Source organism: Leptosomus discolor, chromosome 12 (assembly GCF_034619465.1).
Source record: "Leptosomus discolor isolate bLepDis1 chromosome 12, bLepDis1.hap2, whole genome shotgun sequence".
NCBI lineage: Eukaryota > Metazoa > Chordata > Aves > Leptosomiformes > Leptosomidae > Leptosomus > Leptosomus discolor.
Window position 1 is genome coordinate 296,221 of NC_141402.1, and position 66,864 is coordinate 363,084.

At 57.8% G+C, this 66,864-nt stretch overlaps 4 protein-coding genes across 4 annotated transcripts; 2 read left to right on the top strand and 2 right to left on the bottom strand.

The window, feature by feature from the left end:
- Nucleotides 1-279: 279 nt before the first annotated feature.
- On the top strand, nt 280-8,267 carry NLRP6 (NLR family pyrin domain containing 6). The gene is made up of 10 exons (XM_086472358.1): nt 280-598; nt 825-863; nt 953-2,675; nt 3,134-3,223; nt 3,550-3,723; nt 4,864-5,034; nt 5,223-5,393; nt 6,287-6,499; nt 7,190-7,360; nt 8,177-8,267. The coding sequence occupies exons 1-10, from the start codon at nt 280-282 to the stop codon at nt 8,265-8,267; spliced, it is 3,162 nt and encodes a 1,053-aa protein (XP_086328484.1).
- A 3,503-nt stretch (nt 8,268-11,770) lies between these two features.
- Nucleotides 11,771-30,267, bottom strand: LOC147414559 (inner centromere protein-like). Its single transcript, XM_086472359.1, has 19 exons — nt 30,131-30,267; nt 29,690-29,803; nt 25,789-26,393; nt 23,961-24,012; nt 23,251-23,284; nt 22,030-22,129; nt 21,242-21,332; nt 20,067-20,202; nt 19,859-19,993; nt 19,307-19,318; nt 18,594-18,703; nt 18,123-18,234; nt 16,802-16,909; nt 16,329-16,459; nt 16,029-16,114; nt 15,002-15,099; nt 14,664-14,774; nt 12,521-12,695; nt 11,771-11,976 (listed from the first exon to the last, which is right to left on the bottom strand). The coding sequence occupies exons 1-19, from the start codon at nt 30,265-30,267 to the stop codon at nt 11,771-11,773; spliced, it is 2,553 nt and encodes an 850-aa protein (XP_086328485.1).
- A 656-nt stretch (nt 30,268-30,923) lies between these two features.
- On the top strand, nt 30,924-46,811 carry INCENP (inner centromere protein). The gene is made up of 17 exons (XM_086472266.1): nt 30,924-31,078; nt 31,163-31,273; nt 31,750-32,531; nt 34,435-34,486; nt 34,648-34,681; nt 36,886-36,967; nt 37,505-37,556; nt 37,869-37,986; nt 38,074-38,208; nt 40,447-40,556; nt 40,915-41,035; nt 41,793-41,915; nt 42,461-42,633; nt 42,923-43,010; nt 44,531-44,644; nt 45,764-45,923; nt 46,597-46,811. Exons 1-17 carry the CDS (start codon nt 30,939-30,941, stop codon nt 46,809-46,811), a joined length of 2,610 nt encoding a protein of 869 aa, XP_086328392.1. The 5' UTR covers nt 30,924-30,938.
- Nucleotides 46,812-58,696: 11,885 nt separating this feature from the next.
- On the bottom strand, nt 58,697-65,811 carry VPS51 (VPS51 subunit of GARP complex). The gene is made up of 10 exons (XM_086472190.1): nt 65,614-65,811; nt 64,850-64,979; nt 64,606-64,752; nt 63,937-64,159; nt 62,475-63,216; nt 61,943-62,161; nt 60,982-61,203; nt 60,562-60,683; nt 59,998-60,085; nt 58,697-59,419 (listed from the first exon to the last, which is right to left on the bottom strand). The coding sequence occupies exons 1-10, from the start codon at nt 65,809-65,811 to the stop codon at nt 59,159-59,161; spliced, it is 2,352 nt and encodes a 783-aa protein (XP_086328316.1). The 3' UTR covers nt 58,697-59,158.
- Between the last annotated feature and the right edge of the window lie 1,053 nt (nt 65,812-66,864).

Consider the following 66,864-nt stretch of genomic DNA (forward strand, 5'->3'; position numbering starts at 1 on the left):
GGGTGGTTTGGGCTGGGGGAGCAGGCAGGGGTGCAGCAGGCAGGACCATGGTGCCTGGTTGGGGGCAGCCAGCCCCATGGCCCCAGCACCCAGGGAGCAGGGTAGGGAGGATGAGGCTGCGGGTAGCGGGGGGCACAGCTCCCCAGGGGCAGAAACAGCGCGACCGGGATGGGGCTGGGCTGCGGGGCCGGCGAGGCTCCTTACGGGATGTTTTCCCCAAACTCATCCCCCCATCACAGGCACGGGGCCGTGCGTTAGCTGGGTGTTGGGGCTCTCCCCATGGCGACAAGCAGCAGCAGGAACTGCGCCCTGAGCAGGGACAGCCCTCAGGGCACTGTGGGGAACCTGCTGATCCAGGCCCTGGAAAACCTCTCCGAGCTGGATTTTAAGAAATTTCGGGATGCACTGGCTCACGGAGACCTGCGGGGCAGGAGCTGCGTTCCCTGGGGGCGGCTGGAGAAGGCTGACTGTGTGAATACAAAGAACCTCATGTTGGATTTCTACGGCGGGGAGGCTGCCCTGGATGTGGCAATAGTCGTCTTTGAGAGCATCCAGCTCCGCAACGCCGCCGCCCTGCTCCAGGAAAGCAGAGAGAAAGGTGGGAAGGCTGAGCAGCTCCCTGGCGAGGGCAGCATCGCGTGTCCTGGGGGTCATGTCCGTGAGAGCCTGTGTTTGGGGCCAGGAGGATGCTACTGAAAGGGTGGTGGGTTGGGGGTCCCTGCAGCAGGGTGTGTGGGGCTCCTCCAGGGAGGAGGAGATGGCAGAGGATTTGGGGGTGTCTGGGGCTTAGTGATGCTTCCCACTAACACCCCTTTCTCTTCCAGCCCTGGGGCCCGCTCGTCTGCCGGGTTCATCGTCACCAGGTAGGCAATGGCGGGGAGAAGCGTGGGGGGCTCGGCCGCTGCTCGCCCCGTGGCCCGCAGACGCGTGAGGTGACCTCCCACCCTTCCAGATTACCAGCGGAATTACAAAAAGGCCATACGCCAGGCGTACAGCCGCATGAAGGACCAAAACGCCCGGGTGGGCGATAGCGTGAGCCTGAACGCCAGGTACTCGAAGCTGGTGATTGTCAACAAGCACCTTGACAAAGAGCAGCGGGAGCATGAGATCATGGCCACGGGACGGAGGCACGCGGAGATCATGAAGGAGCAAGCCAGCTCCTCCATCGCTGTCAGTGACCTCTTCAAGCCTGAACCTGACGGCTGGGTCCCCAAGGTGGTCGTGCTCCTGGGAGCCGCAGGCGTGGGCAAGACGATGACGGCCAGGAAGATCATGCTGGACTGGGCGTCTGACAAGGTGTTTGCGGAGTTCGACTACGTCTTCTACATCCACTGTCGGCAGGGCAACCTCCTCACCCGCAAGGCCAGCATGGCCGACCTCATCACCCAGTGCTGTCCTGGCAGCCCTCTGCCACTTGACGAGACGCTGTGGCAGTCGGAGGGGCTCCTGTTCATGATTGACGGCTTCGACGAGCTCCGCTTTTCCTTTGACCGGCCCGAGTCTGAGCTGTGCTCCGAGCCCTTGGAGCAGAGGCCGGTGGAAATCACCCTGAGCAGCCTTTTCTGCAGGAAGCTCCTGCCCAAGAGCTCCCTGCTTGTCACCACGAGGCCGGCTGCCCTGCAGAAACTGGGCAAGTACATGGAGGGCGAGCGCTATGCTGAAATCCTGGGGTTTTCGGAGGCGGAGAGGAAGGAGTACTTCCACAGGTTTTTCGAAAATGAGGAGAAGGCGGCTGCTGCCTTCCAGTTCGTCAGAGGGAACGAGACGCTCTTCACCATGTGCCTGGTGCCCATCGTGTGCTGGATTGTCTGCACCGTCATGAGGCAGCAGCTCAACCACGCCGGGGGTCTCACCCAAAGCCCGAAGACGACGACGGCGATCTACATCCTCTACCTTTCCGCCCTGCTCCGGTCTCTGAGCGGCCATCAGAAGGGAGGCATGCCCGGGGTGCTCAGGCGGCTGTGCTGCCTGGCAGCCGACGGCATCTGGAAGCAGAAGGTCCTCTTCGAGGAGAAGGAGGTGCAGGGGTATGCGCTGGACCAGCAAGAAGCCCTCCCGCTCCTCCTCAACGAGTACCTCTTCCAGAAGGACATCTCCTGTGTCAGCACCTACAGCTTCATCCACCTCAGCTTCCAGGAGTTTTTCGCGGCGCTCTTCTACCTGCTGGAAGATGAAGGGGAGGTGTGGGAACCCCTCAAAGGTCCCACCAGGGATGTGAAGGAGCTGTTGGAGAGCTACGGCAACTCCAGGAACTACTTCATGCTCACTGTGAGGTTCCTCTTTGGGCTCTTAAACAAGGAACGCAGGAGGGAGCTGGAGGAGGAGATGGGGTGTCAAATCACACCCAGGGTTACGCAGGAATTACTGGTATGGCTCCAAACCAGCCAGAAGACGGCCTTAGCTCTTCTGACACAGGAGACGGCGATGATCCGCGAGCTGGAGGTCTGCAACTGTCTGTATGAGCTCCAGGACGAGTGTTTTGTGGCGACCGCCTTGGATCCTTTCACAGGGGTTTACCTGCGGGGGCTCAACCTTAACCGCTTCGACCAGATGGTCCTCTCCTTCAGCGTGAAGAACTTCCCCAAGCTGGAGTCGCTTGACCTGGGGCACTGCTCCTTTCTGTGGGACGAGCTCGAGGACCGTGCGGGCCCGCAGCCGGCCAAGCAGGCGTGTCGGTGCGTAAGGTCCCCGGCCACAAAGCGGCGGATCCCTGAGAGCCCAAAGAGCTGGGATGACCCTGCGGAGGGAACCGCAGCAAGGCTGGTCCTCCTGCCGCACTGGGCACGTGGCAAGGGGGTGCAGGTGTGACCCGGCGACACGGCCCATGGGCAAGGAGCTGCGTGGGGATGGGGACAGAAACAGGAACAGATTAGGGATAGGGATAGGGATAGGGATAGGGATAGGGATAGGGATGGGATGGGATAGGGATAGGGATAGGGATAGGGATAGGGATAGGGATAGGGATAGGGATAGGGATAGGGTTAGGGATAGCAATAGGAATGGAATGGAATGGAATGGAATGGAATGGAATGGAATGGAATGGAATAGATTAGAATAGAATAGAATAGAATAGGAATAGGAATAGGAATAGGAATAGGAATAGGAATAGGATGCATCTCTTCTTTGTTTTCAGGGAAAAGCATCAAGAGGAGGGGAAGCAGTCACCCATCCACCTGCTTTGTCAAGCCTTGGAAAAATCAGGCTGTAAATTAAAGACGTTAAGGTATTTCGCCCTTCTCTGCCGGGTGAAACAGGAAAACAAGCAAACCCCAGCTTTTCCACGGCTGGGGACGAGAGTCACCCCTGCACAGGGGCATTGAGGGCCTGCAGCTGTCGGGGACCGCAGGCGCTGGTGGGTCTCCTCGCTGCACGGGGAGGGTGGCCACATGCCGCCACGGCTCGTTGCACGGTGGGACTGGCGCTGCTGCTCCATCCGTGAAGACCCGCCTGGTCTATGGACACCCGCGGTGGCGAGGGGCTGGCTGGTGTGTCCGAGCGGCGGGGCAGCTGTGCCGAGCCCCGTGGCTCCTCTCCGTGTCCCTCTTGCAGGTTCGATCAGTGTCAGCTCACAGGCGCCTGCTGCGGGGATCTGGCCTCTGTTCTCAGCGTAAACCCCACCCTGACGGAGCTGGACCTGGCCGGGAACGAGGACCTGAGGGACGGCGGCGTGAAGCTGCTGTGCGAGGGGCTGAGACGCGGCGCCTGCCAGCTGCAGACACTGCGGTGAGGGACGTCGCCAGCCCTGGGAGGCTGCAGGAGCATTTGTCTCTTCTCCCTGGGAGCCTGGAAAGGGAGGAAAAAACAAAAAGCAAAGAGAAAGGCCCGTTTACCAATGCTGCTGTAGCTGAAGCTGGCTTGAGGCACCAGAGACCTACATGTCTCAGGAGCCTGATCCTTATTATTGCCTTTTCCATCAACATAATTTGGTTCCACATCTTTAAATGAATGAGTCTCTGCTAGGATGCTGTAGGAAAGTAAGAGAGAGAACTCATTTCCAGTGCTGAGGCCAGATGGAGAAGTTAGAGGAGCGGTTTGTGCTACTGTCCCCGCTGTTTGCTTGTCTGTGGGTGTCTCTCTGCACCCCAGGCACCTTCTCCCAGGGCTGTTGCCCTGCAGCTGCGGGTGGTTTTGGGTCCCTGGGTGCCCGGGCAGGGCTGGCCTCATGCTGTACAGAAACACGTAACTGCAGAAGCAGATTCACCCCACGGACCACTTCTGGGAAGGGGGTGAACCATCTCTTAGTGGTGTCTGCATTTTCCCCTCCATTTTTTTGGGTATTTCCGTTTCCCCCTGGCGTTGATTCAGGCTGGACAATGAGATTTGAAAGAGGCAATCTCTCTGAAACATCAGAAATGGGGCAGATTAATCTCACCCGTTTGAGCAGTGTCGTTTGCCCCCCCCGGACCTTTGCTCCCTGGTCAGGCGGACGCTGTCCGGTGGCCTGACTTCCCCATTCCCACGCCACGGCACAGCGGGATTGATGCCGGGTACCGGCTCAGGGCTGCCGTTTGGCATCTTGTCCCTTAGAGTCTGAGGGTTTGGGTTGTGGTTTGCGCTCTGGAGCGCGTTCGAGCTGCTCTCAGCATCGCTGTGCCTGGGCGTGCTGAGCGGGGGGAACTCGGCAGCCAACGCCGGTGAGCACCAGACACGGGGGTGCCAGCTCTGGGAAAGGGGCGGCGAGGGGGCAGTGGGCTGCTCCCCTCTCTTTTCCAAGAGTGTCCCCAGAGCCGCTGCAGGAGCCACCCCCATGGCCGGGCCCAGGCAGGGGGCACCGGCCGGGTCTCTCGGAGCGAGGGCGGTGAAAGGAGGGCCGAGCGCCGTTGGGCAGCCTCCAACAGCCTCACGGCAGTTTCTCTCCCGCAGGTTGGGCTGCTGCAACCTCACGGCCGCCGGCTGCAGGGACCTCACCGCCGCGCTGAGCACCATGCCCAGCCTGGCGCAGCTGGACCTGAGCGACAACCCGCTGGGGGACGGCGGCGTGCGGGAGCTGTGCGGGGCCCTGGCGGGGCCCGGCTGCAGCGTGCGAAAGCTCTGGTACGGGGCGAGGGCTGGTGGCTCCCGCTTCGCGCTGGTAGACGCCTTTCGGGTGCGACGGTGGCCGAGCCTGAGCTGCGAGCTGCGAGCCTGACCGTGTCCCCGGGGTCGAAGCAAAAAGGATTTTTGGGGAGAAGTGGCTGGCAGGAGGTCAAGCCTGGCTTAGCCACGGCCCTGTCCCCGCGCAGGCTGTGGCGGTGCCGGCTGACGGAGGCGAGCGGCGGGGCTCTCGCCGCGGTGCTCCCTGCCAGCCCCAGCCTGACGGAGCTGCACCTGGGGGACAACGAGCTGGGGGACGGAGGCGTGCGGCGGCTGAGCGAGGGCCTGCGGGATCCTGCCTGCCGGCTGCGGGTGCTGAGGTGAGGGGCTGCCGGGGGCATCGCCGGGTGGGCACCGAGGGCCTCTGTGAGCGGGACGTCTGCGGGTCGGGAGCAGAGAGCGATAACTGCCTGGCTCGTGGAGGACGTAACATGCTCCTGGGCCGTGCAGCACCGCGCTGGCTGCCCTCCTGAGACCTGCCGGGCAAAGGCGCGGTGCCACCTTTCACCAGGGCCACCACCACTGTGACAGCTCTGGTTTTCCCATCTGCTTTTGAACTTGTGCTTTTTGCCCATTATTTCCTCCGGCGCTATGAATGAGCCCCATCCTGGCCATCCTACCAACGCAGGTAGCAGACAGCCGGGCAGGAGAACAGCCTGCATGTCACCAGAGGTAGAATCGGAGCCAGTGGCGCTTCCCAGGGCTGGGGCGACATCCCGTCCTGCTGGACCAGCGGGGAAAAGGGCGCTGGGCTGGGCTGGCAGAGGCGCCAAGGGCAGGGTAGCTTGCTGGGGGTGGGGAGCAGCTTCGAACCGTGTTGGAGCCAGAGAGGAGGGAGTTGGGTGACGCAGCCCTTCACGCTGGCGGCGGTTTTCAGCTCCTGAGCTCCAGCAGAGATGCTGAGCCCAGGGGAGGGGGCTGCAGGGCCCCTGGGTGGGAGACGTGCCTCTGCTGGGGCACATCCTTCTACATCCTGAAGGACCTGAGGAATCCCTTGCCCCTAGCCAGTGCCTTCAGGGGGCTGTGGGTGCTGCCCACGCCTGTGAGCAGAGGAGTCAGAGGAAAAACCCACACGGTCTGGGAGGAAATACAAAAATCGAGGCACCGTGAGAGCCGGGGCAGCTTCTCTCTGTTGGGGTGTTCTGGTCCCCACTGGCCCCGGGGCAAAGGTGCTGTCAGCATGAATGGGGGCCATGGTCAGGGGCTGCCGGAGCAGCCGTGACGATGCCCCCCTCCCCTGCCCGTCCCCGCGCAGGCTGTGGCGGTGCCGGCTGACGGAGGCGAGTGGCGGGGCTCTCGCCGCGGTGCTCCCCGCCAGCCCCAGCCTGACGGAGCTGCACCTGGGGGACAACGAGCTGGGGGACGGAGGCGTGCGGCGGCTGAGCGAGGGCCTGCGGGATCCTGCCTGCCGGCTGCAGGTGCTGAGGTGAGGGGCTGCCGGGGGCTCCCAGGGTGGGGGGTGCTCTGTAGGGACTACCTGTGCTCCCCTCAGGAGTGTCCCTGTGGCCAGTCACTGTCCTCCCTCTGGGGTAGCTTGAACAGCTTCAGGTGGGTGCCAGGAGCTTCCACAGGCAGGGTGTTAACAGCTTAAAAATACATATTTTTCTATTTATTAGCTGGATGAGATTATTCATTATCACTCAGATGAGATAAGTGGGGTTTAAAGCTCCCCCAGACGAAGCAGCGGTACGCTCGCTGCCCCAGCTGCAGTTGCTTCATCCACCAGCACCTTTCAGCTGCACGTGCAGCAATGTTTGCTCCTTGATTGGACTTAGAGATCTCAGAGATCTTTTCCAACCCAACGATTCTATGATTAAAGACCACCCCAACTGTATTTTGTGGTTGTGAGAAGTAATCAGGGGGTACCCAGTCAAGAAGAAGCCCTGTCCATGCCCATCTGAAGGGATGTTCCCCACCCTGGGGCGATTGTTCCAGTGCCAGAGACCTCACAAGAAGCCTGGAGCAAGGCTTTGGAGCGAGTCCTCCCCGGACCCTATTTCCAGGTGTCCAGAGGACATGGGGCGGGTGCGTAGGGAGCACAGGGAAGGTTTCTGGCTGTGGAGGACTGTGCAGGAAATGTCTGAACGTCTCCTTTCCCCAAACACCTCCCCGGCAGCCTGTGGCAGTGCCGACTCACCGGTGCCTGCTGTGAGGACCTCTGCGCCGTGCTCCGCGCCAGCCGGAGCCTGGAGCATCTGGACCTGAGCGAGAACGACCTGGGAGACGGCAGTGTGCGGCTGCTCTGTGAGGCGCTCCGGCATCCCACCGGCTTCTTGCAGAGGCTGTGGTAAGGGACTCTCGGCTCCCCCAGGCACTGCCCCGGCTGCAGCGCTCCTCAGCCAGGGGCTGGGACAGACCAAGCGTGACGGGACCCTCCGCATGCCGTGGCTCCCAGCCTGCCCTACGGGGTGGGAGAGTGTTTTCCGTGAAGGCACGGCTGCTCCAGGAGCCCTTCTCCGAAGGGGATGGCGAGGTGCTGGGCAGTTCGATCTGGAGAGCGCGGCACGTCGGCCGGAGCTGGCTCTGCCTCCTGCCAGCCAGCCGGCAGCCACCCTGCCGCCCCCCGCAGCTCTGCCAGCTGCTCGCTTCTGGAATCAGCGCGATCGGAGCCGCTGCCTTCCTCGGGCGGTCGGTAATGTCTCGGGACACACTGCTAATGCACAAGACCGGGGGGGGACGTGTTTGATCAGCCCCAAAGCAGGCAGCAGAGGTGGCTGCTCTGTGTGACGGCACCTTTCTCGCCCCGAGGCCGGCCCTGCCGACGCCAGCTCCTTGCCTGGTGTGGTCAAGGGGTTGCCTTGACCTGGCCACATGAACCCTGGGACCAATGGTGGCTGCCAGGGCAGGACCCCACCGGGTGCCCAGTGCCTTGGTGGAGCTGTGGTTCCCCAGCCGAGAGGGCGCCGTGGACCAGCCCAGGCCTCAGTCTCCCCCATGCTCTCTGCTTGCTGAAGCAAAAAAAGCCGTTTAGGACAGGGGCCAGACAGCACCAGAAAAAAACCCCATGCTGGCTGCTTTTGTCCTTTTTATTTGGCTGTGCAATGTTATGGCCAACAGTCAAGAGCTTGGGTGGATTTGACCTCTTTCCTTCTCCTCTCCAAAGGCTGAAGAAATCTGGCTTAAATGAGGAGACGTTACAGAAGCTGGCTGCTCTCAAAGAAGTAAACCCCAACCTGAATATAGGATACATTTGACAAGCAGGACTTGCTTCAGCGAAGGGCTCTGGCTGGCAGCTCACTGACGGAGCTGGCACATGTGTTAAAAGGAGATGAGGGCTCTGGGGGATGTTTCCTCTCTTTGTGAGTGCTGAAAGCACCTTCCAACAGGCATGGCCAGGCTCTGGCTGATCCTCCTGAGAAGCGTAGGAATTACGTGTACGTACGTTACAGGTCCAGAGAGAACCTCCTGCAAGGTCCTGGGTGGGTTGGAAGGACCAGAGCCGAAGCTGTAGGAAACCAGGATGAGGCAATGGATGAATACGAAACTTCAGCGTTTGGTCCCCGGCGCTGGGAGTGCCCAAAACGCTCCTTGGCTGCAGAGATGTTCATTCACTACCCATGGTTCGTTCCCTGTGATTTGTATACTGATGGGGGGTTCTGTACTTCTGTCTGATCCCGTAGGTTCCAAGAAGGTCTTCTCCCCTTCCTTTTTGGCTATGTATTTATTGTGAGGAAGGCTTGTGTTGTACCCATGTTAAATAAAGATCCTTTCACAGAAATCTCTTCCCCCCGTGATATTTCCATGTGCTCCCGTGTCAGCAGCAATGCCCCGGGACCCTCCCAGGGCCCAGGCAGCCCCCGGGGATGTGTCCAGGCCCTTGGTCTGGTTTCTCTCCCGTTAGGGGAGCACCGCTCTGCAGCCGAGCAGAGTTAGATTAACGAAGCACAAATCTGTTTAAACTCCCCGCTTGCTCTGGGGCCCAGCCCAGCTCTCACCATGGGTAAGAACGAAGCGTCTTTTCCATCCCCATGAGCCAGTTCTGGCTCCCAGCCCCATTCCTGAGCTCCAGATCCCCACGTCTGCTGGGCTGACGCCTGGGACCACGCTCTGTCCCTGTTGCCCAGGGCCACAGAGGGGACCAGACCTCCCAGGTCCCTTCGTGCCCGGCGGGACTCAACCCACCCCTCAGGCCAGCCAGTTTCGCCTGCTCCAAAATTGCTTCACAGCTTTTGCCGGCCACCAGCCCTGGGCTGGAAGCGCCCTGACAGCAGCTGCCGTTTGGGCAGGGCCCTCCTGGGAGCTGCCCCCTCACCGCCCAACACTCAGCCCCTGCTTGGGCAGGTGCCGCTTGCACCAGTGTGGGGCCGAAACAAAACCTGCTCGTCCCCAAGCAGGACCCTGAGCGACGGCCCCGCTCCCTCCTGCCAGGAACCTCCACCCTCCTGGGGCCAGGCACCCCCCTCCAGCCCCAGATGATAGCCTGACCTCCAGCTCCCGTCCGCTGCCAGCGCCCGGGAATCGTTGCCTCCCTGCGATGTCTGACAGGGGAACGTGAGGAGGGACAGGAGCCTGTGCTCAGGGGAGCCTGAAAGAGCCCAAGAGAGCCTGGGCAGACGGGCAACATCAGAGCAGCCCAGGCAGTCAGCAGACATTAAGAAAGCTCAGAGGTGCCGTGGCCACCCTGAAAGCACCTGAGAAAGCCACTAGTGAGAGGTCAAGAGAGTCCCAGAAAGCTCAGAGAAACTGGGGAAAAAAAAACTCCAAGGAGATCCCAAGAGAGCTCAAGCAATGCTAAGAGAGCCCAGGAAAGCCCAGGTGAACCCAAGAGAGCCGAACCAAGGGAGCCCAGAGCACCCAGGAAAGCACAGAGGAATCCAAAGGGGCTGGAGGCAAAAAAAAACCCACAGCAAATCTGAGAAAGACAAAGTGAGGGTGTTGCCCCAGAGGCTGAAGTCATCTCTGCAGCATCTTGTGTGGGGTGCAGCTGGGCTGGACACGGCAGGGAGCAGGAGTGAGGTGGGAATGCCCCGAGGGGACCCCCAGAGCCATGGGGCCAGCTGGACCCTTTGACTGCTGCTGCCCTGGGGAGAGCAGCGCCAGTGCCCCCCAGACTTGGTGCATTGATGAGGAGGTGGCCAGAGCACTCCCCACGGGTACGGCTGCGATCGTTTGAGCCTGAGCATGTCTCCCCTCCAACAGGATCAGCTTCTTTCAGTAAAAAGAAAGTCAAATGTGGCTTAAAACTTAGGAGTTTTTCCTTTGTGTAACACTGCTGAGAGAGGCTGCAAGACCCAAGGGACACCAAAACCCTGGAGGGACCCAAGAGAGCCCAAAAGACGCTGAGACAACCCCAGAGAGCTCAGCAGGACCCCAGGGAGCCCAGCCAGAAGAGCAAGAGTCCCCAAGAGCCCCACAGACATCCCATGGGAAAATGAGGGGGCCCAAGATAAACAGAAGAGCTGGGGGAACCCAGGAGTGGGGAGGCAGCCAGGACAGAGCTCCTGGAGAGCAGCTTTAAAGAGCCTTTAGCTGCTCCAGCGCTCTGCTCGCGGGCTCTGAGCTGCTCGGTGCCTCTGCAAAGCTCATCCCAACTGCTGACACTGGCTCTGCGGAGCTCCAGCCTCTAAGGACCCATTAAAGCTCCAACTGCCTCCAAGACTCTCCCACCGAGACACTTGCAAATTCTAAACTCCTCAAAACCCTCCGAGCCCATCATAAAGCTCCACAAAACCACTCTGACCAGAGGCAAGCAGGCCCAGAGAGCTCTGAGCAGGCCCACGGCCACATTGCTGCGTTCCCTCTCGCAGCCTGCACCCGCAGGTTGGGGGAAGGAGACCCTGGGGCACCAGCCTGTGCTGGGGACAGCCAGGGCCAGGGCCCCTCATCTCTGACAGCGCAGAGCAAGCAAACAGCCCCAGCCCTGCCCCGAGCAGCACGGCCTGTCACCCAGGGTGGGACAGAGTCCCTCCGCCGCGCTCACGTTTGTGCTAGACAGTGCGGCCAGAGAGGGAACCGGAGGAAGAGGAAGGAAAGGTTATTGTGGCAAGCGTGGGACTTCGGGGACTTTCCCTTTTCATCCAAGCGTCTTCCTCTTGCTGCTGCCCGCAGGGTTTGCGCAGAGCTGTCCCCCCGCTGCTCGGCAGGGCCCGGGGACCCCCACGTGCGCTGAAGTGTGAGAAAAACGGGACCTGGGCTTCATTTCACTGTTAGGAAAGAACAGCAACAAGACATTTAGACTTTGCCTAAAATGTCCACGCAGAATTTTCCAGCTGCAGGAAAAAAAGACTCTGGCTCAGAGTAACAAGAGCTCACAAGAATTCTTGAAGGAAAAGCACTTGCAGAGAGCAGCATTGTTAAATGCATCAGTACAGCACAGAGCGGGTTATGAAACCATTACCCCCCCAAGCTAATTAAAAAATTTGATCTTCCCTACAGCAATTTCATAGCTTCCTTGTGCAAGATCCTGCTCAGAGTCCAAGGGGATATGTAATGGTGCAATATCGCGTCCGCAGGCACCGGCACTTACGCTTGCGAAAGCCACAGCCATCGATCTCAAATCAGCCGTGCAGAAGCATCGCTCCACCAGGGCGGGGGAAAGGAAAGAGAAACACCGACGGAGTGTTTATTGCAACAGGATTTTATTAAATATTGTTATTTCTGTACCAAAATAAAAGCTTAAAAGCATAAGTATAACGCACGCCAAGAAATGACAAAGGGAGAGGCCACGCTGCCATAAAACACCCTCCTTTGCGTTTCCTCAGTTTTTGAAGTCGCAAGACGGGCAATAGGCAGGTTTGGTGCCAGGCGGGGAGTGCCAAACTGCCGAGCTCGTGCGCTTGAAGTATCGAGGTTTGCTCTTGCCAAAAATATCCTCCAGTTTAGGGCTTGGGATCAGCCCGAAGAGCTGGTCAATGTTCACTGGGTGATAATACTGGTGTAAAATGGCTTGATTAAGCTGACACCCTGCGGGAACAACGACACGGGAGATGCAGCCTCGTGAGACGCACTCAGCGCTCGGCTGAAGCTGCCCTTTCCCTTAGAGCCTGCAGGACAGCTGCTCTTCTTCCAGACCTGGAAAACCACTCCCTGTCCGGCCAGTGCCACGAACTGTTCTCCCGCTCACGGCAAAGCTTTAGCCCACACCCCTCTTCAAGCCACCAGCAGCACTTGCTGGACGGCCCTTGGCACACCAGCCACATTCCAACCCCCCCACACCTTGGGTGCTCCGGGGAGGACGGGCTGCCTCACCAGCAGGGAGCCCCCCGTGCTCTTCACACCCGCAGCTCCCCGCACACGCACGCTCTGGTTTAACTCCAACGCGACAGCGCTTCCAGGAAAGCGGCTCCAGTCACCCTCGGCACTCGCCGCCGGCAGTCCCAACACTGCCCCAGTCTCACACACTCCTGGGCCGCGCTCTGGGGAAACTGAGGTCGCGCCGAGTGTATCTGGAAAGCTCCAGCTGCCCAGAGCAGGAACCAAAGAAAATAGACCCAAACTTGGCACCTACCGTCAGCCCAGGCAGGGACAGGCTTCCGAGGCTCGTTCTCATCATCTGTGGAGTCATCGCTGTTCAGATCCATCCCGTAGTTATTTTCATCTACCTCTGGGGATCTGGATTCCTTCGTGCCCTTTGGGGGCCCTAAGCAGGACGTGGAGAAGGATTTCTGGAACCACAGAGAGCACTGGTTAGAGCGGGAAGCGGCAGAGCTGCCAGCTGGGAGGAGAGCTTGCCGTGCCAGGGCGGGCTGACTGCCGGCCCCTCTGCGGGCACCAGCAGGACGGGCAGACTGGGTGAAGGTCCCACCGCAGGGTGCTGTTACGGTGTTTGGGCAGGAGGCTCACGCTGAGCACAAGCCACGAGTGCAGGGGCGAGTTCCCAACGCCACGTGCTGGGCAGGGAACTCCGCCAGGAACCAGCGGGCAGCTGACTTGCTCGAGCAGACGCACCGTTCACACTCATTCTCGTCCCTAGTTCAGAAAACAGCAGAGCCAAAAGGTCACCCGTGTGCGGGAACCCTCCGATCTGCACGCTGACTGACACCTACAGCATTCCTGCTTGGCGGGTGGCTCGGGTTGAGATTTTCAGTAAAGCCCAAAACTGCTCAAATCCTTTTGGCTTTTTAACTGAACTTTGCTTTGGAACCCCATCCCACGCCGAGCCGAGCCGCAGGACAAGCCGGTGCCTGCAGCGGGGACTGCAGAGCGCAACGGCCGCCTGCCGGCCCTGCGGCTTCCCCGCTGCAGGAAGAGCCGGCCAGGGAAAAGCCAGGGCCCTGTTTCACACCGAAGCTGCAGGGCAGCACAGCGCAAGCCAAAGCTCAGAGGTACCTCCTGGATTCCTGGTGAGGAACAGGGGTGACGAGAAGACCTGGCAGTCTGTCCTGGTTTGGGCTGGGATAAAGCTAATTCTCCTCCCGGTAGCCAGTACAGGGCTGCGGCTCGGATTTGGCCGAGAACCGCGTCGATATCACGCCGATGTGTTGGTTCAGCCATTATAAGCCAAGGACTCTTCATCTTCTCCTGCCACCCTGCCAGTGAGCGGCTGGAGGGGCACAAGGAGTCGGGAGGGACACGGCCAGGACAGCTGACCCAGACCCACAGGGTATTCCAGACCCCAGAGTCACACCCGGCGTGTAAAACCGGGGGCAGGCGGCCAGGAGGGGCTGATCCCTGCTCAGGGACTGGCTGGGCACTGGTCAGCGGGCGGTGAGCAACCCCACGTTGCACTGCCTGTTTTCTTGGTGTTTGCTTCTCTCTTTGCCATCTTCCTTTTCATTACAATTATTGATCTATTCCGTTTCAGTTATTAACCCACCCTTATCTCAACCTCTGAATTTTACTTTTTCCTTCCTGATTCTCCTCCCCGTCCCACTGGCAGCGAGCGAGCGGCTGCGTGGTGCCCGGTCGATGGCTGGGGTTAAAGCACGACAGCCACACGTGGCACAGGACGCAGAAGCCTACACATGTCTACTACTTAAACTTGTCACTGCACCCAGTGACTTGACAACTCCTTTAACCCTTTTCCCTCCCTGTTTCTTGTGGAAGAGCCGTGGAAGACCACAGTGCGTCCATCCAGGCACTTGGCGCTGGCACAGAGGGCTCACACCGCGGCACACGCCCCGCGGCAGCTCTGGCCTGCCTTCTCTGGAGCTCTGGCACGGGTCAGGCGTGGGGCAGCCGAGCGGGAGGAAGGGGCCGTCAGCCCCGAGGCGAGAGCGCTCAGCGGCAGAGGCAGCGCTCAGGGTCGGTGTCTGACCCGTGGGGCGCTTTCTGCCCCGCTGGTTCCCCGGTTTGGGCAGCTCCCACCCGGGCGGGCTCCCGGAGCCCCCAGCCGGGCCGGAGCCGGGGCTGCCAGCGCCGCTGCAGGCTGCGGCCGGGCCGACGGCCCGTCATGTGCTGCCATCCCGTGGCCGTTTCCCGCAGCTTTTCCGAGTAAAACACGGGGTTTTCCCCTCGGGTCCCCCCGTGCCGAGTCGCCAGACACCCCCATGCTCTGCAGGGGTGCCTGCTAACCCCGGCAGCCTGCACCCCAGCACCGCACCGCCTGCTCCACCGCCGACGGGCGGCAAATCCGCCGGCTGGCCCCAGAGCCGACCAGACCCCGCAGAGCCCTTCCTCCGCCGGAGGGCTCTGCTGGAACCAGGGCTCACCTTCACACCTTTGCTCAGCCACGTCCCAGAGGCCGCAGTCAAGGCTTCTGGTTGCCTGTTTTTTTTCTCCTCTCCCAGCTGCTGCTGGGGCTCCTGCAGACCATCCTCCTCCTGTTCAGACACAAGAATCAAGGCATTCCACAGGCACGTTCACCCAAGCGAAACAGCCAGCCTGCCTCTGGAACCAAGCCATACCTTCCGGGTGCCTTGGAAAAAACACATCCCCATCCCTCAGTGCCGCCTTCTGCGGAAAACACCCAACCCCAAGGCTCAAAGATAAAGCGCCTCCCGCCTTCGCTCAGAGCCAGACCAACAAGGTCTCCGGAGCCCACGCTCACCTTTACTGCTTTAAGCCAGGGATTAGAAGCCACAGCGATGGATGCCGGCTGCTTGGCTCTCTTCTGCCCGGGCAGCTGGTGCAGCTCTTTCGGGCTCTCTTCCTCCTAACGAGGAGAAAGAAACGTCACTGCTTAAGCTCATTTTCAAACCAAACCACTTTTCCAGGAGTTTCTTCTCCCGTACTACTCAGCAGGGAAGAGCTTATAGGAGGGCAAGAGCTGCAGGCACTTTGAATTATACTCGACTGCTCTCTTATCTGGAGGAGCTTTGCTGTGGCTCACTCCAGCCCAGTCGCTGGCAACATTTGAGGAATTGAGACCTTCATGAAAATGATATAGCACAAACAGGAGCTTGAGTGTCATGGACCTAGTGAGGAAGAGCAGCAAGAGCGAATACAGGAGGAGGAATTTATCCTTAAAAGGAGTGGCATTTGGGGTTTGATTTTCTACTAAGGAAGGCAGCAAAAGAAAGAGTCATGTTATGTGTAGAAAGAAAATGTTACTGGGATATTTTCAGACAAACAGCCTCGACTTTAAGCCGTAACACTCTGTGTCAGTGCAAATGAAGTTACATGAAGCCATATGATACCTGCAGTTTGTTAAGGGAATCACATCCTCCAAATACAGTGAGTGAATGTAGTAGGAAAACACCCAAATCTCTTACTAATTTCCATATTCATTTAAGTATAAGTGAATGCCATTTGGAGGTGTCCTTCCAAGTGCCGTTGTACAGCTGCCATCCATCTTGTGATGGGGCTGAGGAGGCTCACGTGCTGACAAGAAATCAGCCAACCCCAACTTTATCAACAGAGTTGGCTTATTCTCGCCCAAACCCCAACTCCTTACAATAACACATCTGGCTTGTCATTGGTTTTGTTGCATTTGATCCTCTAAGTGACATAATAGCAAACGTTAAAACCTTAACAGTAACACAGCGCTTGGAAAACAAGTCTGGTCTTACAATAAGCCTGCGTATCCCATGCCTCACTAGTTTACCACAGAGAAGTTGTTCCAAGACCACTTCAACTCCGCACCTTTAGGTTTTTTTCAGCAAACACTGCTGACTCCAGCTGTGGTTGGGGGGCCTTCTCTTTCCCTTGCTGTTTGTGACCCCTGAGGAAAAAAAACCCTCTAGTTTAGTTAGAGGAAAGCATGTCTGCCTGCCCGCCCCCCAGGCATTCTTACAGCCTTCTTGCCTCAGCACCCAAACCTTGGGGACAGTCTGGCCCCCAGGCCAGCCTCCCAATTTCAGCAATACCATTTATATTTATTGCTTCACCGTGCCTGCTGCCAAGTCCCCTCCCCCAGGACAGAAACAAGCTGGTACCTCTCCTTCACTTGTTCCAGCTGTTGCTGCTCTACAAGATTTTTCAGTTCCAAGACTTTCCTTCCTTTTTCTTTCACATCATCCTCTCTCCTCTTCTGCAGTGGTTCTTGCTGCTCAAATGAGTCTCTGTCCTGAAGAAGAAAGAAAACCCTGAAACCCTCCAGCTCAAGTGAGGAAAGACGGGAGGATACGGAGCGAATGCTCTGAGACAACCCGTGCTAGTTGTATCCACTCTTACCTTCCGCGGCCTGCCTACCAGTTGGGTGGTCTCTCCCTTCTGCCCCCACAGGTACCTTTGTGTTCTAACCCAGCATCAACTGTCCAGACAGAAATCTTGCAGCCCGGACCCCAAAATCCCGGCAGCAGGAGAGGCAGTAACCTTTCCCCGTCCCACCAGCCAGAACAGCGCAGGGGTTCCCTGCTACTCCTTCCCGCTTCTACGCGTAGGAGGGACCTAGAGTTGCTCTTACCACCCTCAGCGCTTTCTGCTTCCGCGCATCAGCTTCCCCGTGCTTCCTGGACAGCTTTTTCTTGCTCCGCTCCTCTGCCACCTTCTCTTCCCGTACTTGAGAGAGGCGCACCTGGGAAAGCCACACGTCGGCCCCGCCGCCCCCAGGACACCCCTCACGGCCTTGCCCACAGCGGGGACGGAGGCTCCTGCTGAAGGCTGGGACCGTCCAGGTCCCAACGAGAGCGAGAACCCAGCACCCAGCAAGCGCCACACATGCACTGCATTTTGCACCGGCCTCGTGCAGCCACGTGAAGGGACGCCCGTCGCTTGGAGTGACAGGAGAAAGGAGCACGGAGACCACCACACAACCCCAAAACACGTGCCTCCATCTTGTAAGGGATTCTCTGCAGAACAAGGGGATCAGGCATCTGGTTTCCCTGCCTGCGGTGCTGCTGCCCACGAACTGCCCTGCCGTACCAACCGGGGACGTGGAAGCTGGAGCCCCAGCGATCCCCTCCCCCGAGCCGTCTGCCGCAGCAGCAGCACCGGCATGTCCGCAGCAGCCGACTAGCCGGGGCTGGGTGTACTTTTGGCCACTCAGGTTTTGGGCAAGGCTGAAAGGAGCACGATTCCTCTGTTTGCTCAGGCTGACCCTTCCCAAAGGTCACTTTAGTTCAGCCCCCCAAATGAGCAGCCTTCCTTCTCCCAAAGGCTGCCAGGGCTGCGGGTCAGTCGGGAACAGCCTCCCTCAGTCCCGCACGCTTGTGCAAGTGACAACACTGCCTGCAGGCGGCCATCAACGCGCAGCCTCGCATGCTCTACACCTGCCTGTCCTCGAGAACGGGCCAGGCGAGGCTTTAACACACGAACGTGACACAAACACGCGCACAGCCAGGCCCACCAGCAGCCCTGGCACGCCTGGCAGCTGTTCCTTCCCACCACGTCTCTGCAAGCCCCTGCAGGCCCCGTGGCTTCGCTGCCCGCAGCGTTGTGGGCGAGCAGCTCGGCGAGCGCGCTGCGAGCTGCGTGCGGCTGCCCCCTCGCAGGGGCTGTTCCCGGGGATGCTGCCGCATTCCTCGAACGTGGAGCACCATCAACACCGCGTGTCACAGCAGGAACGTTTCGAGCCACCACAGAGGTGTGGAGAACAAAACCCTCCTCGTGTTAGACAGAGTTTCAGTGTCTCTGCTGCAGACTTACCCACCACCTGATTAGTCACCACCAGCAGCCACCCTGTGCCGGCACGTATCATGCCAGCGGCCCGTTTGCTCCCTCCTGGTCTCAGAGCTCACCAAGACAACGTCACTGCACCGAGTGGTCCAGAGCCTGGTCAGCCTTCTTACCTTCTCCTCGTTCTGTAAAATCTTCTGCTCCATCCGCTTTTTCTTCTCTTCTTCCATTTGTTCCACCCGCTCCCGAGCCTGCAGTGCCTTCCTCAGACGCTCTTCCCTCCTCCTGGGCAGCGTGTGTGCAAGAGGGGCTTGTTAGCTTTGTCTGCTCGAGCATAGAGGATGAGGGGAAAAGGACTTGCCGTGGTAATTGGGGAAAACAGTTATTTTGCTTGACTTGCTTTGGCCGAGCTGAGCGTCAGCTCACCTCTGGATGAAGGTCAGACATTAGCAGGTGCTTCACACCAGTGCGGTTCCCACAACAGCAGGGCTCAGGGTGCCCATGCAGCACCATCCCCTAAAAGCTCCCTCCGAGCGGAAGGCACACAACTGGGTGCAGCAGCGCTGCCCGCCCGGCAGGAAAGGCCTCCGAGGCGATTCTGCGCCGACCCAGCGAAGGAGCAGGAGGTAAGAGACGCAACTCACTGCTTCATTTCTGCCTGCCGCCGTCTCTTTTCCTCCTCCACTTTCTTTCTCCTCTGTTCCTCAGCCTCCTGCTTCTTCCTGAGGCTTTCCAGTCTCTGCCGCTCCTTCTCCTGGAGGGAGATGAGTTCAGACTGTACCAATTGCTGGGGCCTGTTTCTACCCTCAGGCCGCTCGTGCGCAGGCAGCCAGAGGCTAGGCAGCCTGCTAAACAAAGCAGTCACTGTCAGAGCCCTGTTCACCCACACACCCGGACGGGAAGTGAACAGTAGGTAAGAAACAATGCAGGTTTGGCAACAGCGCTTGTTCAACTAACAAGAGCAGAAGAGTCATGGGTACAGGAGGGAAACACCTCAGTCCTTCAGCTGGAGAGAATACATTTGGGCAGCGAACAGCACCCTTCTGCTGTAGGTGACCGCCTGTAGCAAACGCTCCTTTCCTGGGACAGTGTTACCTACAGCAGCGGCTGGAGAACGGGTGAAGAGGAGCACAGTGCGAGTAGTCTTGCTTAGAGGCCAAAAGGGCTCCCAGCAGTTCCCGGCCCCAGCAGAACATACCTGCAAAGAGATCCCGCCACCTCACCCCTGGTGTGGCCAGTTGACTTATTTGGACAGAGCTGGATGCCAGTGAGGGGAAAGAGCTGTCAGTGCCCGTGAGACAAGCAGCACCGCCGTTAAAGTCTTCCAGCCCCCCCAGTTAAGGGTGTCTTTACTTACAACAAAGTTTTCCTGTAGAGACATTAAAAAAGTGATTAAGGGTTTAGAAGTAACACTAGAACCCTGCTTCATAGCATACACCCCGTTCTTAGCTGCAGCTCCTTACCAGTACGTGGCAGAGGACCCGCTGCCTGACCCCACACTGCCTGTCTTTCAGCCCTGCAGCAGCCCCTTACACAAGACACAAAGGCAGATTCCCAGTGCAAAGACTTTCCTATGGTTCAACAGCCCCAGAATATAAAGTGTTTCTGCTGACCACAGAGCAGCTGAGATTTCTCTGCATAAGAGGAAGGTCTGAGGACTGGTGCTAAAGACCCCTGGCCAGTAACTGCGCGTGGATGGGCGATGCAAGGCAACACCAGCCAGTCTCCTTTCCCCGGAGGGGCTGAAGTGGAATTGAGGCCAGTGTGCTGCCAGGACCTGCACTGACCCACGGCAGCAGACAGAACCAGGAATAAGTTTATGCTTTTCTAAGCAAACAGTCCCTCCTGCCACTCCCCAAACTTGATCCCCTCCTCCAGCCCTGCGAGGGAAGGCGGGACGCTGACGCACCTTAAGCTCAGGCCGGGTGGGAGTATTGCGCTTGATGAAGTTCCTGAGGACACCCCCGCGCCCTGCGGGCCCCGGGCTCAGGAGCAGCTGGTTTCGCTGCACAGCCTGCAGGAAGTTTTTCAGCGGTCTGACAACCTACGAGGAGGAGATGCAGGGAAGTCAGCACCTGCCAGGGAAGGGGAGGCAAGGGGCCGTGGCACCCACTCACCTTGCTAGCCGGAGAGGAAGAAGGTGGCGTCTGCTTTGCTGAATTCTTGTGCTTGTCATCCAGCGGAGACCGGGCGGGACCCCCGGGCTGCTGCCCGTTCCATATAACCCCCACCGCTCGTTTACAGCTTCTTGTCCTGGCGGCGGCAGCAAGAGGCACGTTAGTGACCGCCGCGCTCCCCCGTCCTGCCAGCAGCACCCGTGCCGTTCCGCACCCCGCTCCGCCTGCTCCCCGCCGCCAGCACGCCGCCCCGGCTGCAAAGCGGGCAGGGAGGGCACGCCGCGGCTCGGCCCGGGAGCACCCAGGTTCCAGAGCAGTAACGTACCTCCCGCTCACTCTCACCCGTCACCCCGAGCCCCAGAGCACGACAAGTCTTTGCTCTCCCTGGTACGAAGAGCACGAGACAGACACAACCCGCCTGTTTGCGACGAGCCAGCCCAGCCCACCGCACTGGCGGGGTTCATGTGCTCCACAAACACTCGGGATGCTCACAGATTTGCCAGGGTCAGAAAGGACTTCACTTGCACCCCCTAATTACAGGGGAAAACAGGGGGTTCTGCTTCACTACCCAACCAGGGCCCAGCCCAGCAGCAGCCTCGAGGAAGGCTGCAGACCCTGACCCTAAGCATCCACATGAGAACAGAGGTTACTGTCACTCCCCATCCACTACCCACAGCAAATTCACCCCAGCAAAACCAGGACAGGCGACTGAGGGCAAAGCTAACAGCAGCTGAAATCTCACGTGAAACACCAGTAATAGAAGCAGTGAGGAAACAAGTCAGGCACTCCAGACACTTGCACAAGACAAAAATAAACAGGTCAGTCACCTACTTGCATTGCTTTCTGAAACTGCTCCTGGAGCACCCCCTTATGAGGCACTCAGCACCACATCTGAGCCGTGAGTTCAGTGTGCTATCTTACTCTGGGTGTGTAGGAACCCACATGTCTGCTGCCCAAGCCAGACCTGGGTCCCAGACCCAAACAAGGCTCAAGGAGTCACAAGGAACTCCCAGGAGATGAGATCTGGCCAAAGAAGATTTCAAAATTACACTGCAAGGTGGGGGAAAGGTAGGGAAACAAACACCCAAAGCTTTTTAAAACAGACTACTTAAAAGGCCAGGCCCGAGTCCTTCCAGACCCCTGGCTCCCTCCTCCTCCTCGCACATGTCTCATACCACATGCGCGAGGGATTCTCCTGGGACTTGGCACAGCGGGGTTGTTCCTGGTTCTCGTTCTGGGGTTCGCTGTTCAGATTGACACAGCTTCCTGTGAAGAGACTGCAGTCAGCACCACGTGCAAGGCAACCTGCCGGGCTCCAGCTCTCGTCTCCGGCTCTGTTCCCTCCATAACCGAACGGAGAAGCCAGGAGCCTGGATGGTCACCGGGAACACCAGTGCTGTGCACCTACACTGTGAGGCACGCTGCAGCGCCCGTCCTGTACAGACCCTTCTGAACAGGCACAACCTGTCTCCCCAAAAGGCCTCCAGCCACTCTTTCCTCTCCAGCTGCTTATCAGATCCTGCAGTTCCCACAGGGGACAAACAAGAAGCCCAAATCTCTCCCTCTCCTTGCTCTGAGGCGCAGTAAATAAATGGGACCTGTAAATCCTCACATAACGTTAGCCCAGAGGAAAGGGATGTCAAGGCGCTTTAACAGAACACACCACACTATGTGGAAGGCTGTGGGTCTAAGCAATCTCCTTTCGAAGTGTCCCCAGGTACTCATTATGCACACTGAAGTTGGACAGGACAGCATTTGTCTCGAGGCTTGGACACATTGACAATGTCCTTGCTTATCTAACTGCGTGTCTCACCTCTTCAGGAGGTCAAAATTTCACCTGAAAAATTACCTTGACTGGTCAGAGGTGGTTTTGTTTCAACACAAGTCTCAAATTTTCCAAACTCTCATGGTCTGTGTGTCTTTGGGGCTTCATGCAAGAAAAGCGAGACCAACACGAAGTTACCTTCATTGTTCCCTGCCTGCTGCTCAGGAGGAGGCAAGTGCTGTGCAGGAGGGCTGGCAGCTTGTATACTTTTGCTTGAAATGAGGACACCTTCAGGAGGCTGCAGGAAAAGGAAACAAGCATTCTCTTAGCACAGTTGCTCCAAAGAACACGGCTACCATGGATCTGCTGCCCTGAAAAAGCCAGTCACTTCCAACTGCAGTCCTCTGCTAGGCTAGGGTCTGCTTCTCTCTCAGCTAGAGCTGTGCTGCACGAGTGCCGAGTGGCTCATTTCAGCAACAGGGGGGTCTGCTCACAAAACACCAGCCTCTGCAGGAAGGGCAGTTGCCCAGCACTCCTCAACCAGAGCAGGAGCTTCACTGAACCTGGACTCCAAAGTCAAAGTGCCCCGAGAATGACAAGCAGCTTCTACACACCTTGGAGACCCCAATTTTTGAACTACTGATATTCCAGTCCTGAAAGACAAGCGCCTGTAAAGTGTGTCAGGTCACACGGTCAAGAGGCACTTTAAGCACCTTTAGGGTACGCTCACAGGAAGACAAGTCAAAAGGCCGCTGCAGCACAGCACCCCAACGTGCTGGGGGGCTGCCTTTCCCCTGCCACCACCCCCCAAAGCAGAGCCACCCGCCCCTTCCCGCTGCTGCTGCTTCCCAACAGCACCAGGGAGCCGCTCCGAAGCAGAGGAACACCCCCTCTGCTGGCCGGTGCTCACCTCGGCTGGTTCGCAGCACAACCACACAGGATGTTTTTGCCAGCTCAAAGCAGGGGCTGGATTTCTTTGTCCTGCTACAGCACCGCAGGCTTACGCTAGCGTGTGGCGTGCACAGCCTCAGTGGTCAAGGAAAGCACATAACTCCAACTGCCCCCTGATTTCTGTACCTCAAACCAGACATGCAACAGAGACCGGCTAAGAATACACACAGCCACTTACCATGCCCAGCCGACAGGCAAAAAACTTGCTGGGAACCGGCCAAGCACCTCTGAAAACCCCCTCCTAAAGAAGCCTTATCAAGGCACAGAATGTCTCTGCCCACCAGGAGCCAGAGCACGCGAGGGGCAGCCCCGTGCAGGCCGGCAGCGCCTTCGCTGAGCTCGAAGGGACGTGACAGAACAATCCTTGGCTACATTCCCTGCTCCCAGCGGCAACGCTCAGCCAAAGGTACTGACTCAGGCAAGAAGGTGTCCAGACAGACAGTTTGTAGGTTGCTCCTTAGAACTCACCTTGTCACTTGGGGGATTCGGCTTCAGTCCAGGTCTGTAAAAGAAGAGCGATTTTAATTATTTCAACTCTCTGAAGGGTGAGTTACAGGTGATAAAAGTGCGGTGGAGCCAGCACATGGGACCCCGAGGCCAGTGCAGACAAGCCTAAGTACAGGGGCACAAGAGGCACAAGCCTGCTTCAGCCAGGTCACGCAGAGGTGGAGCAGCGAGTTCTCCCGACGGACCGCTCCACCTCATCACTGAGCACCACACGGACGAGCCTCGGCCCCTTCTGCAGGACCTCCGCGCAGCAGGTGAAGACGCAGCTCCATGAGACTTGGGCCGAGTCTCAGCTGCCCACCCTCACGGCCAGGCCACAGCTGGCTGACCCCCAGCACCGCCAGGCATTCGGAGGCTGGTTACAGCCAGGAACCCCAGGACAGCTCACACGTTGCCAGCCAGCACCAGGCAGCCTCCGGGGCCTCATGGCATCGGCTGGACCCCACCCTAGCGCAGGGATAACCTCACCATGCCCTGAACAGACTTCTGAAAAGTAAAGGCTGCACCTGAACAGCACAAACTTTGAAACATCAACCAGCCCCAGGGGACGACACGACCTCAACAGGCCGTCACAAAACTAGTCCTGGATCTGCACTACAAGAGAGACCCATATAGCTTCCTTGCAGGGTTTTCTGTGGTTTCCTCTTGCCCGCTTTACACGGCAGCCTCACCTCATGCTGCTGGTCACATCTTCTTCCACAAAAACCTCCAACGAGCTTTGACCTAGAGGAGAAAAACAGAAGCTAGCTTGGGGATTTCATTCTGAGGCTTCCCAAGAGCAGCAACGTGTGCGTGGTGGAGCTCAGGTCCCTGTGCAGGCTTTCCTCCCAGGGAACACGCTGATTGCTCATCTCAGCTTTCCACACCAGCACCGCCGCCTCCCTTGAGCGTCACTGACAAACTGGTGTAGGCTGGTGTAACAGTCTGTCCGAAAACAGCATTGTCTCAGCCTTGTCATCAGGAATATGGACTCTGAAAGTTCGGCCGACACCTTGACATGAGTCTGCAGCGGCCTGCCTGAGAAGCAGCTGCTGACCCTGAATGCCAGGCTCGTGAGGTCCTTGTGCCCCGGACAGAGCAAGGACGAGAGCTGAGCGACTTGTTCATCTGGCAGGACACAGCAGCAGGGTGGAGATGCTGCTGTCTGCTGCTCCCTTCTAGAAACCTGGTGGGGAGGGAACAGCCGAAGGAGGGAGCCTTGCAGAGGCAAGAGGGCTCTGTTTTGCCGCAGGAGTGCCGTGCCGTTCTCCGGTGCCAGGGATGAGCCCGAGAACCGTTATCAAGCAAGGATCCCGGCCATCGGTAGGACCGGCAGGACGCTGCCTGGACCCGGGACCATCGGGACGCCTTGGACCCGCGGTGGCAGCCAAGGATCTGTCCTCTTGTCACTTTATTTCCCCTTTCCTTTCCCCCTCTTTCCCCATCGCACGCCGCTTCACGGGCAAACAATAAAGTTTCCCTGTTTGATTGTAGTGAACCCCTTTGGTGAGGTCGCCTTAATTTTGCACTTTGAGATCACAGCGAACGAACCGTCACGAGGCCACCGAGCGGACCGTGACAGCTGGGAAGGCAGAGAACTGAAGCAGCAGCTCCTCTGCCTGCAGCCTGCTCCAGCTGCACAAACATGCTCCTGCCTGTGTCAGAGATAACACTTCCCAGTCGATTGACTTCAGCTCCTGCCTCCCTACACAGTTTTATGCAGAGATTTGGTGGATTTAGGCTGATTTCATTCCCCCCATAACACCACTTAGCTGAAAGTGTTATAGCAAATGCCTAGATGCAGTGTGACTCAAAGCTGACGGAACTAAATACCAAAGGCCTCCGAGCTTTATTAGAAGCCAGTCTGACTTCAGAAGCAGAGATTTTAGAAAGTCCAAATAGCAAAACCTTCCCAGGAGCAGTGGGAACAGCGGATATGAGGAGTTCAGCGCTACCAGGAATAGCCTGGGTATCTGAATCTTGTTTCCTCTGATGACTCTGCTATTTGGTTCTCAGTCCAGCCACTCTACCTTCACCCAAAAAGCATTTAAGCTCCTTTGCCAATTTCAGCCAAATTTCAGGGGTGGAGATGCTCGGTTCCTATAGATTTTTGTGGAGAGTTGGCAGAAGACGCACAAATTAAAGCCCCTCCCCGGGGAATGCTGCAGTCTCTCCTGATCAGCCAAAACGCACACGTGGCTAGAACCAGCCAGACCGCTTTTTCCCTTTCACTCTTGGTTTTTTGCCCATCCACAACCCACGCAAGGCAACCGCCAGCCCCTGTGCCTACGCCCCTTCCTTCACCTGCTGCAGCAAAACACACCTCAAGACCTGGCCCGACAGCCGAGGAGGACCTGAAGACTGCGCCCCCGACGGGCGGCACCCACACGGCCCATGGAGGAGACCAAGCGGAGCTGGAGCCAACGCAGCTGAGCAGCTCCGCAGCTCCTCTCTCCCCACGCCCAAGCCAAGGAGCTGATTTCGCCACATGAACACACTTGACAACTGGAAGAGACTTACAGCTCACTCTGCTGGAGGCAGAGGACGATTCTCGCGCTGCCGCCGCCTTTGAAATGGCCCTGCTGATAGACCTCCGGATCATGCGCTCTCTTTTGTTGGCCAGGGAATATTTTTCTGCCAGGGAGGCCCTACGGCTCTTGTGGGGGCCACCCACAAAGCTTCGGCGTCCAGAGCAATGGCCTATTTTGGATCTCGTAGTCATTTTGCTGTCAGGGTCCTGGAAAAGCACCTTTTCGAGGCCTTGAGGAGACCGATCTTGGAGCACGGCAGGATCTCTGTTTTGAGCAGCCTTGGGCGTGGAGGTACTTGCTCTTGTTCTGGGGGCCTCCTCCCTGTCCCTCGCTGTCTGGCCAGCGGGGATCGCAGCAATGGAAGACACGTCATGCAGCTCAGGGGCTGCATCCCCCTCGGGCAACTGCTCCCTCATAACAGCCTCGCAGGCTGCGGCGCTGCCGTCAGCACCCTGAGGGCAGGTCTGGCCGTCCGTCTTCGCCACCACCTCTCCCCCCTGACGGCCGGGCTCCCGGCCTTGCTCTTTGCTGTGGCGCCTTTGGGAACTTGGCCGGGAAGATGCTGGCTTGATGCTGCTTCTCCTTCTGGACAACCTTAAACAAAAACAGCCTTGAATGAAGCAATGAAGAATTCTCCCACTCCCAAACGATTTTTAGAGAAAAAAAAGCAGACAAGTTTTGACGTGAACCTGCAGGCTCATTCCCTCCACCATTCCCCCTCACAACCCATCTCTTATCATGGATGAAACGCAGGAGCTGGACCTTGAGAGCTGGCAGATTCAGCTGGAACAATTTAGAAATCCCTGCTCACTGCGCTCTGCAAGATGGTTTTCTGCTGGATGTTACCACTCCATGCCCCAGGCAGGAGCGCAGGGCACAGGCCCCTCGCTGCAGCCACCCCAGCCATCAGCCTGGGCGGGCTCAGGTAAAGGCTGTAGCGCATGGACACAACCTGCGGCAGCTGAGGGACCGGGATGCTCATGGATAACAACTCACAGCCCCAGGCGGAGCCGACGCCAGGGGACAGTCAAGTCACACCAGTGCACCCAACTCCACTGCCTCGAGCCATGCACGGACATCCACACGGGGAGGGATTTTGGATCGAAGATATTGCAGTCTCCCATGGTCAGCTCCGTGTGGAGGCCTCCCCTGTGGAGATCTACAAGATCCCAGCTAGAAACAGAAGGCTCTGCTGCTCTCCGGCAGGCTGCTCGGTATAAAGGACATCCCAAGCACTGGGGAAACGTCCGTGGCTCTCAACACAGAGGTTGTGAACAAGCTGGGGAATGCAGCAACGCTGCCATACACATGGCACCTGACAGCATGACCCTGCGGAAGGCAACAGAAAGATAACTGTACAGTTTGGACTCACCAATTGCTTGAACTACTGTGATTTAGGAGAAAATTATCAGGAACAGTAACTGTCTCTAGCTCTATTACTTCAGTTAAACCTGACCAGATTAAGTCCAGTTAAACCTGACCAACTACACAGAGGCTTGGGGAACTTTGGCGGTGACACCCTCTTTACTGCAGTAGGTAACTTGTCAGGAGAGGATGGAGCCACGCGCTTGACCAGCAAGTCAAGGAGATTGGGTGGACAACCTGTAAGAGTCAGTCCGAAAACAGCATTGTCTCAGCCTTGTCATCAGGAATATGGACTCTGAAAGTTCGGCCGACACCTTGACATGAGTCTGCAGCGGCCTGCCTGAGAAGCAGCTGCTGACCCTGAATGCCAGGCTCGTGAGGTCCTTGTGCCCCGGACAGAGCAAGGACGAGAGCTGAGCGACTTGTTCATCTGGCAGGACACAGCAGCAGGGTGGAGATGCTGCTGTCTGCTGCTCCCTTCTAGAAACCTGGTGGGGAGGGAACAGCCGAAGGAGGGAGCCTTGCGGAGGCAAGAGGGCTCTGTTTTGCCGCAGGAGTGCCGTGCCGTTCTCCGGTGCCAGGGACGAGCCCGAGAACCGTTATCAAGCAAGGATCCCGGCCATCGGTAGGACCGGCGGGACGCTGCCTGGACCCGGGACCATCGGGATGCCTTGGATCCGCGGTGGCAGCCAAGGATCTGTCCTCTTGTCACTTTATTTCCCCTTTCCTTTCCCCATCGCACGCCGCTTCACTGGCAAACAATAAAGTTTCCCTGTTTGATTGTAGCGAACCCCTTTGGTGAGGTCGCCTTAATTTTGCACTTTGAGATCACAGCGAACGAACCGTCACAAGGCCTCCGAGCGGACCGTGACACAACCCCAGACCCAAAAGACAAATTTGGTTGTCCGGGGGAAGGCAGCTTCTGACACCAAAGTGACCCAGAGGTACCAGGTAAAGTGTGGAGGAGTCAAAGAGGAAAGGGAGAGCTAAGGGGGAACGTCCAACAGCACGAAAAGGCAGCTGAGAAAACCCACTGTGGTGCGAGAACAAGGTTTCACAGCCCCTGGTGTGTGACCACCAGCAGTGACTTGTCCCACTGCCCGTATTCAAGCTGATACCCTCTGCCCTCCTTCCTGCCTCGCTCCCTCAATTTCTCATTCTGACCTCCAGCAAGAATCATAGAATCATTACTGAAAAGGGACCTTTTGCTAGAATTAGCAAAAACAAACCAGGTGGGAAAAACACGCAATTAATGCTACACTCAGAAATGGGGTTTTAAATACATACTGAGAAAAACAGAGCACGGCAGACAGCAATGGCTGGGCCCTGCAGGACGAGCACAACGTGCTGAACTCCACCGCGACCTTCCCGTCGAGGAGCGGCCGCTTGCCCGCCCAGGCACTTTGTCTCATCAGCAGATCTTTCTCAAACCCAAGTTTAAATGAGGAAAAATACATGCAAGACTTGTCTTCAGGGGAGCAACGCAGCTGCTACCTGAAAGCTAACAGCATGTCTTAGGAGCTCCCCCTCTTTAGATCTGCAGTGTTTTCTCCTCCTGCCCTCCTTCACCACACACATGCAGGAACTTCCCACGCTCCCTTACTATTCTTGCTGTTCTCTCCATCCTCCATGTCTGGTTTCTGACAGTCTTTTAGTTCTAACTCTTCCTTTCCAACTTCTGTGGGTTTTTCACCATGATTATCAAAATTTAAGGGCCACAACACACAAGCAGTTTACTCCCGAGTGCCCAGTGACGAGTTCTGGGTCACACTACAGCAGCTGCCAACGTGCCTGCCCTCAGCTCACGGGTCCCTGAAGGCAAGGTCACCTGAACCGCCTTGCTGCTGACCACCAGACGAGAGCAGATACAGTCAGCTACTGCAAAGCAGCATCCAGGAAGGTAATTAGCACCTCAGCCATCCCCAGCTACACGTGCAATTAAACCATGCCCTATACCACCCCGCCTTGGCTTCTGTTTGCAGGCACCTGCTGTCTACTTAGCACCAGTTTTAAACATCTCAAGCATGCTTGGTTCTAAACAAGTCACTTAGAATTTTCACTTGTTTCACCGCCAACCCCTTTGAGCCTTTCTGCCTGCCACTCCAAACAACGGCTGTGGACGTGCTGCTTCTGCACATCACTGGTGGCGAGTTCCATGCTCAGGCTCTCTCGAGCACCGGCACAAAGGTTTGGGGAGTGAATGCCAGTAGCAACCTCAGGCCAAAAATCATGCTGAAACAAAACCCAAATCCAAACAGACAAGAAAATAAGGTATTTATTATTCCTTGTTTCTAACCAGAAAAAAAAAAGAAAAAACAAGAATCAAAATGAAGGAAGCCAGCCAACTGTATGCCAAGCTTCCACAGGAATCAAAATGCTGATTGATCTTGACGTGCCCTTTTAAATGTATTTGCAGCTTAGGGAATAAAGCAGCGATTTCTGGTTTTGTGTATGTGGAAACAGTTACCTTCTTGTTTCACTCCTAAATGCCCTTCAGCAGAGCCAGAACAAACCAACTCACCTACCTCCTCCTGTTTGGTTCCTTATTGTCATCTTTCAGGCAGGAGGACTGCCTTTTCTTGGGACGCCTCCTCTGCGACGGTGTTTTGGGCATTAATTCAGGCTCAGCCCCAAAGTTGCTGTTGAGCAAACAAACGCAGAAGACAGAGATTGCTTCCCCCTGCTGCCTAAAACAACGCTATCCACCAAACACGGGTCACTCATTGAGAGGGGTGGGAAACAAGCCAGTGAAGTGTCCTGGCACCACGGCCCAAACCGAGCTGCAGAGCCCAGTGATACCACCACACCCCAGTCACCCAGCTGGGAAAGCTGGCACCGGCCGGGCCTCGCAGCAGGGCTGGCCCAGCAGCGGTGGAAACACGGCCTTGCCCCGGGGCAAGGCTGGAAGCACTTTGAGAGCAGCCATCTCCCTGGGGCAGGGAGAGGTCCTTGAGGGCAGCCCCTACCTATCCAGCATCCTCACGCCCTGCTCCTCCACCTCCCGCAGCCAAGCCAAGTGCTTGTGCTCAGCGTCATGAAGGAAGCGGGAGAGCCGCTGCCCGCACACCTCCAGCAGCCGGGTAGGACCGTCAGCCTCCGCCATGGCCCTGCCTGAAACACAGAGGGAGGCCGGCAGGTTCACAGGCCGCCGGGGACACCCCCCGGGCGGGAGGGGAGGCCCCAGCCCCCTGCCTGCCTCGGGGCGGGGGGACAGGCCAGGACCCGGTGCTGCACCGCGGGCAGGCACAAGCCCAGAGCTCCGGCCCCGAGGGACCCCCAGGCCCCTCCATCTGCCTCCCCCTAAGGCAGGGCACGGCCTCGGCCCGCTCCACCGCCGCTCACACCGACCGACTGCCCCGCCGCGCCCTCACAGCCACGGCTGCCCCCTCCCGCCCCGGCATCATCCCAGCCTCTGTCAATCACAGCGCGCATGTTCCCCCCCGAGGCTGGCTCTCTTATTGGCCTCTGCCCGCGTCCATCACTCCCCGCCGTTAAAGCCCCACAGCCTATTCGCCTGCCCCTCCAGGCCTCGCCTTCCGAGCCGAGCCCTCCACGACCGCAGAGAGCGGCGAGTAGAGGGGAGCCCGTTTTGAGCGCTCCCGTGTTGCCTCGCAGCCAATGGGGAGGGCGGGCTGCGTGGGCGGCGCGGCGGCGATAGGCTGGCGCCGTCGTGACGTCGGCGGGGCGGAAGGCGGGCGCTAGGTTTGAATTCCAGGCGGGCGGCGGGGCCGGGCCGGTAGTGCGCGCGCGCGGGCCGTTGGGGCAGCGGCGGCGATGGTGATGGCGGCGGCGCGCCCGGCACAGCTGCCGGCCGTGTGCAAGCAGCGGCTGGCGGCGTTCCTGCAGCAGGTGAACGACACCGACCTGCTGTGGCTGGAGGAGATCCGCGATGAGGCGGTCAGGATGTTCGGCAGGTACCGACACCCCCCCCGCCCCGCCCCGGGCCGCTCCCGGCCGCTCCCCGTGCTGACCCCTCGTCTCTCTCCTTCCCCTCGCAGCCACTACAGCGACGAGCCGGAGCTGATGCCCAAGACGCCATCGCAGAAGAACCGGCAGCGGAGGAAGCGCGTTTCCACCCTGCGGGAGGAGAGCGGGCCGTGCAGGAAGCGGTAGGCCCGCCCGCGGCCGGGGGCTGGCGGCCGGGGAGCCGCGGCCTTGGGTGGGTGGCAGGCGGGGTGCGGGCGGGGCTGCGGAGCGCGCTGCCGCAGCTCGCACGGAGACAGCGGCCCCCCCGCCCCGCAGCGTGTCCCGGCCGTTCCCGCCTCCATCCCCGCGGGGAAGGGCCGGTCAGGCGCCCCGCTCCCCAGCGCTCGGCCCGGCGGCCTCAGCGCGTCCCGACGCCGCGGTTCCCGCGCAGAGGCTGCCCGCCCCCCGCCGCTCGGTGCCATTTCGCGTCGCTGCGCCCCTCGCCATCTCCCGCTCCGAGGCGAGGCGCTCTCCGCTCGGCGGCTCGGTGTGTCCCCAGCTCCTGGCGGCGCCGGTCCCGGGGGTTTTAACTTTGCCTGCGCGTTCCCGTTTGCGCGTGGGAAGGCTTTGGCCTGTTCCTGAGCCCGGTCTGGCTCTAACGCGCTGTTTCTGCTGTTAGATTGTCCAGACGGAAGAAGAGCAGCCTCAAACCGGGACCCTCCACACGATGCTCTCAACAACTCTGGAATAAAGAAAACCTGGAACTAATCAGGGCTGAGGTTAAACAGGTCTCTCCACCTCAGCGGATGACAAGATCCCGGGCTGCAACATTTGCTAAAAGCTCAGAGATCCTTCCTGAGATCCCTCCTCTTCAGCAAGCGAAAGGGAAGGTTCCCTTAGTAGAATTGGATGTCAACAGTCACATTAGTGCTGACCTACACGTCCAGAAAGCGGCATCTAAACCAGCGGAGAAGCTCTCCACGACCATCCTCCTGAGCCCAGATGATGGTTCTCCCAAGGAAAGCGAGGCTGCCAAATCGCCGCCTGTGCCCGCGGCCTCTGAGCTGGTGGTCCCTTGTACCCCTGAGGCGAGCGCTGCAAGAGAAAGCGAGGCTGCAGCTAAGTGGAACACAGCAGAGGCAGCTAATGCTACTGTCATTTTAAGCGAAGAGCCCAGGCTGGAGGAGGTAGATGACTCCCTCCAGGTGCTAGCGGGGCCTGACAAGGAGCCTTCCCAGTACACAAGGGATAGCCCAGGGACTCCGACGGGCTCTAGGCTCAGCCGCCGCTCTGTCCGCAGAAGTCTGATGGGTAAAACTTCCATGACTCGCAGAACCTCCTTGGCAGAGAAGTACTCCCTAGCCAGGAAGAGGGAAAGCACAATCCGGAAATCTGTCACCAGGACAATGGTCAAGAGGAAGGCAGCTCAAAAGTCATCCGTGTCATCCGATCGCGTGGGTGGTAAGTTCGAATGTCACCAGATGAGTTTGCTTTGTGCTGTTCCTGCTCTTTTTGTTGATCTGGTGCTTTTTGCTGAGGAAAAACGGCATTATGGGGCTAGTTCTTCAGTTTGGGTGCAGCAGCTGATCTCCCTGGGCTAGGCAAGCCGCAGTTAAGTGTGGGCGTTCTCAATGGCTTTCTAGAGACCTGTCAGTAGAGAGACCTGGGTGACTGTGGCAGCTAACAGCTTGTGGCTACGAGTTCAGCCTTTGGGGGGAACAGCCTTAATGTCTCCCGAGTTTCTGTGGCGGCAGCTTACAAAGCCAAGGAGGAATCTGGTGCACGGGGTTGGTTGCTGTTGGTGTGGGCTCTCACAAAGACTTGTGTGTTTTCTGGGGAGTGAAGCAACTACCATAAATTTGCTGCTCTTTAAACAGAATCTGGCTGCTAGCTGTAGTGCCTCTCCTGAGAAGGGGATTTTGAGGCTTGGCTTTGTAAACTTGTTAAGTCTTCCAAGCCTTTACAGCTTGCAGTAGAGGCAGGTCTCAGCGAAGGATAAACTGATTTAAATGTTTTTCTGTGCTACTGGAATGCAAGCGTTGGATGTGGTGCAGGAGGACGCAGGGGTGGATATAACCTCACTTTTTTTTTTTCAGGCTGAGGGAAAGAAGTGGCTGGTAAATGGTGGGCTAGTAAATGGCTCCTGAAATGTAGATGGTGCAAGAGAACCTCTTCCACAGAATTTGATGTTGAGGAGAGATTGGTTCTCTTGCACAACATACTACTTTGCTTGAAGGGAGAACTAATACAGCTGAAATAACGTTACTGTAATGCGTTCATCTGCAGCGTTCTAGCTTTGTGGGACTTGTGCTGTGCGAACCTGGCTTTGCTTGAAGAGTCGTCCTCTTTTTGCTGTAGAAGGGTAGACTTGGACAGGCGCTGTAGTACTTTCTGCCATACCAATGTCACTGTTTTTCCAGAACCAGAGCACTGCACCCCCCGGGCAGGGTTTCAGTGGCGGTACCAGAGTGGTGTGGAGTGCTGTCTAAGTTTCTAAGCGTGGTGTTGAGGGCTCCCTCAGTAAAAAATTAAACCACAGGGATGACTTTCCAGCTGTAACTTTGAAGAGGCCCTGAAGTAGCTTTACCTGCCCGGTTTAAATGATCAGTCCGTGTTGTCTGGATCTGGATTACCTGGGAGGTTGAAGGAAGGCTTTATTTCTCCCCTCTGTGCTACTTGAGATGACTGTTCTTCTGGCTAGTCAAAATTTCGGGGTGCGAGGAGAGGAACTGGGATGTTTCAGGCAGCTCCAGTCGAGCTGGTGAAGCCCAAAGCGCGTCGGTCGCCGGCAGAGCGTGCCTGCCGCGTCCTGGTGCAGCGGCTCTTGCGCAGGTCTGTACAGCACGTGTGTTGGTGCTCCCACCGGGCTGCCCTGCCCCTGCGAAGCCTGCCCTTGTGCACCGCCCGCCCGGGCTGGAGCTGCAGCGCTGCCTTCGGCACGAGCGGCAGTTTTGGGGTGCTGGTACTTAAAAAGCTGCTGCTGCTGAGCCGGCTGGAAGATGTGGAGGGAAGCTGCACTCGCGCTCGAGTGACGCCGCATTTAACTGCTGCTGGTAGCTGGAGGTGGCCCTGCAGGATGAGTCTGAGCCCAAACCTGGTCGCTCCTAATGTCGGCTCATGGAACAGCGCTTTGAGCTCGCCTGTAGCTGAAGCCACTTGCTCTCTGACACCGAAATTGCAGCATTTCCCTGGTGCTGCGCGGGTTCGTGCGGCTGCCCGTGCTTGCGGCGGCACATGCCCGAGCTGCAGGCGGTCACCAGGAGGCTCAGCAGATGCCTCTGCCCAGGCTTGGGGAACCTCGCTCCAGCAGAGCCTTGCCCTGCACCTGTACATTATAGCTCTGGCTTTTTTTCCTTTCCTGCAGTCTCCAGCTCTGGAGAGGTGCCAGAGGACGAAGAAACAGTTGTCAAAACTGGGTGAGACGCTTTTAAGATATTTATTTATCCATAATACCCTGGAGGACTTTTTTACAGCGGCATTCTTGGTATTGAATGCGCTGCTTGCAGAAACAACTGGCTTCACAGTTTCCTTGGTGTTATTAAACAGGGCTGCATTTTTTCCTTTTTTTTTTTCTTAGGCCTCCTTCTGGACCTTGTACCCCCTCCAAGCAGGTAAGATCTGAGCAGAGTTTAAAAGCATTTCTGTTTGTGTGGCCTTGTGAGCGAAGTGTGTGGCGCCCACCTCCGTGGGTTGTTGGGGAGCTCTGCCCGCAGCTCAGTCCAGGGGCTGCACACGAGAACAGAAGGTGCCGAGCGCTCGGCTCCCGCAGGTGCCCAAGCCTCTGCGTCGCCTCCCTGGTTCCCGCATGCAGCCTAGAGAAAGCCTGAGGTTGTTATGTCTGTTTTAATCACAATGTTCCAAAACTGGCAAAACAAAACCCAGTAAAGTTTTATTTGGAAAATGAGCCCCTGTGACCCAAGGCTTGTTTTGGATGCAGAGGGAGGTGCTCTGTCGGTGTGGTGTTACGGTCTCCAGTGCTTCCAAATCCAGGCTAGCTCTGACTAGAAGATGGCATTCTCTCTGTCGTGTTGCATCAGTATGTTCAAATGTGAACGATGGGTTGATACACCCCAGGCTGAATACCCCGTCTGGCTTTCTGGCTCTTGCTTCTTAGCCTCTTGCTAGAGATCAGTTGTATGAAAAGTCAATCCTGAATCTATACAGAAAAATAACCTCATAATTCAGGGAAGTTTTTGTTCAGTTGGACAGAGTTTGTGCACTATTACTGTTTCTGTATTTTCAAAGCTTCTTTTGACCTTTTCATTAGTCCTACAGGTTATTCAAAGCCCGTCAGTTTGTCTTAAGACAAACACAGAAATTTGTAAAGATCATTCACGTCAAAACATCCCTCCACAATTCTCACTGACCTCCTGAGGAAGAAATCCCGGGATTATGTTGATGTTTTGTCCACATTAATTTTCAATAAGCAAAGACTGAATTAATGGACCGGAGCTCTGTGGCCTTAAGCACTTCCGTAAACAGGGACAGGCTGGTGCATGCTTTTATGGCTGGGCTTGTCAGTACCTCTGCGGAAGTTCACATTAGCTCAGTTTTTCTAGCACCTCTGGATTTTTAGCTTGCCTGAGTTACAGTTGTAGAAAAGCTTAAAGTGAAAATGGGGAGAACAATGACAGACGCTTTGCCGGTCTGTGAGCAGAGGGCTCGCTTTGTTTCTGTACCCTGATGAGTTTATAAGCACAGGCTAGTCCGTGTCGTGTATTTGGTCTATCCTTGATCCTCACCTTCTGTTTCTGCACCACTGCTGCTGGGAGCGGGGCCTTGTCGCCTGTCCCGTTCTCAGCCTATGTCGCCAGTTACCATACCCTGTCTGTCTGTCTGTCTATCGATCAGCAGTTTTCTCAGCAAACGAAACGGGATTCCGTTTCTGTCAGAGACTTCCTTTGGGAGCGGTGAGCAGCATGAAAATGTGGTGACTCGGCAACCTTCCCAAACCAGAAAATACCTTTGTCTGTAGGAAGGTGCGCAGGCAGTACCTGTGTGTGAGCTGTTCCTCAAAGGTCACGTTCTTCCCGGGCCTGATCTCGGATTGATCACGTCTGTGCCCTTCCGGGGGCTACAGAATGCTTCCTCTGCCTCGCCTGAGGGTGAGAGCCTGCAGAAGCACTGGGGGAGGATAAGGCTGAGAGGATACTTCTTTCTCCTCTTCCCAGCTCCGCTGTGTCTGCCAGCCTGCACGCTGGCCAGCGCGGGTCTGGGGAGCAGGGTTGATGCTCACGTTGCTAGCTGCCTGCGGGTTCCAAAAGCCATCGCGTGCTCTCTCACGGGCCTGTAAACCCATTATCACAACAGAGTGGTTGTATATCAGTGTAAGGGCAAAGGCAGCAAACGGCAACGCGCGTCGTGTTCGTAACAAACCGATAAATCAAGGCGATGAGCTGGTTCTTTGCCGTCTCCCTGTTCGTCCGTTCATCACTGTGAAGTGAAGCGAGCGCTGCCTGACTCTGCCAGAAGTCCAGCCAGCATAGACAGCATAGACAGTGCTTTTGCCCTTAATGGTTTATGAGTTTGTTCGGCCTAAGCAGCGCGTCCCTCGCTGCAGACACTTGTGTTCTGTCCGTGTCTCTGCTTTAGACGTCGTGGCGTTTGCCATGGCGGTGTCCTGAGGTGTTTCACGCAGCTGAGGTCAGGACTTGGCTCTGGGTGCTGGCACCGATGCTTTCCCCTGCGCGTACGGTTTTGTATTCTCTGGTGATAGGGCAGACAGCGGCCTTGTCAGAACGACGTCGTGATTTGAAGCAGTAATCGGCTGTTGCTGTGCGAGAATTGTGCTGAAACCCGTTTGCTTTCCCTGCAGGATGGCCAAAGCCTGCGAATGTCCCTTCGCTCTCGAACCGTCAGCAGAAACGAGCAGCCGCAGGAGACGAGCAGCAACGGTAGCTCCCGCGGGATTCTTGTGGCAGAACTTTGAAAAGTCCCCGCTTCGCTGGGAGGCAGAGTGGGGAGTTTGAGAGATTGGCTAGTCGGGTTGAGAGCCCAGTCTGAAAGACTGGTCTAACCTTTGGCAAGCGGGGATTTGTTTCAAGAGATTAGCAGTTAGGAAATTCGCTGCTGGAGTTACCTTCCACCCCGGGAAGTGCATGGAAATGTGATGGAGGTGGCGGGATGCATCCCCAGGTGAGGGGGGGCCTAGCCGAACCCCGTTTCCAAAGCGAGCAGTTGCTCTGTTCCGCAGAGCCCGTGGCACTGCGTTGGAGCAGACGCACGCCGCAGGCTGCTTCAGGCGGCTTGGCTTTGTCGTGCATTTCCAGGTTTGAATGGCGGTGGCTGGTGAAAGCAAGAGAGGTCCCGCTCTGCGTCATTCACGGCAGGCCTTTGGCTACTTAGCTGCCCAATCTGTTGTCTGCTTTCAGAGCTGTCTGGGAAAGGATTATTTTTCCTGCTAGAACTAACTGTGTAACTATGTTTTCTTTCAGAAAACAACTTAAATAAGAACGTGGAGACCCAGGAACCTCCCCAGAGTGCCAGGTACGTTGGTGGCATCGGTCTGGTTCGAGATCTGTGGTCCAGCTCAGGGCAGGTTCAACGCTATAACACTGTTGAATGGCTTCAGTGTTTTGTGACTTATTGAAACTTCTGCAATAAGTTTTCTCTGCCCCTGTGAAAAGAGGATTTAATTTGTATCTTCTGTCACATTGGAAATTTTTTATTGGGTAGATACTTGTGTGTACACAACGAAATATCTTTTAAGCTGGGATAGTTTTATGACCTATTTTTAAACCTGACTTTGGGACAATCGGGAGGATTTGCCGTGTATGACGGACTCTGCTTTTCTTGCAGGAGAAAGCCCAGTTATAAGAGAGCTGTGGATAAACGCTATGACAGTCAGCAAGCAGAAGATGGAGGGCTTTCTCCTCCAAGAAGAAAGACCCCATCCCCTGCCTTCCCAGCCAGCAAAGTAAGATCCTTGTAACCCTGCTGTACTTCACCCAGACCTGGTTCTTACTCGCGCTTCTGAGGACCATTTTTGCCTTTCTTCTCACAGGTTGTGCGTCCTTTCAAAACGTTTTTGCACACTGTGCAGAAGAACCAGCTCCTCATGACGCCAAGCTCTGTGGGGAGAAACGGAGTAATAAAATCTTTTATCAGGTACAATACTCCTCTCCAGTCTAATCCCAAGGTAAGGCAAGACTCTGTTGTGGGCTGGTACATGATGGTCTGTCGAGTGGCTAAGTTAAAGCACAGATGTGAAAGAAACCTTTCAACCCATATCAGACTGAGAAGTAACTTTAAGCTAATGTAACATAAACTAAATAAAGTTGTGATTAGTCAGCTCCCTAAAGACTTCTAATTTGGACCCTAAGCTTTATTACTGTAACATTCCCCTGTGGTATTAGCAAGTAAGGGTTGGGAATGAAACCTGGGAAAGAAAAATCAAGGGGATTTTGAATACTGCAGTGAGGTGTGTATATAACTGCAGTCTGCACATCCAAAGTCTCCTTTCTAGGACTTCTAATGAGTGAGATCTGAGCAAATGCCTCTTAAGTCGAAGCTTCTGGTGTTCTGAGGTTTTTTGGACCTTTGAAGCAGGAAGAAATAAGAGCCCGTCCTGAATAGGAGGCTGCTGGCTCAGTGAGGCGGGTCTGCCGCTGCCCAAACCTACCCGGCATCGCTGTCGGCGTAGTGTGATTGCCGCAGCCAGCGGAGGCGAACAGCGTTGCTGTCTGCGGGCAGATGCCTCTGCCTGTGCAACGCCACGGTGACGTTCACAGCGCCCCAGGGGAAGCGCCTGTATCCCAAACAGAGCAGCCGTTTGGGTGGATGGGGTTTGAGAAGGTCTGGTTCTAGATTTCCAAAGGGAGCTGGTTTTCCCTGTGTCCTGCTTACGTGAGGCAGTTGGGTCACAAACCGTCATCATTTAATGGCGTGGGCTGGGCTGGCAGTAGGAATACTGCCCGCCTCGCTGAGGGCAGCCCTCGCTCTTGCCTGGTCTGCGTTTATGGTTGGTATTTCGCTCAGAAGAGAGGTTGGTGTCAAGGAAAAGCAGGTTTCGGTCGGTGTGCCGTAGTTCCAGAGCAGCGCTCTGACAGTATCGGGCCAGGACGAGGCTGTAGCTAGAAGCTGGCGTGCCGAGCACGGGTTGCTCATGCTTCTAATACCCTGCAAGTTCCCTGCAGAATAAGGTAGTTCTAGGGCTGGTTTTCACTTGCAGGAGAGCTGGGGAGGGAGAGGAGGGCATCTGCAGAAACTGGATTTCCTGCATCTGGCTTGTACCTGGCAACCTAATGGCAGAACTTCGTCGTGTGGCTTAAAGCTGTCACGGTTGCTGCTGCACCCCAGCAGGTAAGAGGAGTCTGTCGCTGGGAAGCAGTGAAGGACTCAAGCTGCAGTCTCGCTGGTGTCCTGCTGACGTTAGTGTCTCTGTTGGCAAAGGAGCTGATATGATGAGGAAAGAGTCTCCGGGCTAGTGCATCCCCTGCTGCTGTCAGTTCACTGGATGTCGTATTTTGGGTTTCACTCCAGTGCGGGCCACTTCCCCTCGGGACTTTTTCTGTGTGAGGGCTAAACTTAACTAAATAGCACCAGAGCAACAAGATAATTGTTAGTTTTAAATTAGGCAGTTTGGATACTAGTAACACCAGTCATTTGCAACATGGAGCCCAGCATAAGGTAATCTCTTGAGTGTTTCACCGTGCTTACTGATGGGTTTGTGCTAAGACCAGGCCTGCTGTAATTGGGCATCTGCAGTATCAAATCTGGCATTAAATTAGTTTATCTTAATGTGTTTGCTGTGACTGTACTGGTGACTGCATCTTACTCTTCTAATTGACAGTATACTTAGGCTGAATTAGCTGGACTGTTGGGAAAAATGGGATACATGCCCTGCTGCGTTTCTGTCTAGGTGATGTATGGGGCTGACGGCTTGAAACAAGCTGGAAGCACCCTGTCTAGATGGTGGTGGTTTACCATGGGATGGGGCTTTGTGGGAAGCTCCGAGTTGAAGAGGCAAGGTGTTTCCTAGAGCACTGTCTGTCCCCGCTCTCGCTGCGGGAGGTCGGTATCGCTGCCAAGCAGTAGCGCGGCTGTCGTGGTTCTCCTTGCCGACATAAACGGCAGTGCTGTCTGTCCGCAGTCGGTGGAAGCTGCCTGGGCTTCAAGTGCTGAGGCTTCTGTTTTGACTTCCCAGCTCCTTCTCCTGCTCTCTTAAGATTAACACCACTGCCTTGTTTTCCATCACATCCATTCCCAGACATCCATGACCACACCACAGGCCACCTGAGCTCTGTTTCAGGGTTGTTGCCACCCCTTGGTCCTGGCTGCGGTCCCTTGCTGTTACCTCTGGGCCCTTGCTTAACCTGAGCAAGTTGAGTAGAAAAGCCCTGGCAGGCGGCTGTAACCAGATTTCAATCCACCTCAGGAATGGGAGAGACAGAAGCTGCAGGCTCTGAGGAAAAAGCAGGAAGCTGAGCAGCTGAGAAGACAAAAACTGGAGGAGGAGAAGCAGCGGCGCCTAGAAGAGGCAAGGCTGTGAGTATACGCTTTCTGCCTCTCTGCACCTGTAGGTCCCTATATCTGGGTCTTTTATCTTGGGGGGTCTGTACATGCAGCGAAAATTCTTGTTGGCTTGCTCTCGCAAGGCAAAGACAATTATCTATCTAGGATGCTAATAAATAGTTAACTATCCCAGCTGACTGCCTCTTCAGCCTTTTGTCTTAAGTCCTCTGTCTCAGGTGGAGCTTAAAAATATTGCTGATGTTTAAGCGAATGGTGTATTTGGTTCAGTGAGTTTCACGCTGCCCAAGAGCTGTGTCTGTCGGCCTTGTGTCCGAGCCGTGAGGAGCTCATCTGCTGGGCTGCAGTGCTGAAGCTGGGCTGTGTCCTGCAGGAAGCGTGAGGAGCGCCTGCGCAAAGTGTTGCAAGCTCGGGAGCGGGCAGAGCAGATCGAACAGGAGCGGAAAAGGCGCATTGAGCAGAAGATCGCTCTGTTTGATGAGAAGACTGAGAAGGTAAGGCCCCACATACCTGTAGTGTTTGTTTGGGAGAATAAATAATCTGTTGAGGTAGATGATGCCACCAGAGTGTGCCTTCCAGAAAGAGAGGAGGTGAGGCTGCTTGAAATCTAGAGAACAAACTGGAGAATAGCTGGATAAAGAAATTCCCAGAAACTTGGTGATTCCAAGACTACCTTTCTCTTGGTTACAGCAAACGGCAGATGAAAACCCTTATTTTCCAGAATTATGAATCTAAATGGGCTTTATTGAGGCTCTGTTAGTCAGGTGGAAGTAGAACTTCAAGTAGATAAAGCCAGCCTAATGGCCCCGAGGCTTTATCTACTTGAAGCTGTTCTCCCATCTCATAGATGAAGGGGTGAAAATAAACACGCTTCCTCCAGACCTTTTCTCGTGTCTGAGGCTTTCAGACAATTTGCACATGTGACCGTAGCAGTCATTTGTCTGCTTTAATTATCTCCATCTGCTTTTCTTATTTCCTGGTTCTGAGAATATGTTCTGATGGCTTTTGTGGTGTTAGATGTACAAATACCAGAACAGGATCAGCTCTTCCTGGGGAGATGTAAAAGGAGGTCGTTTCCCTAAATACTAAAGCACAGGTCCTGTTGGCTCCTGGTGGCAAAAGAGGAACCTTTCGCCCTGTGAGAGGGTGGGAGCTCTTCATCTTTGAGACTTACTGCTGTGACATTTCATGTGCACAGAGAACTGTCCCCCCTGAGACTTTGCTCTTCAGCCATCTCTGTGCGTGTCTTAGGTGCGGGAAGAAAGGCTGGCAGAGGAGAAGATCAAAAAGAAAGCAGCTGCCAGGAAAATGGAAGAAGCAGAGGCCCGGCGCAGGCACGATGAAGAGGCCAGGAAACAAAAAGCCCTGCAGCAGGTCCGTGCTGGAGCCCATCCTGTCATCTTGCAGGCAATTAGAGTGGCCGCCATCTGCCACAGCCTTTGTGAGCAAGGGGTTCAGCAGGAGTAGTGACAGGAGCCAGCGGAGTGACCGTCAGCGTAGTGGGGAGGCTCTGTCCTCAAAGCTCTGCGCAGCGTTGTGCCTCCCACTCCTCCTGCGATAGCTGTGCTGGTCACGGTGGTTGCGACCCGCGGTTCTTCCGCGGTTCTGGACAGATTCTCACGAGAGACCTTCGTTTGTGGGTTGGCAGGGGTTAAAATCTCTGTTATCCCTGTCTGTCAGCGATCCAGAGCGTGGTGGCCATGAGGCCTTTGGGGCGCAGTGTGGGCAGGCAAAGGCCAGCACTGAAATAGCTGGAGAGAAGGTGCACCTGCCTGGAGAGCACTGGGACCTCAGTGGTTTCCCTCCTGCCTAGCGGTGGGTGCTAGAGACTCGGGTCAGAGGAGGTGCTCCTGCTCCTTTATGCTGGAGCCTGTTCCTGTGCAGCGCCCCGTGAGTAACCGCCGTGTTGGTCTTACCAGGAGGAGGAGGAACGTCGGCACAAAGAGCTAATGCAGAAGAGGAAGGAAGAGGAGCAGGAACGTGCCAGGAAGATTGCTGAGCAGAGACAGGCGGAACAGGAGAGGGAGAAACAGCTGGCTGCAGAGAGAGAGCTAGAGAGGAAGAAGGAACAGGAGAGGATCCAGGCAGAGAAGTAAGACAATATCCATTTGTGTACTGTGTTCTGTGCTGGGACTTTGAAAAGCAGCAGAACAGAGGGCGCTAGTGAAAGGCCCCAGCAGCAAAGAGCTGCTTTGTGCTGCCAGTGCAGCTCTGCACCAGCACAGGTACCGAGCTGCCAAGAAGGAATTCTGGGCTCCTTAACGTAGGAAGCGTGGAGTGCCCTGAAAAGCTGAGAGAGAAAGAGGGGTTTGCGGCAGGCACTGGGTGGGAGGGTACCCCCCGCGCAGCTCTGGGAGTAATGGTCTGGCTTTGGTTCCCAGGCTGCGTGAACAGCAGGAGAAGGCTGCTCGCCTGCAGGAGGCGTCGGCTGCTAAAGAACAGCTGCACAAGGAGGTGGAGAAGAATGAAGTAAGTACTGTGTTCTGGTGGAAGGGCCAGGCCGCCCAGGTCTGACTGCAGTAGCTGTTAGTGTCGGGCGCCGCTGAGCTGTGAGGCCATCGGGAGCCCTGGCGAGTTGTTGCACTTCTGGACTCGAGCCGAGCAGAGGGGCTCTTACCCGGGGCCTGCTCTGTCCCGTTCGGAAGGTGCGCTTGCTCTCTGTAGATGGCAGCGGCGCAAGAAGAAAGGGCAGGTAACGGCCACGTTGGATTCAGGTGAGGTCTTCGGCTTTGTCCGCCTTTCTGTGCCCAGGCGTACCTGTACCTCTCTTGAGGTCAAGCAGTAATTGACCCCAGACCTCTCGGAAGCAACATCTTGGTTTTACATTTGTGCCGCTTCCAGTAGAACGGCAGGCACCGACTGTACTCGACTTGGTCAGGTTGTTTTCGGCAGCAGTCGTGCCAGCACGGAGAACTAAGCAGCTGTTTTTGCTTGTGGTGTTGAGGAGGGAACTTGTGATGCCTGGGCAGTCCATGCTGTTGGAATAAAGCAACTGCAGCGGGGTGGGCTCAGGGTTTTGCTTAACTCGCAGCGTGCGTTTCACTGGAGCAGGGATAGAGCCCACAGGTGGCGTTCAGGTGGCTTTTGGAACGCCCCTTCTGAAGGACTTGCACCCAGTAATGGCTGGGAATTGGTAGCAAACCCTTTGCTATTTGGACTGATTGTTGCTTTTGGGTTTATGTAAGATCTGGGAGAACCTACACTTTCAAGATGATTTGTGAGAAAGAACAGAAGGTTGGAATAGTTGGTTGGAAATTGTCCCAACTTTTGCCTAAAATTCCTTGTCCCTCCACTTAGCAGAGCTGTGGCATTGGTACAGTGACAGCAGTTGTCTGGCCGCCTTCAGGGAGCTGGATTCCCCTTGGGGACCCCTGCATGCCCTGCCAGCCCCTCGCTCTGGCAGTTGGCTTCGTGGAGTTACAGGCAGCTGGTGGCAGCCCTCTGTCAACTCGTCCTGCCGTTCAGACCGTGTGGGATTGGTTTCCCTTGGTTTTAGACGGCTGCTGCTTGAGTTAGCGGCCTCTTGGCTTCCTTTAGATCCCGTAGGAAAAACTGGGCATTCACAGGGTGAGAGTTTTCACCTGTCTGGGGTGGTTACTGCACGATGGGATGGCTTGGCCTCTGAGAGTGCTGTTCGTTAGTCTAGAAAGGGGCTGACATCAGTAGCACAGAGTCTCCCATCTGCAGACAGGCAGCTGGTTTCTGGTGTTTATATCCTGAAGACAAAGTCAGCAGCAAGTTTTTCAAAGCGTGAGGTCGTTGTGTGACCAGAGGCAGCTGATGCCCCTGAATGAGAAGGTCGGTGTGTTTGTGCCCTTTGTGACGGAAGCTCAAACCGTTGCCTTGCGCTGTTTGGAGTGCTCCTCAGCACCACAAGCAACAAAGACTTGCAATTAGATGCTTGGATGGTTTTTTTGCATAGCAAAAAAATGGATCCCTGGGCTAACAGCGTAGCTTAGCTCGTAAGATTAATTCGTTTGGCTTGCCAGCAGGAGGAGCAGAGGCTGGCAGAGATGAAGAGGCAGGAGCAAGAACAGAAGAAACTGCCAGAGGAACAAAAGGCTAAAGATAGAGCCCAAACTCAGCACCTAGAAAACAAAGAGGTAATCTGCTCTCTGGTGAAATGTCTTTAGTGGCGACATCAGAGATTCCAGCCCTGACATGCTGTTACAGGGGCAGTTTTACCCTCTGCTTTTTATATTCCCCTTCAATAACGGAGCGATCCTGTAAACCTTTTTCCTGGTTATCGGAGGTTGGCTCCTGGTGGCCTTGAGCATTTAAATGGCTTTTGGGAGTGAAAAGGAGGGAAGGGAAGCAGCAAGTGTTTGCCAGGGTTTTCTTGTCAGGGCAAGGCAGTGGCTGTTAACGTTGCCTTGCGGTGCAGAGCTCCTCCTCCTTCAATACTGGGAGAACTGTGCAGGCAGAAGAGGTGCTGGAAGTTATTTAGGCTCAAAGTTAGAAACAGCCACAGGATGGCAGCAGAGTCTGGAGGAGTTTGGGCCTCACGGCTGAGGGCACCTGAGAAAAACCCACAGGTGAACGTACGGGCCTCGAACTCTGGGAACAAACACGTGGGTCTTGATCTCCTTGCAAAGCTGCTTATGTTCATCTTTCGCTGCCAAAGCAGTGAAACGTGGGTTAACCTTAAGGGATGCAAAGGCAGCCCCTTCTGGGGAAGAAAAGCTCTTTCCAGCTCGAGAGATGTGTTTCGTGGCTGGTGAAATTTGCAGTTTTAAGTTTTCCTTTGTCACTTGCGTTTCTCAGTCGTGCTGTTCCCATACAAATGGCAATACAGTTTGTCCTGAGCTGTTATGTGCCTGTTCTCTGCGTGGTAACAATCGGTTTAATATTAACCAAGCCCAGAAGTTTGGCTGCAGAGGGTTTAGGGCACGTGACTCGGCTCCAGCTCTAAGGATGTCACCACTCCGTTTAAGCCTTGCTTGAAGGGAGTGGAGCCGCGGTCGGTGTGTTAGGTGCAGCTATTGCTGGCTTGTTCGTGTCCTACGTAGCCAATTAAGCAGCCTAATTAAACGGGAGAAGGCAATGCAAAGTCATCTTTGGGTCAGAACTTTAGAACTTGGGTCAAGTTCTCGGGTCAGAACTTGAGAACTGCCCATCTCCAGGTTTTGCGCCTCCCCAGTAAAGCCGGAGGCGCCTCGCTGCAGCCCGGCCCTGCGGCAGCGCTGGTGCGCCTGACGCTGTGCGGTCCGCCTGTCTTCCAGGATTCGCCGGCCTGCAATTCGTACCAGATGACTCCGCAGGCCAAGAGAGATCCCAAGCCGCCCGTGGTCAATCCCAACAACTACGGGATGGATCTGAACAGCGACGACTCCACCGACGACGAAAGCCAGCCTCGCAAGCCCGTCCCTGCCTGGGCCACCGGTACGTGTCACCCGGCTGATACACGCCAGGGGAGCGAGAGCTGGGGTCAGGTTTTTGCCCAGTTCCTCCCGCTTGCATGCTGCAGTTACCAGTGCTCGTCGCCAGCAGTGATGAGTCAAGGGCTCCTCTACCACTCGGGGATCTCCTTACGATGTTGGGGAACAAACACTCTTTTAAACTGCCTTAACGGAGCTGCTGTGGCGTTTGGCCAGCGTGGAGGGAATAATGATGGATTGGTGCTCTGGCCTCGAGCCTGCGTGACACTGATTTGGCTTTAAAAATCGAAGTAATGCCAGATGTCATGGGCCAGGTTTCAGACCAGCTGCGGTTCTGTTCTGAAATACTCGGTTCCATGTTTTCGTGTTCCTCATACCCCAGGGGAGCTACAAGTTGTGGGGAAACGAATGGTATCTGCAGGTGGAAGGGCTGAGAAGCCTTGCCTCTTGCAGCCCTACTCTAGTTCCTGGACAAGATTCTGTACACAGTGTTCACCCTCCACGTGATCTTTAGGCTCAAACAGGGGCTTTAAAACACCCAGTGCTGCAGGGCTGCTCCCATTTGTGACCTTGGTGTGATGAGAGATGAGGAGAGCAGGGACACGTTGCAGACAAACAGCCCACACGGCCGTTTCAATTAGAAATAATAATGAAAATTTAACCCTTTGTTTCTCCAGGGGCTCAGCTCAGCCAGGCTGTGACGCGCCAGTACTACAACCCTCCCAACGTGGACGCGCTCTTCGGGGTGATCGCGAGCCCCAAGCTGGAGGACATCTTTTACAAGAGCAAACCGCGCTACTTCAAGCGCACCAGCTCTGCCGTCTGGAGCTCCCCGCCGTTCCCGGGGGCCAAGGCGGTTCTGGGGCTGCCGTACGGCCTGAAGAAGTACTGAGGGGGCGGCGGCCGTTTCCCGTGGAGCAGCGGGGGTGTTTCTGTCTCTAGGTGAGAACAGTTACTGTATCTGTAAATCTGTGGTATTAGCGTTGAATAAAATGTCAGCTCTTACCGGGCCTCTCGCATTTCTGCTTCCGGGGCTGATTTTCTCACTGTCAGGCAAACAGCAAGCTTTTGGGAGGCATCAGCTCGGAAGGGTGCATCTCCTTTTACCCCCGGCTTTAGGCCAGCAAAGATTTCGTCCTTTAGGCCATGAGAGTGCATCGCCTAAGGCTGGGCGACCCTCCCCACCCGGCTGCCGGCAGCCGTACGTCGGTGCCGTCCCTGCCCACCTTGTTCAGCCCAGGACCGCTGCGCACAGCGGGTGGAATCCAAACGTCACAGCTGACGGTCTCCAGAAGCGAGCTGCTGGCAGGTGCGGTGTCTTCAGCATCTCCTGCAAACAGCAAAATGATTTCCTTGTGCCGCTTTTCAGCACCGCCCTTCACGCCAACACCAAGCACAATTACGTGCGTGAGCTGGCTGGGTGCTGCTGTTGCTACAGCTCGGGCTGAAATACCCTGAGGGTTTTACTGACCTTTCTCCCGTTGCTGGGGAGAGATGTGGCCCTCGGAGCAGTCCTGTCCCCAGGAACACCCAGAGCAGCGTAAGCAGGCTGCGTTGTTCTAGGCTTTGTTAAGAGAAATCGTGCGGAGGTTCTGATAGAATTTTGTTTCTCTAACTTAAATTCCGTGTCTGTGGCATAGATTGGATTGAAAGAATGGCTTTAACCTCAATCTCTGTCTTCCTCCCTTCTCCCCGAGGCTGTCTTCTTTGCCATCAGAGCTGGTTTTATTTCTAGGCCGGTTTTGCACTGCGCGTTCAGTCAGACAGCGTCAGACGGACTGTTCTCAAACCAGTTCCCTCCGCGGCAAAACATCGGCTCAGGAGTTCGGTTCAAGAGCCCGCGGTGCTTCGGCCGCTCTCTCCGCACCCGCCTGGCAAACGGCGCAGCCGCTCGTGTCCCCCCGAAGGAGCTCCCGCGGGGCGCGGGGCTCTGGGTGCAGCCGCCCGGCCGGGCTGTGGAGGGGGAGCGCTCTCAGCCGAGGCCTGTCCGCTGCGGATCGGAAGCCGTACGGTTCTTGCCCCGGGTGCGTCCTTTTCTCGCGGCTTGGTTTGTTCCAAAGGTGGGCGAGCGCTCGTGGCCGCCATCCCCGCCAGCGAGGGGACGTGGCTGCTGAGTCCCTGCGGCGCCCCGTGGAGCCGCTGCGCGGAGGTTGCTGTCGGGAGGGTTCCGCTTTCCTTGCGCGTGTCTGCGAGCAAATGTCTGTGAAATGGGGAGGGCTTCCGTGTGGGAATGCGTCGGCTGCCGGACGCTGCGCTGTCGATCGGTGCTTGTACCTGCGAGGTGATCGCGCGTTGGGAGCGGCTCTGTAGAGTTTTGTATTGTAGAATAAACATAACCTTTTTGTAAGAAAGCTGCTGAAATGGCGAATGCTTTGGAGCTGAATGCTGTCTGAATGTCTGACTGATGAAAGTGCTTAAATCATCTCTAGGCTTCTCTTCGGGACTCGACATAGCTTTTCATTGGCAACATCTACGGTATTTTGGAATCTGCGCTTTTGGGTTGCTTTTTGCACTGTTACATTAAGGTAGGAAGGTTCTGTCCGGGAAGAACCTCGTAACTCCTGCTGCAGTGGAAACCATTTGGGCTTTGGTACCCTGCGGAGTTCACTGACTAGTTTTACCTTCGTTTCTGGAAATTGGAAGAGGGACGGTTTGGCGTGCTGCTGTATTCCCAGAAAGCTGTGCCAAGCAATACGTGAGTTCATCTCCAGCTAACCTGCATCCCTCTAATTCGCTGCTCGTGCAACTAGAAAATACTCAGAACTGCTGCCACCAGACGGAGCAAGCACTTCAGTCACAGTCCACGGCTGGCTGCTGGTAGTTAACCCCCCCCGCCCACAAGTAGAAATCCCAGGAAATTACATCCTCAAGATTTTGGGAAAGGTACTTCCACTCTTGATTTCAGGTATTTCTCTGAATTTTTATTGCTGCTTGCCCAGGCTCTAAGTGCCTGGGCTTTCTGGTACAGCCCGGCTCGAGGTTCGTGCCCGGCGCCGAGCTGGGTCTCCCCGCAGGGGCGGCTTGAGACGAGTCCTGCCTGGGCGCGGGCTGCGGCCGACGTGGCACCGGCAGATTGTAGAGGCCGCTGCGGAGTGAACCGTAACCGTAACCCCCAGTTATTGCGCTGGTGCCGGAGACAGATTCCTGGTGGTGGCAGAGACTGGTTTGTCCCCCGGCTCTGAACCAGCTCTTGTCTTCTGTGGCCTCTGACTTACGGAGAAGTTGGACAAAAGCCTGGGTGACAGGGTGGCACGATCCACCTCCCCTGCCCTTGCAGCTGGTGCCCAGCAGGTACCGAGAACAGTGTGACGGGCAAGCAGTGAAGCAGTATTTCCCGAGCAAGTGAGCTTGGCCGTCAGCGGTTCGCAACACTTCATTGGGGGGGGAAAAATGCCTGATATGTATTGTCTTTTCTAGACTGATACAGTCTCCCTGGAGTCACAGAAAGTATCTGGAGCCAAATGGTACCAAAGAGAAAAACAGGATTGCTGCCACGTGGTGATGTTGATGAGAATGTTAAAGGGCAGGTTGTGCCTGGCTTTGGCTCTATGGACAAGACACTCTCCTGTCCATGAGGCTCTCCAGACACTGCCTGTGCAGATCACCTCCGTTCTCAGAGGTACCTGGGGGCAGGGGACAGCAGTAACGTGGTTGTCAGAGCACGGGCTGGGAGGACGGCAGAGCTCTGCAGGTCTGTACGAACCCGGGGAGGCGCCCAGCGGTGCCAATAGATCAGCCTGGCTGGGGCGACCTGGCTGCCTCGTCCGTCTGGCTCCAGGATGCTCGCCTGCCCGTCCTTGAGCAGCCGGGGACAGAAGCCCTTCGGTCAGCCTGGGGGCTTGGGGCAGGTCACCCCGCAGAAGGGAGCGGTACAGGTATGGGCAGGGTGAGTGGCACCCTCCGTCACAGAGCTGAGGGGCAGGCTGGGGGGTGTAGGCAGCTTGTCTTCACCCTGCACCCCCTAGGGTCCAAGGAATGTGGGATACCAGAGCCTTTTCCAGTAGCTACCAGTTTATTGCAAGTTACTGGCAAGTCAAAAAGACAAAAGAAAGGGGAGGGTGGTGGGGTGGTTAATATTGTCTCTTTAATCATGAGTGTTGGATACCTTGTGAAAAAGGAATACTGGGATTTCAAACAGCCAAAGAAAAGGTTGAGGGGGCAGATTCTTGGCCGAGAGAAAAGCCATTTCCAGCCCTCAAGGACCACTTAAGCTTAGTAACGATGGTAAAATCTGTAGCTGATTTTTACCATCAGGTATCACTTGCAATGATGAGACAGATTCTGGCCTCAGGAAGGCCTCAAAGCGAACACTCACAGTATTCCTTCTGAGCCGTTTAGCTCCTATTTTATACCAGGGATCTCAGCAAAATTACCTGAGCCTTTTGCTTATCGGATGCTTCAGGCTCGTCCTTGAAGGTAAGCGGGGTGGGACGACACCTTGCCGACTGCAGCAGGTATGTAGGAGAAGCAGCCAGCCCCTCCGAGCTAAGCTGTCATGGTTCAGCTTTGCTTAGAACAATTTAAAAAAGGCGGCAGGGACTTTTCTCACCAGCTGTTCTCAGCAGTGCAGGACCAGGGCTAGGAACGTGAACCGGGGCCTCCCAGCGCAGCTGCAGGGTCACTGGTCGCTGGCAGGTCACAGCGTTTGCCCCAGGCTTGTTTTCAGGTGGGATCCCAATCCTGTCTGGGCTCAGAGGTGCTGGAAATCTAGCAAGACAAGCTGGTTTCAAGTAAACAGAAATACTAAAAATCACTTTTAAGCCTGCGTGAGAGCTCGGCCTCGCAGCCCAAGCCTTAGGGAGCTTCAGTGCCCAGTGCCTCTGCCCGGTTACACTGTGCCTTACTCTGGCGTTGCCTTTCCTGTATTGCCCTCCTCAGTGTCCCTGTACGAGACACCTGAGCGTCCCTTATCCTTCCAGTTACACGTGGCCTGTGCAGCTGTTCTGCAGCTGGAGCAGAGTAGCTGCGTCCTTCGTGGCTCGTGCCTTGTGGTCCTTCCTCGGAGGCCCCGGCTGTGCCCGAGGGGAGCAGCCCTGCCCGAGGCTGCTGCTGCTGCGCGGCGCTGGACCCCCAGCTGGCAGCTGGACCAGCCCGAAAAGACCGCGGCTGTGACTGGGAATGGGCCAGGAGCAGGACGGTGGGAAGGAACTGGGGCCTCGCTGGAAGCTGCGGGGGTGTGAGAGCGAGCGCTGCCACCGGTTTGAGGGGCTGGCAGAGGTCTGGGGAGGGGGCTCTCCCCAGGTCCGTCACCTGCCCCGTTGGAATGACGGTGGGATGAAGGCGCCTGCCCTGGTGAAATGGGCTCCTCTGGTTTCTGCTGGCAACTTTCCACTCCCAGCACCAAGAGCGCTTTCCGTGCCGCGGCTGCCGGTCCCCCGAGGCGCTTGTTTGCTCTGCACGTCGCTCCCAGAACAGCAAACACCTGGACGATCCCCCGTGCCGGGTCAAGCCCAGTCCTGCTGCTGCTTGCCCTGAGAACACTGTGTTCGTTCGGCCTTTTTCTGTGAGCCTTTAGCCCAAAGGGCTCGGGGATGAGGCGGCCGTACATCTCCGCTCGTGTCCTTAGGAAGTTACGCTGTGAGCTCTCGTGAGGCTCCAGCTGCGCCCAGGGAACGCCCGCGCTCGGCATGAGAACTCGTTCGAAGCCGGAGCACGGCGCGGGGCGAGCGCAGCCGCCGCCCCAGCACTGACATGTCCCCGAACTGGTGATGGGGCCATTCGCTGTCCCGGTTCCAGGGTGAGGATAATGACGGGGTGCGTACGCCACGACAGGAGGTGCTTCCCTCCCGTTCACCACCGACCTCGTTAAGCTGCTTGTCACCAACGGAGGCAAATCTGAAATTCACACTTTTAAAATAGAGTTATTACGTTCTTTGTTTAAAACCAGAAGAACACAAAAAACCCACCTAATTTTCGAGGGCACCCTTGTTCGCTTCCAGTGGGATCAGCTCCAGGGATGCAAAAATCAGGACGAGCTCCTGCCAGGACAGCTGGTGGTAGAACCTCCCCGAGCTTTTCAAACCCAACTCCCTCGACTCGCAGCTGAGAAACGGAGCGGCGCAAGCACGGCCACAGCCTGTGCCCTGGGCATCCCGCAGGACGCCTTCGTTGTTTGCTGCCGGGCAGCGCGGCGTCCCTCCAGCCGCTGCTCTGCAGGGAGCAAAACCCAAGGCCCCGGGGACAGCGGGTGCCTCCTGAGACCGTGCTCCTTATCCCAACAGGCAAGTGCTGCTTTCTCTTCAAGCAAGAGCTCTGGGGGAGGCTCTCACGCTTCCCGCTTTCCTCGAGAAGGAGCTAGGAGGGAGGACACCCCATGTCCGCAGAGGGGCCCTTCCTTTCTCCTACCTCATTTTGTTCCGGGACGCACACGGCCATCGCCACTTCCTTCTGCCAGGGCGATCTCAGAGCTCGGTAGCGCAGCAGAACGCGGCGCCGCACGGTCAGTCACGGCTCGCATCTCACCGGGAACGTCCGCGGAGCTCATCTTCGCTCTCCCAGCCTCCTTACCCCGTCCACCTTCGGGCCCTGGTGAGGTCCACACGTGCGCCAGGAGCAACTCCAGCCACGTGAAGCACAGGGCAGAATGGAGATCGGCTGGGCTTTGCCCACGTGGGAGGAAAGGGCGAGGAGGCTGCCATCCCCGCTGGCTGCCGGCGAGCAGAGCTGGGTCCGTAACTTGGGAACTGGCCATCTGCGCTGAACATCGCTTTGGCTGGCCGACAGTCCGTCAATTTTGACCTTAAAAGCAGGCTTTGCTTTCTTTTGAGTTCAGGAGTGGCACTGGGATGTTATTCCAAAGATTATCAAGGTATCGGATTCAGCTGCCAGTTCGGAGTTTATGGAGGCGATTTCTCTGCCTCAGCAGCGCACGCTTGGCAAAGAGCAGCTGGAAATCTGGATGGCAGAAGCTATTGGTGATGTTCTTCCTTAATGCGTGGTTATTTTCGGTCATGCATCAGCCTTCTCTTTTATATACATACGCACATATATAATTTCTGGGTCACAGATCACGATGCTTACAAAGACGTGTTCATCCCTGCAGAACTGGCATTGCACAAGAGAAGCAGGGAAAACAATAGAAGGATAATTATGCAGGAAAGTGGCAGCAGTTCTGCTTCAAATCACACCAAAAGCCTGGAATAAATGAGCTCGAAAGTGCCTGGATAAAACAGCTCGATGCAGGTTATTGGCCGCTGATTTCGCAGTTCTGCGTCTCGCAGGGACCGAGCGATCTCACGCCTCGTGCCGAGCTCCAGGCCCCGAACACCCCACAGGCGCTGCCAGGGCGAACGCTCCCGAGCAGAGCACTCTGCCCGTTGTCCTGGGGCCAGCGGGGGATGAAAGCGGAGGTCACCCCCATTCTTCATCGGTCCGCTCCATGCACGCACGACCCGGAGCCAAGCTGGGTGCAGCTGTGTGACCTGTGGGGCCCGTCCTCCCGCCGCGTTGCTCAGCCCCACATAAATACCCCAGGTCTCCTGCGTTCGCTTGCAAAGGACGCTCACGGGCCTTGGCAGCTCGACGCACAGCCCAGAGCATGGCGCGCTCCGCTGTGACGCTGGCTGTCGCTCTGCTCGTCACCATGGTGCTCTGCAGCTCCCTTGGTAAGTTTTGCCGATTAAAAAAATAGGATTTTAGGTTTTTTTTTTTTTTTTTAAATAACTTTTAACTCGTTGAACTTCTGCACCAAGTACTCGAACCATTCAGAGCAGCACCTGGTGGAATCTGCTCTGGGAAGCCACTTGAAAGGCATCTTGATGCCTCGTTTAAAACCGCAGAGGAAGCGTGCCGCGTCCGCGCTGGCAGAAAAGGTGCCCCCTTGGTCCCCACTGAGACTCCTGGTGAGGACAAGGAAACGCAGGTACCCGGCCTGTGAGAAAACACTGATCACAGCAGCCTGTGTACGGTCTCTGAGGGTTCTTCCTCTTGGTCACTTGCAGTAGGGTTCATCTGGACAAACCTGGTCTCCGCAGTGGCGGGCAGTGTCGCTCACCCTGCCTCTCCTCTGGATCGATGAGCTGGGCTGGAGCTGGTGACAACCTTCCTCTCCGCAGCGCAGGCACCGACACCAGGTGGGACGGTCTGTCCTGCTGCTCCCAGGGGCTAGACCCGGCGTGGAGACTCAGCCTCCAGCAAAACGAACAGGCTCTGTTACTCAGGGAGGGGTAACTACGACCGTTGCCCAACGTTACCTCTAGGCTTGGCTCCTTGAGCCCACGAAGGTGCCTGATCTGCGGCAACATCCACGCCAAAGCATCAGGAAACGGAAAATAAACATGGGGAAAGAAGTAAACTTGGGGGCTGGAAACGCCTACAGCCCCAGAGGCGATGTCATTCAGCATGTCGAGGGGCCGGCGGTGAGGTCACAGCCTGGTTGACTCCTCTGGGGTTGTTAACCAAGGACACAGTTACTGCCATGAGAGCGAGAGCAGGGAGAGCAGGCATGGGCTGTGCCCTGGTAAGGCAGCCTAAACTATCTCAGCAGCTGAAGAACTTGATGATTTTATAAAAGCACGTAAAGGATACGGATTTTAATCAATGTGTTACTCGCATTAAATCTCATAAATTGAGAACAGAGATGACAATAAAAGAAGGAGAAACCCCCCCAGAATTTTACTAGAAGGGACAGAACTTAGCAGGCTGGTGCTGCTGATTATTTTTAAATCAAGGCTCAGTGACTAAACCAAGGCAGTTCACACAAAGAGAACACGGAAAGGAGATCAGATTGCAGGAGTAGCCCTGGAAAACCTAGCAAGGTCTTGGGAGAGCAGCATTTTAAGCATAAGTTCAAAATCGGCCTTTGTAGGTAGTTGTGTAGGTAGCAACATCAGAACCCATTTCTCTGAAAGCTTTTTTTAAAAGGTCAAAGCAAAGCTGAGAACAGGCTCAGCAAAACCTTAGTGTGGTTGGTACGTCGTTACTGGGATGGAGGCGCTGAAGGGTAGAAGCAGCTGAACCCGAGCAAGCGGAAGGTTCGTCCATCGCTCTCCTCCGCTTTGCCCATCGCACTCTGCTTCGTCTTTCCTTCCCCAGGAGGTGGCTCTGCTCATGAGATCGTCCCCGGCTTTCTCCAGACGCTTCTCGAAGGCTCGGCCGAGCAGCTGTACGCTGGCCCGATTTCTCAGTACGAAGTCGATGGTTTGACTAGGGCTGCTCTGGCCGCGCTGAAGGAGTGCATCGACGGGCTGTCTCCCGAGCACGTGAAGGCCCTCGTCAACCTGCTGGTAATTCACACCTTTATTGGCATCATAAATGTCGGTAGCTGTGCAGCCTCGAGAGCACCCGGATTCTTTAACTTAAGCGTCCCTTGGCCCCACGTTGGGTGACACCAGCACAAAGTTTCCAAGTGCTCAAGGACGGGCTCCACCGCAGAGACACGGGTTTTCCTGGGCGGTTGGCGCTGATGGAGCTGCTCCCCGCCCCGAGGGACGAGCACCTGCCTCATGCAGGGCTGGTGTCAGGAGCAGAGCCAAGGTGAAAGAAAACTTCCAGGTAAGATCAAGGAAGGCTCGGGCGCCCAAGACACCCGCTCCCTGTCAGTGTTCGCACAGGGCTCACGGCGTGTCCTGCCCTGGGGAGCACCTGCAGGAGAGGGACGAAGCCGCTGTCCCCGGGCAGGTCCTGCCGGAGGTTACAGCCTCAGGGTACGGTCCAGGGACCGCGGCTGAGCCCGGCCTTTCCCTGCGGTTGTGGATCTTGGCGGGCCACATTCGCTGCTCTTTCTGTTTCAGAAACTCGTCCGGACAGAGGCTTAAGCTGATGAAATATTTGGCCCAGCTGCTGACAACACTTCTCGATGACGTCCAGTTTCTCATATCCAAAGCCTCTGGGAAAACAACGAATATAAAACGTGGAGAAAACCAGGATCCTGGCAGCTGTTTTTCTAAACTCTGTGTGCCGGGTACTACCCCCTGTCACCTTCCAGTCTACTTCAGACCTTATTTCTTTAGAGATAACATCTAAGTTCCAAATAAAATCCAGATAATGTTTTAAAATTATTTCTCTTGTCTGTTTTTATAAATAAAGGTCCTTTTTTTCTTCTTCTCGCCGTTGGGACAAGACGCTGTTTGTTCTGGTAAACACCAGCATCGCCGTATGCACTGACTCACCCCCGACGCGCAGCCACAGACCCGCTCAGGTCAGAAATTTAACCCGAGGGAATCGCGTCCCCAGCCAAAGCAGCTTCCGTGTTGGCTGTTTTTCAAAGCGAACGTGGTTGTTCTGACAGCAACGGACCCAGAGCTCGCTGAGCGCGAGCTGAACAGCCGCCACACTCGTGGTCCTGGGGGCACCCCCGGGCGGCCCACGCAGAGTCACCTGGGGGAGGAGGGATAGTTCAGGGCCAGCACCGAGCACAGCAAAAACCTGAAAGGCGGCTGGATGCCCCGCAATTCCCGGCGGAAAACCGGGCAGGCAGCGTAACTGCACCGCGCCCCGGAGCTCTCGGCTGCTCCTTCGCCGACGGGACTGAAAGTGCCGGGGGGGACAGTGTCCCCTCTAAGCGCCCATGGAGGTGGCTCCTTGGACACCTTGTTCCATGCTGCCCCACCACTTCTCTCCTGCTAGATACACTGAGCCCACATGAACTCCCAAATCCTGAGGACTGAGGGAAGGATAATGTTCTTTTTCTGGCCCAAACTGATGTGTCAGCCTGTGCTGTGGGCAACTGCCCACCTCTCCCACCTCGCACGCATGCCGCGCGCTTTCGGCAGGGCTTGCTGTGCCCCGGGGTCTGCCCCAGGACCCAAGAGCGGTGCCAAGGAGCAGAACAGTTTTTAAGCGCTGCCCCGCACCCTCGGGAGCGGAGCCGTCTCGCGCAGGCTCATCCCCAGCGACGCTGAACCTCGCGGGAAGACAGGGAGCATGGAGGCTGACCCGGATCGACGTGCTGGCGGTCGGTGCTGCTCCTCATCTGTCAGCGACAAGTTCTCGGTGACCAGAGCGACAAAACGCAGCGTTCGCCGCCTTCCCAAAATCCCTGCGCGGGTGCAGGGCGCAGCCTGGCGAGAGCCTCGTGCAGGGTGCGCGCGGCAGAAACACACAAGGAGGGAAAAACCGTTTAACCTGGGAGCTGCGTGTTCTGTGCGGTCGGGGTCACAGCGCGTGACTGTACCCCCAAACACCGGGACTTTCTGTTTCGGGTCTTGTTTTCCAGCTGTCCCTCGAGCCACCTTTCCCTTTCCCGGGGAGGGGGAGCCGGGCCTGGCGTTTGCCAGCAGAACGTGCTGCCGGGGGCTCCCCGTCAGCGGGGTTTAGGAAACCCTGGCCGGCGCCGCTCCGGGGGTTTGCCCTCGCCAGGCCAGAGGCCGTTCCCGGGGCGGGGGAGAACCGGGCAGACGGTGCCCGCTCGAGGTCACGCAAGCGCAGCCCAATGCTGCTCTTGTGAAACCATCTTACCTCGACCCCCGCGCTCTCCTCGCTGTCGCCCTTCCAGCTCCCCCCGACCCCGTGGCAGGGAAGAGAAGGGGCGAGCGGCTGGTGGGGCCCCAGCTGCCGGCCAGGGCCAGCCCCCCGGTTCCCACCCGTGTCAGGAACGGTGCCACCCGGCCTTGCTCCAGGGTGAGCAAACGCCGTGAAGGAGCTGGAGCTGCCGGCGCCGGGAGAGGCCCTGACCTGAGCAGGGCAGGCGATAACGTCCAGTTCTCAGCTTGTGCTTTGTGTCTTTTGGTGCTTTTCCAAGAGGTGTCAGGGGGAAGCGAGAGAGCAAAGCTCTCGGTTCAGTTGCTCTGGCTTCTCCATGCGAGGGACCCCCGTGCCTGCAACACCCCTCAGACGCTCCTGGTCTCTTCCAGCGGGCGCGTCCCTCCGTCCGTCCGTCTCGCCCGGTTGTTCAGGGAGTTCCTGGTGACCAGGCTTTTCAACAGGGACGGGTGAAGTGACTTTTCCAAAGTCACCCTGGGAGGTTTGGGACAGCGATGAGGAGTTTGATTCTTCTCACTGTATCAGCGACGTGCAAGCACCGACACCTGCAGCAAAGTGTCCCCAGGGCTTTGTGTCCCCAGGGTTTTGTGTCCCCAGGGTTTTGCGTCCCCAGGGCTTCGTGCCTCCAAGTTAACGACCCCAAGCACTACCCAGCACCTTGTCTGGTGCCCACTGAGGTTTTTGGTCCCCGACTTTTATGGTTTGAGACCCATATGGCTCCTCTTTATTGCTGTCAGTCCGTTCTGCCTCACCTCGACTCTCATCCCTGCAGGGACAGGTCGGGGACATCGTCCTGTGTACAAACCCCTGCCGTGCTGGCTGTCCCTGACCGCTGGGGACACCCTTCATCCCAGCCCGGAGGTGGGGAATCCCTTTTTCCAGGGCCAGTGCTCAGAGGGCTGCGTCTCCAGCACAGCCCTTCCCCGACGGCACACCCGGGGCACTGCGCCCCTGACCCTGCTCCTGTCCCCCCTCACCCTGGGCCCCCCCTGCTCGTGCCAGGCCCCGGGTGCACGCGAGGTGCTCGGCAGAGGTGGCTGGGAGGTCACCAGCTGGACAAGGCACGGGGTGCCCCCAGGGTGCTCACGGGAGGGGCTGGATGCTCCTCAGGTGCTCGTGCAAGGCACGGGGTGCACAGAGGGTGCTCGTGCAAGGGTCTGGCAGAGGGGAGAGGAGGAAGGGTGCTTGTGCGAGGGGCCAAGTCATCCCCCCTCCCCGCTGCCCCATGGGAACAGAGGTGACCAAGGGACCCAGGCACCTAGGTGAGCCCCTTTTGTCCCTACGCCCCCCCCAGACCCAGGCGTCTGTCCCTGTGGGGTCCTGTCCCCAGCCCAGGCACAGGCGTGCGACACAAAGCACAGCTCACACGTATTTTATTTATTGTCCCCAACTGTGACAAAGGGGCTGTGCCCAGAGCGTTCCCAGGCACGAGGGGACATCACCAAGGTGGGGGGGTGACACGGTGTGTCACGGGGGTGTCAGCATACGTTAAGGGTGTCACTGGGGTGGGGGGAACAATGTGGGTGTTTCTAGGGCTGGGGGGGTTTGAAGATGCGTGGGGTGACCCTGCGTGGGTGTGGGGACGGGGATGTCCCTGCATGTTGCTGTGTGTGGGGACACGAGACATTCTTGCGTGTTGCCGCATGCGGGAGGACAGATGGGGACTCACGGGGGACAGGTCTGTCCCCAGACACGTAGCAGGACCCAAGACACGTCCCCCTCCCAGAGATGCCCCCGCTCATCCCACGTCCCCGTGTCCCCCCGCGACGTGATGCCGTGTCCTGCACGTCAGCCCCTGCCCCGGCGCGTCGCCGTGTCCTACCCGCGCTCGCAGATGAGCTCGACGACGCTGTGCTCCATGGGGACGGGGTCGAGGCAGCGGTGGGCGGCGCTGGCGGCCACCTCGTCCAGCAGCCCCTGCACCACCCGCTCGTCGGCGGCGAAGCGCCACAGGTAGAGCTGCAGGTAGTGGCCGTCCACCTGCACCTGCTGCAGCCCGAAGCGCCCCAGCGTCCGCAGCCGCACGCACTCCAGCAGCGTCTTCAGGCTGATCTTGATGATCCCGGTCAGCACCGACACCTGGGACGTGGGGACAGCAGGGACACGTGGCACAGGGACGCCCCCAGGGCAGGAAGGCCCCGAGCCACATCTGCACGGGGATGGGGGGACACCCCACTCCAGGCCAGCAGCTCCCAGGACACTCATCCTGGTCACCAGCCCCCAGGGACACCCCCCAAGGCCCGAACCACGGGATGCGGGGACACTGGGGACATGTGGCACGGGGGAGGGGGCTCCTTTCGCCTGGATTCTTCAAGCGCAGGGAGGCCCCACGTCCCATCAGCAAGGGCACATGGGTGACACAAGGGACACCCGTGTCCTGGCTGACTCTCCCAAGCCTGGACAACATGGGATAGTGGGACATAGGGGACATGTGGCACAGGGGGTTGGGGACACCCTCGGCTTGGCTGTGGGGAGCACAGGGAGGCCCTGAGTCAAGTCAATGTAGGGACACGGGGATACCCTCGCCCTGGTCATCAGCTCCTGGGGACACCCTGGACCCCAGCACCTGGGTCATGGGGACACCAGGGACATGTGACAGCCAGGAAGGTGGGAAGTCCAGGGACCCTGGGGACATGGGGATGTCCCTGTGGCCTCACCTTGTTGAACTCGACCGGGCTGAAGATGTCAATGCGTTCGGAGAAGAGCTTCTGGATGTTGCTGAGCAGGTGGGTGTCCATGGGGGCGCTGGGGATGGTGACACCAGCACAGTCAGGGACACGGGGACAGTCGAGTATTTGAGAAAGCCAGGGGGTGTGGGGGCAGGGACACAGGGACTGCCAGGAGACATAGGGACGGAGACACCGAGATGGTCAGAGGATGCGGGGACAGTCAGGAGATACTGGGGCAGTGTGGGGACACAAAGGGAACACGAGGATGGGCGGTGGAGGTGGGGACAGCCAGGGAACGTGGGGATGGTCAAGGACACGGACAGACGAGACAATTGTGGGACACAAGGCACATGGGGACCATCAGGGGATACTGGGGCAGCCAGGGGGAACATGGGGACGGCCGGGACATACGGGGATCAACAGGGAATATCGGGGACACGAAGAGGGTCACAGGGAAGATGCAGCGGTTACCGCAGGGGTGACAGAGGGAGCACGGGGCTGACAGGGTGGCCCTGAGGGTGGCCGAGAGGTGGCCTGGGTGACAGGGCTGACCTGGGGGTGTAGCTGGGGGCGTAGCGCCCGGGCGCCCGCGAGCTGCTGTAGACGGAGAAGGCACGGCGGCTGGAGTCGCTGCTCTGCGCCCGCCGCACCCCCTCCTCGAAGAGCTGCCCCACCTGTGGCAACGCGCCCTCTCAGTGCCAGCACCCCGGAATTCACCCAAAACACCCTCTGGGACCCCCCCAAAACCACCCAGGATTCCTCCAACCCTCTGTGACCCTCCCAAACCCTTCTGGGACCCCTCAGAGATCCTCAAGGACCACAGAGGGACCTCGGGCATCTCCTCTTGACCCTTCAGGGACTTCAGCCTCCCCGCCCAGGACCCTCTGGGATTCCCAGTTCTCTCAGGGACGCCCTGGGGGACTTCAGGCCCGTTCCCCCCCAGCCCCGCCGGGCTCCCAGTGTCGCCCCAACCTGGACATCGATGGCGGTGATGTCCTCGACCACGCGCTTCATGACGGCACGAACGTTGCGGGGCTCGACGGTGCCCAGCCAGTCCCGTGTCTCCACGCTCTTCCTCAGCATCTGCGCCACCGCGGCCCCCTGCACCTGCACGTAGTGGTCGAGCAGCCGCTGCGCCGCCCCCCGCGCCTCTGCGCACAGCGCCGGGCCCGGTGTCACCGCCAGGCCTGTGTCCTGGGGGTGCCAGGGACAGGGAGACATGTGGGGACACGCAGGAACACCCCCACACCTCCACGCACAGCGCCGTCCCCACCACCACCACCGCATCCCCATGTGGGGATGCCCCCCGTGCCTCCACCACCTGACGTCCTGGGGGCACAGGGACACCAGGGGACACAAGGGATGCTCCCTGGGCCACTCCACCTGCAGCAGCATCACTGCCATCCTCACAGCCTCGGGGTGTCTGGGGGGACTTGAGAACATGCAGAAGCCCCTTGGGGACATGTTGAGTTGCCCTTGGGGACATTTGGGAGACACTGGCACGGGTAAGGACCCTTCTGCCTCCATGTGCACTGCCATCCCCAGGGTCATATCCTTGGGGACATTTTGGGGTCCCTCAGGGGGCGTCTGGGGGCACACAAAGACAGAAGATCCCCACACCTCCACACACACCTTGTCCCCACCACCACATCCTGGGTGGACACGGGGCCACAGACAAACTTGGGGCCATCTGATGTCCCATAGGGCCATTTGGGACGCCCTTTGGGCCATTTTGGGGACAAATGGACCATTTTGGGTTCGTCCAGGGATGTTCCAGGGGACACAGACAGAAGGAAGAAGCCCATGCCTCCACGCACACCACGGTACCCACCACTGTGTCCTGAATGGATGCTGGGACACAGAGGGATGCGGAGCCATTTTGTGACATCTTGGGGACATCCAGAGTCCCCTTAGGGCCATTTTGGGGGCTCACCTGGGGGGGAAACTGCTCGTCGGTGAGAGTGAGGATGTAGCTGATGGTGGTGCCCTCATAGTCAAGGCAGAGGCGGGAGAGGAGCAGCAGCAGGGCCGGGGGTGCAGCAGGTGCCCCCCGCTCAGCCGGGCCGTCGGCGAAGCTGCGGGCGGTGCGGCAGAGCCAGCGCACGAAGGCCACCACTAGGCCTTCCCGCACCGCCTCCACGCAGAACTCCCCCTGCGAACAAAAAAACGGGGCGTCACCCCCTCAAAATACCCCCCTGAGGCCCTGAAAACCCACAAAGTACCCCGTGTCAGCTCCAACCCGCCCCAGTGACCCCCGAACTGCCCTGTGCCACCTCCGAACTGCCCATGGCGCCCCCCCAGGCTGCCTTGTGCAAGCCCTGACCCGCCCTGAGCAACACCCAGACTTCCCTGTGCCAACCCCAGACTGCCCCAGCGACCCCCCAGACCGCCCCAGCGACCCCCCAGACTGCCCCAGCGACCCCCCAGACTGCCCCAGCGACCCCCCAGACCGCCCCACAGCCCACCTTGAAGTAGGGCAGGCTGGCGAAGGCGACGTCCTTGGCGGTGAAGAGCTGCACGTAGGCCAGGACGGCCTTGAGCTGGCCGAGGACGGAGGAGGCGAGCGTGGCCAGGAGGTCGGGCAGGCCGGGCCCCTCCTTGCCGGGGGGCCGGGGGGCCGCCAGCGCCTGGCGCACGTCGCCCAGGCACCCCAGGAAGAAGGTCTGCAGCGCCCGCAGGTAGCGATCCACCCGCTCGCGCGCCGCCCGGGCCACCAGCGCAGCGCCCGCCTCGGCCCCGGCCGCGGGCAGCAGCTCGAGGAGGGCGCGGAGGCGGCGGTGGAAGCGGTCGAGCGCCCGCACCAGCAGCGAGGTGTCGCCCAGGCCCCGCTCCAGCGCCAGGCGCCGCTCCAGCAGCCCAAAGTAGCGGGCGGTGAGGGCGGCGGCGAAGGCTTCCAGGCGGCCGCCCCCCGCCCCCGGGCGCCCGTCGAAGAGGCTGCGGTAGGAGGCGGCGAGGAGGCAGAGGTTGCCCACGAAGGCCGAGCTGCCGCGGTCGACAAAGTCGAGGATGTCGGAGGCGGGGGGCGGCGTGGCGGCGGGGCCGGAGGGGTCGGCCGGGGGCAGCTCGGCCTCCAGCGCCGCCAGCTCGGCCTCGAGGCGGGCGCCGGCGTGGCTCAGGAACTCCTCGCACAGCTCCTCCGGCGGCTCTTCCAGCTGCAACAGCATCTCCACGCACTCGGTGAGCTCCTTGGGGTCCAAGGTGTCATCCCTGGGGGGGTGGGGGAAACAAGCGGGTTACGTGGGGACAGCGGGAGGCTCTGGGGTTAACAGCGGCACAGCAAGAAAACAAGGAATAAGCAGCAAAAGTCATCAGTGGGCTTCAGAGTAAACTGTAATTATTCAAAAAACAACGGGGAAAAAAAATACTTCATAGCATCAGCGTGTCCCAAAGTGAACAGCTGTTGCGGTAATAAAAAAGCTCACTAAAGAATCAGCAGGTTCCAGAGTTTACAATAATAATGAAAAATGACTAAAACTCCTCAGCAGGTTCCAGAATGAACCCTTTACCATAAACACACGAGAAAAGCCCCTGTAACGTCACCTTTCAAAGCTCTCAGCAGTGGTCAGAACTATCCCCCCTACTCTGAACGTTCTGCACAAGGCACGGCCTTTGGCATTGCTATCGATATGCTCCAGAGTAAATGCCCTAGGATGTTTCTTAGGGGCTGTTATCATTAGGCTCCAGATTTAACACCCTAAACCCCTCAAAGTCTGTCTCCCACAGCTGTTATCAGTAGGTTTCAGAGTTAATGTACCACAACCACCACCATGCCCACAAGAAGGTTGTTTGCTGGAATAGCTGTCGTAGCCTCCAGAGCGAAGCCCCCCTGAAAGGCCGTTTCCCAGAGCATCAGTAGGCTACAGAGCGAGCACCCCCCAAACCCCCATTTCCCAGAGCTGCCGTCAGCAGGCTCCAGAGTGAACGCACCGGAGGCGTGCGCGGAGGCGCTGGGCCAGGTCGGCCATGATGGCGTGGCTCTCGTCCTCGATGGCGCGGAAGGAGGGCAGGTGGCGGTAGTGGCGGAGCACGGCGCGGGCGCGGGCGTGGCAGCGCAGGGCCCGCGCGGGCTCTGCCCCCGGCGCCGCCCACCGCCGCAGCCGCCCCGGCACCTCCACCAGGGACTGCAGCTTCCGCAGCAGTGCCTGCACCCCTGCGGGGACGGGGGTCAGTGGCAGGGGGCCAAGGGGGGGGGGGCAAGTGTGCAATCTGCCCCCCTGAGGTCCCCCAACCCCCCAGATCTGCCCCTCCTTGGGGTCTCCCCACCCCCCTGGATCTGCCCTCCACCCCCCAGTTCTGTCCCATAACCCCCAGATCTGTCCCCCAAGGTCCCTCCCAATCCCCTTCAATCTACCCCTGCCTACAGGACCTGCCCCTGGGGTACCCCTAGTCCCAAAACCTGCCCCCAACCCACCAGATCTGGCCTCCAACCCCCCAGATGTAACCCCCGGGGCCTCCTCCGACCCCAAGATCAGCCCCTCCGCACCCCAGACCTGCCCCCCTGGGGTCCCCCCAGCCCCAAGATCTGCCCTCAACCCCCCAGACCTGCCCCTCCACACCCCAGACCATCCCCCCTGGGGTCTCCCCCCATCCCCGTACCGGCAAGCTGGGCGCCGCGGCGGTGCCGGTCCTGCAGCGCGGCGCTGACGCGGGCACTGGAGGTGCTGATGGCAGCCATGTTGGCGGCCAAATCGTCCATCTCCGCCTCCATGCGCCGGAAGTCGACCTTCATCTTTCGGATGGTGTCTGGGGAGAAGAAAGCGGACGCTGGGTTCCCTCGCTTGCCTGGGACACCCCCCCCAGTCCCTCCTGACGGCCGGGGTCCCCCCCGTTGGGTGCTCACCAGTGGCAGAAATGAACTTGTTGTAGTTCTCGTAGAGCAGCGTCTGCATGTCGCTGTCGAGGGCGCGGATCTCCCGCCCCAGCGCGGCCTCACGGGCCAACAGCTGCCCCAGCGGGCACTCGCTGCGCACCTGGTGGGGGGCAACAGTCGCACAACTGCCCCCCAACTCCGCTGCCCCTCCACGCGGCCCCACTGCCCCCTGCAGTCCCCCGATTTACCTCCCCAACGGTCCCCCTGGGGCCCTAACGGCCCTCCATAGCCCTTCTGGGATCCTCCGCTGCCCCCTGAACCCCCACCTGCCACCCCGGAGCCCTCCCAGGATCGCCAACTGCACCCCGGGAGCCCTAACTGCCCCCAAGGAGTGCTAACTGCCCCCCAAGGAGTGCTAACTGCCCCCCCCCCCCCCCCCCACTGCTCTAGAGGGCCCCAATACTGTCCCCACAGAGAAACACACAGCGACCTAAGGAGGGCCTACGGCAGAAGAGCTATAGGGTCCCCCTTTTGGGACCCCCTCAGGGCTCTGGTGCTCTGAGGGCCTTCCGGGGGCCCCACCGAGCCCCTCGGCCGGGTCCATGGGGGCCCCTGAGGTCCCTCCAAGGGGCGGCGGGGGCCGTGTGAGGGGTCCCGCGGGTCGGGGCCCTGCAGGGCCCTGGGGGCCGGCCCGGGGGTCCCGGAGCTCCCTGTCAGGGGAGGGGGCGTCTGCGGGCGGGGCCTCGCCGCGACCTCGGGGGCTCCCGGGGGGTCGCTGTGCGGTCAAAGGTCACCTTAGTAAGGAAAACTTCCGGGTCGAAGTGGGGCCCGTCGATGTCGGCGGGGTCCGGGGCCGCCTCCGCCGCCTCCGCCGCGGGCGGGCCGTAGTACCGCTGGAGCGGCCCGTGGGGACGCCGCCACCCCCCGCCACTGCCGCTGCCGGCCTCGGGGCTGCCCCCAGCGCCGATCCCCGCCGCCTCCACCTCCGCCATCGCTCCGGCACTGTCGGTCCCGCCCGTTACTTCCGGGCCGTCCCCCGAGCGTCACTTCCGCCAGAGCGTCCCCCGTCGCCGCGGCAACCCGCCACCCGGTCCTGGCGGCCCCGCTCCCGATGGCCTCGCGGTGGCGGAGGGGCCGGTCCTGCGGCCGGGCTGCTGCCGTGCCCGGGGACAGGGACCCCCGCGGGGGCCGGGACGGGGAGGGCGACGCCGGTCCCCGAGCGTGGGCAGCCGCGTCCCCTCCGTGCGCCCGCCGGTGCCCAGACCAACACGGAGACACACGAGAGACCGTTCCCCCGGCAGCTCGACTCCCGAAGCTCGGCTTGCTCAGGGAGAACGCCGGAGACGCGAGTCTGCGCGGGCAGGGCCCGGGGCTGCGGGGCAGACGCCTGCTCCTCCTTCCCGGCAGGAGATGGGCTGTTTCTGGGATGATACTGGAATCGGGCTCGAAGGCAGCAGGTTCTCCCCAGTTCAAGCAGAACAACCGAGTGATCTCATCTTGGTATTTAGCCTCGCTAACAAGCGAGCACGAGGAAAAAACACTTGAGCAAAAAATTCTAAACCCAGCTTTATTTACAAGAGTCAAATCAAACCAAAGCCATGAAGACCAGGCTGTTCCAGTGGCCCTTCATCAGCCATCTGCTTCAGAAAGTCAGAAGAAGTCCATCAATTCACCCATCGTTTTTCCAAACGGAAAGAGTTTGGAGCTGCCACACCTCGCCAAGGCAGCAGGAACAAGAACCAGAGAAAGTCATTGCTGCCTCCTTTCTACTTGCCTTCCCTGCATGTTTTTTCCCCAAATGTGGAAAAACCAGACACCCAATCCAGTCAGGGTGATATTTTGTCAGCAGTTTGGTGCAGCTGGAACAAAGGCGAGCACAGCCCATTGGCAGATCTGGGTTAGTCCGAGGACAAAGGAATTCCGGATGGGTGCAAGGGGAAGGCCAAAGGGAACATCCAGCCGTTGACGATAGCGCCTCGCTGGAGAGGAGAGAGACTGAAATCAGAGGAGGGCGCTTTAGTTCTGCCGAGGTGGTGGTTACAGGA

What these genes read in the sequence shown, in the direction of transcription:
- LOC147414559 (XM_086472359.1), bottom strand. Translation starts at nt 30,267, where the DNA reads ATGGCGGAGGCTGACGGTCCTACCCGGCTGCTGGAGGTGTGCGGGCAG. An exon ending in AAGGAACCAAACAGGAGGAG is followed by an intron (nt 26,394 to 29,689) that starts GTAGGTGAGTTG and finishes TTTTTGTTTAAG; the next exon opens with GTTGTCCAGAAGGAGAAGCA. An exon ending in GGAAGCAGAAAGCGCTGAGG is followed by an intron (nt 16,460 to 16,801) that starts GTGGTAAGAGCA and finishes TTTCTTCTTCAG; the next exon opens with GACAGAGACTCATTTGAGCA.
- NLRP6 (XM_086472358.1), top strand. Translation starts at nt 280, where the DNA reads ATGGCGACAAGCAGCAGCAGGAACTGCGCCCTGAGCAGGGACAGCCCT. An exon ending in TGCCAGCTGCAGACACTGCG is followed by an intron (nt 3,724 to 4,863) that starts GTGAGGGACGTC and finishes TCTCTCCCGCAG; the next exon opens with GTTGGGCTGCTGCAACCTCA. An exon ending in TGCCGGCTGCAGGTGCTGAG is followed by an intron (nt 6,500 to 7,189) that starts GTGAGGGGCTGC and finishes CCTCCCCGGCAG; the next exon opens with CCTGTGGCAGTGCCGACTCA.
- VPS51 (XM_086472190.1), bottom strand. Translation starts at nt 65,811, where the DNA reads ATGGCGGAGGTGGAGGCGGCGGGGATCGGCGCTGGGGGCAGCCCCGAG. An exon ending in CCGCGGCGCCCAGCTTGCCG is followed by an intron (nt 64,160 to 64,605) that starts GTACGGGGATGG and finishes CCGTCCCCGCAG; the next exon opens with GGGTGCAGGCACTGCTGCGG. An exon ending in CGCCTCCGCGCACGCCTCCG is followed by an intron (nt 63,217 to 63,936) that starts GTGCGTTCACTC and finishes CCACCCCCCCAG; the next exon opens with GGATGACACCTTGGACCCCA.
- INCENP (XM_086472266.1), top strand. Translation starts at nt 30,939, where the DNA reads ATGGTGATGGCGGCGGCGCGCCCGGCACAGCTGCCGGCCGTGTGCAAG. An exon ending in CTGCCTTCCCAGCCAGCAAA is followed by an intron (nt 37,987 to 38,073) that starts GTAAGATCCTTG and finishes TTCTTCTCACAG; the next exon opens with GTTGTGCGTCCTTTCAAAAC. An exon ending in AACAAAAAGCCCTGCAGCAG is followed by an intron (nt 41,916 to 42,460) that starts GTCCGTGCTGGA and finishes TGGTCTTACCAG; the next exon opens with GAGGAGGAGGAACGTCGGCA.